This window comes from Panicum virgatum, chromosome 7N (genome assembly GCF_016808335.1).
Source record: "Panicum virgatum strain AP13 chromosome 7N, P.virgatum_v5, whole genome shotgun sequence".
Lineage (NCBI taxonomy): Eukaryota > Viridiplantae > Streptophyta > Magnoliopsida > Poales > Poaceae > Panicum > Panicum virgatum.
The window spans coordinates 822,578-893,202 of record NC_053151.1 but is presented as its reverse complement, the minus strand read 5'-3'; the positions used below and the strand labels follow the sequence as shown (position 1 = coordinate 893,202).

At 45.7% G+C, this 70,625-nt stretch overlaps 4 protein-coding genes, 2 non-coding genes and 2 pseudogenes across 8 annotated transcripts in view; 5 read left to right on the top strand and 3 right to left on the bottom strand.

Moving 5' to 3' along the window:
- LOC120681709 (double-stranded RNA-binding protein 4-like) overlaps positions 1-3,152 on the bottom strand; it is a 9,469-nt gene extending 6,317 nt beyond the window's left edge. The window contains exons 1-2 of one of the 2 annotated variants that reach the window (XM_039963332.1): positions 2,759-3,152; positions 650-912 (exon numbers count right to left, since the gene is read on the bottom strand). In XM_039963332.1, the coding sequence (XP_039819266.1) occupies positions 650-912; positions 2,759-2,837 (342 nt within the window). In that variant the 5' untranslated portion in view covers positions 2,838-3,152. The remainder of the gene's footprint in view (positions 1-649; positions 913-2,758) is intronic. The other variant, XM_039963331.1, reaches the window with a different exon arrangement.
- Positions 3,153-6,471: 3,319 nt separating this feature from the next.
- Positions 6,472-10,962, top strand: LOC120681703 (annotated as a pseudogene). Its single transcript, XR_005678010.1, has 7 exons — positions 6,472-6,682; positions 7,388-7,633; positions 8,429-8,514; positions 9,234-9,380; positions 9,806-9,929; positions 10,079-10,368; positions 10,525-10,962. The product of XR_005678010.1 is annotated as a probable E3 ubiquitin ligase SUD1 (transcript).
- A 43-nt stretch (positions 10,963-11,005) lies between these two features.
- On the bottom strand, positions 11,006-11,441 carry LOC120681726 (annotated as a pseudogene).
- Positions 11,442-12,099: 658 nt separating this feature from the next.
- LOC120682932 (two-component response regulator ORR12-like) lies at positions 12,100-13,201 on the top strand. The gene is made up of 5 exons (XM_039964943.1): positions 12,100-12,193; positions 12,552-12,598; positions 12,714-12,791; positions 12,943-13,013; positions 13,108-13,201. Exons 1-5 carry the CDS (start codon positions 12,100-12,102, stop codon positions 13,187-13,189), a joined length of 372 nt encoding a protein of 123 aa, XP_039820877.1. The 3' UTR covers positions 13,190-13,201.
- Positions 13,202-30,413: 17,212 nt separating this feature from the next.
- Positions 30,414-31,920, top strand: LOC120682931 (regulator of nonsense transcripts 1-like). The gene is made up of 3 exons (XM_039964942.1): positions 30,414-30,687; positions 30,773-31,025; positions 31,143-31,920. The coding sequence occupies exons 1-3, from the start codon at positions 30,465-30,467 to the stop codon at positions 31,918-31,920; spliced, it is 1,254 nt and encodes a 417-aa protein (XP_039820876.1). The 5' UTR covers positions 30,414-30,464.
- Positions 31,921-41,960: 10,040 nt separating this feature from the next.
- On the bottom strand, positions 41,961-52,984 carry LOC120682929. The gene is made up of 7 exons (XM_039964940.1): positions 52,654-52,984; positions 52,419-52,475; positions 43,359-43,413; positions 43,089-43,255; positions 42,786-42,984; positions 42,272-42,300; positions 41,961-42,185 (listed from the first exon to the last, which is right to left on the bottom strand). The coding sequence occupies exons 1-7, from the start codon at positions 52,978-52,980 to the stop codon at positions 41,961-41,963; spliced, it is 1,059 nt and encodes a 352-aa protein (XP_039820874.1). The 5' UTR covers positions 52,981-52,984.
- A 16,951-nt stretch (positions 52,985-69,935) lies between these two features.
- On the top strand, positions 69,936-70,091 carry LOC120684203. Its single transcript, XR_005679177.1, has one exon. It is a non-coding gene; the product is annotated as a 5.8S ribosomal RNA (ribosomal RNA).
- Positions 70,092-70,312: 221 nt separating this feature from the next.
- LOC120684221 overlaps positions 70,313-70,625 on the top strand; it is a 3,385-nt gene continuing 3,072 nt past the window's right edge. The window contains exon 1 of the ribosomal RNA XR_005679196.1: positions 70,313-70,625. This exon is cut by the window's right edge and continues 3,072 nt beyond it. This is a non-coding gene — a ribosomal RNA (28S ribosomal RNA).

Here is a 70,625-nt window from a genome sequence, read left to right as displayed (position 1 = left end):
GCCATCCACCAGCTTACAAGAAATTCTGTTCATGAGCATATTAATAAACAACAAAATAAAAAGGAGAGTTCCAAAATCAAACAGGAAAAAAGGAGTGCAGCAAGTTTAATTGAAAACCTCAGGTTACTATCTTACAATAATACAGTTCAGTATGGATAAGCAAATTCCTAGATTTTAGTGGGGCGGCGAATTTGGATACGCACAGCCACCGATGTGGGTAGTGCTGTGTGAGATAACCATTGGTGTTAAGCAGAGAAGTATGCACATAGGTGTTAAGCCATAAGGAAGCAATGAGGAAACTTGTCAACTGTTTCTTCGGATAAGTTAGGTAATAGGTATCCACATTTACATAGATAATCAAAAACTCCAGAGTCATCAATGTTGTCATTTCTGATGCCCACAAATCATAAAGCTATTACATCCATGAATAAAATGCAATGAAAGGAGGTAACAGAGCAGAATTGTAATTACCCAGGTGTATTTGTTGTTTTTAAGGCAGCTTCGTGTTTTATAATGTTTTATTTTTGAAGGCAAAATACTAGCTCAAGATTGTCTATAACACAATTCACATTACATACATAAACATCATTGTTCATGAGGTGAAAAGATGATAAACTATTACCACAGGGAGCAGCTTCAAAAGGTATACCTGATCAAGCAGCCCAAACACCTCTTTAATATCACCCTCTCCAATTGTTGCCAAGATCTCATAAGCCAGTCTTGCAGCATCTTGCTCTGCTTCCTTCTTCCGACTGAAAGTACCAGTTGATGAAAACTGCTTACCATCCACTTCCACTGTGCATTTGTACTTAGGTTGATGATACTCGCCCTCAAGCTCAACCTTGTAGATCGGCAGCTTCTTGTGTGTTTGCACACAAAACTCTTGCAAGCGGTTTTTATGCATATATTTCTCTGTGCAACACAAACCACCAATCCATAAAATAAAAGAACAGTTAGATAATTTCATTCTTCAGAACCAGTTCACCAACAGAAATTATACAGGCAGATTGAGATATTTAAGATCAATGTATATAAACTAAAAGCAAGATAATTCTTATAATTTATTTGATCAGCCATAGACAAGAACAGATTTATGCAAAATGATACTGGGTCAGTCAACCATACAAAAAACGCAAAAGCAATCATGTAAGTTAAGTAAATCTGTGTAAATTAGTAGTAGTTAAGTGTTTGATCCAAAACCTCTTTACATTTTTCACAACACTGCAGAGGAATCGAAATGTAAACTGTACAATGAAGGACAATGAAGCGTAACAGAACAGTTCTCAAGAAAATCATAAACCATGCATGCATCCATTCCACCTAGTCTTCTCTGCCATTTTTCGAATTCACAAACAAAAAAAGGATCACACTCTGGCACTGCATGTTGTAGGCTTGGGCCCTAGCCCTTTGCAGCAGTACAATGGAAGCAGTAGGTGCAGCAAGTGAGCTGGTAGGAGTAACAAAATGCTGCCAGATGTCTAACTGGTTATTAAGTGGGTGAGCCGCATCAACAGGCAGTCAGTGTTACCCAGACACCTGAGATCTAAGAAATTTTTGCTAACTTGGATTCTAAATGATATTTGCGAGCTGAATCAGATACCAGAGCCTGAGTCAGATTCTTACATAGTGCCTGGAATATAGGTAACAATGGTAGCCGATAAAGATGTCGGTGGGTTGGACAAGGACAGTAGCTTATGCAATAGTTTAAAAGTGTTCAGTCGGATTGAGATAGAGTTAGTGATCGTGTCCAGTAAAAATAAAATTGATAAATGATAAGTTTGAGAATTGAGATAAATTTAGGAAAGTGTAAGAGATGAAGAACATCTCATAGGAGGCTTGTTATACTCTAAAATTGGGCAGTGTATGCAAATTTTATTCAAAAGAAACATCTCTCACACTGTTTCTTTATGTCCCAGCCCCTTCAGTTCCCTCATCTCAACCAATGACCATCCACCTTCTAACACCTTAATCCCGTTCAGGACATGCTGTTTGACATGGCCCAACCATGCACACCAACTTCTAACAGCCTAAGAACATCAAATCTGATGCATGCCATCAGTAAAAACTATGGCACTGAAAATGTTAGAAGTATTTGAAAAATAACATATAGACATAAACTTAAGCGGAATTACACAAAGCAGGACTTCAACAAACTCAAGTTTGACTCCATAGGGGTTAAAAATACAATTGCAGTCGGGGTGGATACAGTTAAACAACGATGATGAGACAGTATCACATAATGAGGAGTGGCGCAGTGCATGTGAGTGAAGGGAAACAACCTTCTGCGCAACTACAGGGAACCCAGGCCAATGACCACTTGCCAGTCTTACCCCAAACCAGTCTAAGGACTAATACTTGATGAAGGACAAGTAGTGTTAAATTATGTCAGCACGCACGCTAACATACAATACAAACCTGCTGTTACAGAAACCAACATTCCATAAAAGATTCACAGTACTAAGAATTCAGAACATACACCTATTTACCAGTAAAACAAAAATAACTTGCTAATACCCAAAATGAACCAACTCTAACAAAACTTAAGAAAATCACACAACTCCATAAAACATTTATGACAACGATAGGTAACGGCAAAGAAACCAGCGCTGAATTCACTAGATGACTCACAGACCGTCACAAAACTAACAAAGGAAGAGAAACACGAGGAATCAAATCAGTACGTTTCAGCGGCAAAGAAACACCCTCTGCAATACATCTAAACCGGCACTTGATCCTAATCGTAACATGAGCTCCTCACCAAGCTCACATGATCCGTTGAATCCAGAGGTGTCACAAGACCAATCGACGTCGAGTACGCTGGCAAACATCCCAAGCATTCCTTCATAGCCCACAACACCTCTCGAGGGGAAGAACCGTGTGATTACTGAAGAAGCGACTTCTGGATTGCGGCCTCACGAATTTTGCCCTCCCCATTCCCCAACGCACCCTCGGCTCCACATCGCGTTCTCTTCCTTCCGCATACCCGCCACGCCTCGATCCAGTACCCCCAAGTTCCTCGCCCAGGCCCATAACCTCCTGCCTCGTGAGAGGTGGGATCTACGCTCAGGGGCGAGGACACCCCGGGGCAAGGTGCTCTCGACCAAACGCCTCCTACCTCGCGAGGCGAACACGCTTCCCCCCAAACCATCGCGAACGAAGAACGGGCAACGGGAGGGGGAGAGCGCTCACCAGGCGGGACGGCGGCGGCCTCGGTGGTGGTGCCGGTCGCGGTGACCTCCATCTCGGTGGCGGTCGCGGTCGCGGTCGCGGTCGCGGTAGCCGCCATCACAGTGGGTCGGTGGCGGTGGGGACGACGCGGGGATCGGGATTGGATTAGATCCTTGGATGAGTAGCTCTCCCAGACAGCAGTCACAGTCCACAGCACCAGGGATCCGCGGATTGGGAAGAAAAGCTTCTTCTGGCCTCGACTGTTATTTTCCTCCGGTAAATTCTTTTTTACCACGGCTCCTTTCCGCGGATGAAGAAAACCTTCTATAGTCGGGTAGGGAGGGAGCCGCGGCGGCCGTGGTTGAAAAAACCCAGAGGTAAGCAAAGGATCTACTAATACAATATTTTTCTGATATATGAAATCCTAAACTACCATTCTTTGGAAAAATTGTATCGTACCACTAAAAAATCTCAAAATTAGATATATACCATAATTATCTTACAGCCCGTTTGGATGTCGATATTCAAGCTCCAAATTTGGAATTGGCATTGAGTGACTCCAATATCTGTTGTTTGGTTGGCTAGGGAATTGGCATTGGAAACTAAGTTCAATACCAAGCGGTATTCAGCTTACCACCACCCTGCCTTCCGCGATTCCGAGCCATTCGGCTCCGTATTGGGCTGAATTGTCGCCCACCACCCCGACCGCCTCTCTCTCCCACAGCACCATCCTCCCCACCGATGCAGATGTGGAGTTCGCGGGCCGGCGGCAGCGTCGGCTCGTCCTCACGGTGCAGCGCCCCCTCCCCTCAATACATCGGCAGCCCTTCCTATTCTTCCTCGGCACCGGCGGCCCCTTCACTTCTTTCTCGCCGCCGGCCCCTTCCTCTTCTTCCACGGCACCGGCGGCCCCTACTCTTCTTCCTCGGCGCCGGCCCCTCACTCATCTTCCTCGGCACCGGCGGCCCCTTCACTTCTTCCTCGCCGCCGACCCCTTCCTCTTCTTCCTCGGCACCGGCGGCCCCTACTCTTCCTCGCCGCCGGCCCCTTCCTCTTCTTCCTTGGCACCGGCGGCCCCTACTCTTCTTCCTCGCCGCCGGCCCCTTCCTCTTCTTCCTCGGCACCGGCGGCCCCTACTCTTCTTCCTCGCCGCCGGCCCCTTCCTCTTCTTCCTCGGCACCGGCGGCCCCTACTCTTCTTCCTCGCCGCCGGCCCCTTCCTCTTTTTCCTCGGCACCGGCGGCCCCTACTCTTCTTCCTCGCCGCCGGCCCCTTCCTCTTCTTCCTCGGCACCGGCGGCCCCTACTCTTCTTCCTCGCCGCCGGCCCCTTCCTCTTCTTCCTCGGCACCGGCGGCCCCTACTCTTCTTCCTCGCCGCCGGCCCCTTCCTCTTCTTCCTCGGCACCAACGGCCCCTTCACTTCCTCGGCTGCCGGCCTCTTCCTCTTCTTTCTCGGCACCAACGCCGCTTCGTCGCGCCCCTCGGCCTCATGCCACCCCCTCCGCCACATCCTGCGCCGCGTGCTCGACCTCGCCCTGCCCCCGCTGTGGAAGTGCTTCCAGGCCCTCGCCTCAGGCAACGCGGCGCGGTGCTGCTAGTAGTGGAGTCCGGCGTGAGGGAGTAAATCTGCGGCGTGAGAAGGAGCAGTGGAGAGAAGGGCGAGTCCAGTTCAATTCCATCCAGCAATGTCATATACATCCAAACGGTTGCTTTCATATCCGAACCCATTTCAATACTTGGCCTGATTTGGTATTGGGCTCAATTCAATACCAAGCCTCCCAATATCAACATCCAAATGCAGCCTTATTGGTATGTGGAGCTCACATGAGTCAGTAACATATGGGCCACGATGGTATATATATCTAAGTTTAGGATCTTTTAATAATATATAGATCTCATTTTTCCTTCTTCTATACTTGATTGTTGCTTTTCAACATCACTATGTTTCATGGAAGTGGAGGTGTTGGGTTCTCTAATAAGTTTTGGTAGCACTCCAGCAAGCTACTTATAGATTAGGATCAGATGTAGAAGCGGATACAACATTGATCCATGGAGGCGGAGGATAGCCGGTAGGTGATAGTGCAGAGGATAAGAAAGATAAGAGCAAGATAGGACAAGAACTTGATACAATAGCTATGTGTGCTAACAAGCAAGCAAGTAGTGCTTTGTGAAGAATGGGAGGCGCTGCAAACACCGTTAGATAAAAATCAAAGGTCTAGAAAATTGAGTATTTCGCATGCAAAGTTTTTTTTATGCATATCCACGGGCGAAGCTATACAATGATTAGGGGTGCTAATGCACCCTAAAAATGGAAAAAATAGCACCCTTAAAAATGGAAAAACAGTGGGTATATTCAAATTTTTACCGTAATTCAACTCTATGCATCCACATGTCATGCGCCCCTTCCTCCAATTTGTTCTAGTTTCACCACTGAGCATATCTCATTTCATTTCACATGAAAACTATGCATACATTAGCTAATATGCAAACTTTAGCGCTACTAAACACAAATGAAATGAAATAGATAGTTTTAGTGTTTTAAGATAACGTCAACTTTAAACCGGATAGTAGTAGTAGTAGGAGTATTATTATTATTATTATTATCATTATCATACGTTGACTAATAATTAGTTTATATATTTATAATTGATTTGTATTCCATATAACCGTATGCCATAACAAAGATTCCCCATGCACAAATGGTTCTCCACTGGGTTGCTGGCTACAGCTTGGGCATTAGCTGATATTTAATTGAAGAAGAAGACTATGATTTCTACATTTCTTCCGTGTTGAAGATTTTGGCTCTTTTCGATTTCCTATCTCTCTCTCTCTCTCTCAGCGGAAAATCAATCCGATTTTGTTGAAATGTGCATGCTCCTTTGATTTACCACCTTCCTTTTTTCTCATTGTGTTTTCTTTCAGAGGCATAAATCTTATACCCGCCGCTTCGGTCTCCATCACCGATGCCCCTTCTCTTACACATACACATACCACAGAGTCTGGCTGAAAACTAGTGTTCAGAAGAGTCTGGCTGAAATCTGTTAATTTTTTTTGATGGGGAAATCTGTTAATTTTAGCACCAGAAGAAGCAAACATGTTCAGTGTTCAAACCAAACACGTCCAAAACTTCAAGACGCAAACGTCAAGCCCTCTAAATGGGCCCTGCAGATGCAGCCATCAGGGCCGAAGCATAGCCCATGGGCTTTGTTAGCGGAACAACGGTAGCACACAGTTTTTTTCCGTCGAGGGTTCTTCGCAGAAAATTCGACCGCTTTGCGCTTTCTCGGTCACCACCTCCACGTTTGGTATTATTCCTTCCGCCCGCCCGCTCGCTCCGGTCCCTCCCTTGGCCCTCGCTGCTGCCCACGAAAATCCTCGAATCCTCCGAGAGCCCCCAACCCCAAGGGCGGCAGAGGAGGCGTGAGGGGCTAGAGTCCCGTCCGTACGATCGCCGCCCGCCGCCGGTTCGCCACCCCGTTCGCTGGCTTCTCGCGTCCGGAGCGCGGTTCCTCCTGGTGAGTTTCGTGGTCGTTTCTGCGGGCTTCTCGTTTGGGGGTGGGGAGATCGGTGGCATTCTGGTGCGGGGGGCGCGTGGGCTTCTAGAGAATCGGTTCCTGTGGTGTGCGAGTGCTCTTGAGGCGGAATTTCCGGGTGGTTTTGCTGCGATGCGCGGATCCAGCTTTGCTTTCCTCACGGGCGAGTTGCTATTATCGTTTTTTTTCAGTGTTGTGTTCAACCCCATTTCCTCCGCTTTCGCGGCCTGGAATTCTCTCTTAGTTCATTCGGTTGTTCCCAATCACATAGCACTACTCTTCTGCGATCATAGCACTAGTTTTCAAGCGTTCAAGCATCACGTTTTGAGTGGTTAATTTCTAGATGGTATTACTTCACGCCCCGATTCAGGTGTGTGCGAATTTGGTGTAAACTAGAATCGTTTGCTTCCATTAAGTTTGGGTAGAACTCGACCGTTTCTCATGGGTAATTTTGATCTGCGAGTAGTCCGTCAGACCAAGTCTAATGCAACAAGTGCAATTCAATTTCCCTGTACCTAATTACTTAGTCAATGTTCAACTTGGTTGGACCTATGACTTCAGAGCCTTGGCCTTTAGCTCGAATTCTCTGGCTCCATATGGCAAATGCTTTGCTGTGCCCCCTGCTGAAACTGTAATTAATTCACAGTTCTGTTTCTTCATCCCCTGTGTTGGTTGAACTTGTTGCAGTGAGGGCTAGAGGAAGGGAAAAGAACAGCAATGGATACGAACCAGGAGCTGGAAGAGGTGGTCCCAAATGACTCAGACCCTCTTCTCGGAAGGGAGGGCAAGGAGGCGGAGTCATCATCAGTGGAGCTGTCTGCGCCACAACCAGCAACCGTGACCCCGCTGGAGATCGAAGATGAGGAGACCGATGGTTCTTCTGCTGCATGCTGCGGTGCTGCCGCATTTGCCTTGAGGCAGAGTCTGAGATAGGTGATGGTCGTGTATGCTGCCTCAGTTCAGTTTTCTTATGTCGGTTAAATTACTCGTTTCAATTTGGGAATGGTTTATCTGTTGCTAATTTCCTGCCCATTGGTAGCAATAAGAAAAAAAGAATTATGATCACACCTCTTGGGTTCTTGCTCACTTTGTATTGTAGTCCAAAAACAGTTTTATATACTGCATTTTCTTGTGTGTCTAGTTGAATACGCTATGATTTAGGATACACACTAGCAAATGGGATTTATGAATGATCTCTGACCTGAACCATTACCAGATAGCTCAAACGTCGAGTTAAGGTTGCAGCAGTACCTACGACAACATGCAAGATGCACAGCTGACTAGCTTACAAATCGTTATCGCTTTTCCTATGCTGCTGCTATACAAATTGAAATCTGGCTTGTTATGTTGTCAACATCTTACAAGGGTGCAACTAATTTAATGATTGTCCTGGAGAAGCTCAGCAATGCTGTTGTGATATCTGAGGACTAAAGCCAACTGTAAGTTCTAGTTCTGTCAGCCAAAGACAATGAACAAGTCCCTTTTTTATCATGATGGACAGCTGCCATTTTGTTTTTTTTTTGTTTTTTTTTGCCATTCTTGTATGAAGCAAACAAATTTGTTTTCATACGTCAGAACTTTCGCATCTGGGGGCTAAATATTGCTTTTATACAAGACTCATTGAATTATTAATTGAATGCTTCAGTTTTCCTTTTGCTACCCATCAACAACTAATTGAACTGATGTAATCTTCTGCACTCCTGTGCATGTTTCATTTTTTTGCTGCAGGTGATGAATTGATATCACCTTGCATGTGCAAAGGAACTCAGCAGTTTGTTCACCGTTCATGCCTTGATCACTGGCATTCTGTTAAGGTATGTTGAAATCTTCCTTATACTTTGCATACCAATTTGAACTCAAAACACATGATATATGTTTTTTGCTTCCCCTTTGTCTTGTCAATGCTGCATATCTTTAGGTTCGTATAGTTGCAACATGAAGACATCCACACTAAATAGAGGAAATGTATCACATAGGAAACGTGCAAAAATGCACATTACTGGTTGAAGTAATGATCATGCAGTTATTCTTAGTCAGGCCTGTTTTTTTTTAAAAAAAAAATCTTAGTCAGATCCTGTGTACTGTACAAGAGTAGGAAACAACAATGCGGCCTAGGTGTTTATGCTCCTCAAATGCACAAGAGCCCTGCCTTTTCCTTCATTAACAATTTTTTTTTAATTGGCAGATTCTGATATTGCAAAGATGCTATCAGAATAAAATTTTGACATGTAGCAGCAAATATGCTGCCAATTTTGAGCTGCATCTCTCCAGGCTATCATATTTCAGCTTGGTTCGGAGGGTACACTGTAAAACAAGTGTGTTGATTACAATCTGTTCCATTTTAAGTCTAGGTTGATTGTTTACTTTTAGGAGTATTTTTGCGGTTTTACCAACCTTTTGGTGATCATTGCTAGCTAGGTGCTGTAGAATATGGATGCAAGTCTTTTACTATTATCTCATTATGTTGTATCCTGTTCAGATATAATGGAAGGAAAAACAAAGTTATTTGCTTGTGTCTCGTTATGCTATGTAGGAAGGATTTGCATTTTCCCACTGCACAACGTGCAAAGCTCAATTTCATCTTAGGGTGGAGACTTGGGAGGACAACTCATGGCGTAAAATGAAGTTCCGGATATTTGTTGCAAGAGATGTGCTCCTTGTATTTCTTGCCGTACAGCTTGTAAGCACTAAATATCCATTTGCAAAATAAAGTTCATCATCTTCATCTCTAGAAATCTTTTCCTTGTAATTCTTCATCTGCAACTTATATAAAGTTACTACATTTGAAAGCAATTATGCCCCTTAGGCATCATCTGTTGAGTTTTTCAAGTTCTGTTAAACAATGAAAATACACCCAAACCTGCATTTTTTTTGCTGCATTATTCACATAGTTTTTACAGAAATTAGGGCATTTAGATGAAGAAAATTGTTTTGTTTCAGTGCTGTTTCACTCAATTCTTGGATACAAGTCTTATAGCTGATATGTAGCATGTAATAAAAAGAAACTTGTTCTTGAAAATACAATTCCAATGTTAGGTCAATTTGTTCTGATATCCAAGTTCAAGGAACAGAACCACTTATATGCATTGTTTTCCATTGTTGCAGACTATTGCTATTATTGGTGCAATTGCATACTTTCTAGACAGGGATGGAAGTTTCCGGAACAGTTTCAGTGATGGTTGGGATCGCTTCTTGTCAAAGCACCCAATACCATTCTACTATTGCATAGGTACACAAATCATCTGTTTTCCTTGTCCATAATCATGATGCCTCTGTATTTTTGATATTTGCATTTGAATTTTTAGTTCTTATACAGAAGAACTTATTATTCCTCGGTCAAAGTTTGAAGTCTGTTATGACTGAATGTTGGAACTGCAGGTGTTGTTGTTTTCTTTGTGCTGCTTGGATTCTTTGGGTTGATAGTGCACTGCTCATCCTTCAACGACCACCAGGATCCATGCCTAGCTGGGTGCCGGAACTGCTGCTATGGTTGGGGCATCCTTGACTGCCTGCCTGCTTCCTTGGAGGCTTGTTTTGCCCTGGTGTTGGTGTTCATTGTTGTGTTTGCTATCCTCGGCATCGCCTACGGCTTCCTGGCCGCCACCATGGCTGTCCAGAGGATCTGGCAGAGGCACTATCACATTCTGACAAAAAGGGTGCTAACGAAGGCAAGAAACTCGCTCCCAGATGTGTTCATATTGAATCAAGAAAATAAAACGTGCAATCCATTCAAATCCTAAGTATCCAAGTATCTTAGTCCTGTCAGTCTTTATAGTTGCGCAGCAAATTTCGGATCAGCTTAATCTTGTATTTCTAATATGCAGGAATACATGGTGGAAGACCTTCACGGCAACTACACGGCTCCAAAGCTTGATCCGGAACACGAGGAGCGGCTGAAGATGATCAAGCTCCTCTAGGGAGAGGTGCCTGCCTGAATTCTGAAGATGCTTCATGGCAACCTCATCAACATGACAACATGGCCCATCCTCTTTCGTTCCAGATCATAGAAGGAAAAAGGCACCTTGAGTTCTAGGCTACTGTACAGATGAAAATCCTGCTTCAACCTGTACCGAACACCATCAGCTGAAACAATCCAGAGATTCTGCTGGGCTTCACGTTTTACCCTCGGGCTAATTCCATCGACTACGTGTAGTGCCTGTAATGTTTGATGTGCATTGTTCCTGGATGTGAACGCCTGTCCGATTGAAGATTCTGTTGTCTGAATTGATCCCCTGTGATCTCTTTGCGTTTTGGCATCTGAATTAGATCTGCTCTCGATGCATCTGATGTTCAGCAACTGCGTGCTAATGTCAACTGCCTTTCATCTTATTATTCCCTCGATTGCTGTTACTATTACATGATCAAGTACACCATCACTGTTTTTACATGGCACATACTTTCACTGGCTCACACGGTAGTAAGTTAACAGAGCGCATCAACGGCTACCCCCCGTCGGTGCCGGTAACGCCGAGGTCGGGCATGCCATCCTCCTTGCCGGCGCCGAACACCGGCCCGCCCTTGCCTGCAGTGTCCTCGACCGTGTCCTCCAGCTTCCTGACGGGCAGCCCGCGCTCGTACTTGCCGGAACGGAGCTCCGTCCTCGGAGCCTACCGCTGCTCCTGGGCGCTGCCGCCGGTGGCAGGCGGCGCCGACGTGTAGGTGGTCGCCGTGAAGGCCCCCTTCGGCTGAGCTCCTTGCGCGCCGGACATGAGCACGACGCTCCTGCTCCTGTGCCGCTGTTCGCTCCAGGTGTGGCTGAAGCCTGAATGGTGTGGGGCACTGGTGCTGTAGGTGGGTGTGCAGTGAGCTGCTCTGCCTTTGCTTAAGAACGTTCCTGGGGATCATAAGACCATTACAACCCTTCAAATTCTAGGTCCAAGATTTACTTACCACGCCTACCTTAAGATGAAACAAATTACTATTGCTTAACATAGTAACAACAAATTACTTCTATGCGCTGGCAAAATATGGCTAGGGTCCATTCGAGATACATTATATATCTTAAGGATATGCTAACTTGTCGTGTAGCAAGATATGTATTGATCATTAAATTCTCACTACTATTTATGTCTTTTCTCTACTGTGAGGATATAAGTTTACCTGCAAATTGATTATATATCTTAATCATATCATCATCATAGCTACAAACTCATCTCTATCTTAAAAGATAGCACCAGTATAGCCTCAAGCTCGATTATATATCTTAAGGATATAGACGGTAAAGCTGCAAGTAACTATATCTATCTTAGAGATAGAGCTAGTACAGCCGCGAATGACTATATAAACAGCCCCATTCTCGGTTTGTTCCGTCAACAACATTGCAGTATAAACAGTCTTATATCAAAGGTTTGCAATCTCTTCGCCCAAAGGAAGAAAGCTGAAGTTGTGTAGAGAGTACCATGGCCACCGATGCCCCTCATGTTCTTGTAGTTGACGATACATTTCTTGATCGTCTTGTGGCATACCGGGTCCTTAAGGGTAGTAACATTCAAGGTGCAATATGACTATTATGAATCTTTCTACTCCATTCTACAATTAGTCTTTTAGTTATATTGCTTATCAGGTTTTATTGTTTATTTTTTTTCACAATTCTTGAAATTGGATAAAAGTAGTACATAGTAGGGATTTACGATTCTATACTAGCATTGATGTACTTCTGTAATGTTGTGGTTGATATTTTCTTACTGTAACATGATTTGGCTTTAAATATAGAATAAATAGGAAATTTTAAAATTTATAATAGGTATAATGTCAAGCTATTTCAGTGTCTCTAGTCTTCTTTATGTTCACAAAATAAGTGTTTCAATGTTCAATAATTCTTATTATCGCTACAAATATTATTATATTGCAGTGACTATTAAGGAGGGTCCAAAGCAAGCCTTGGAGTTTCTAAATATGGTATATCAATAGTTTTATATAGTTTTTGCGAATGATATTGACACAGATGCACTTACTTAATTAGTTTATTTGGTTATGAACTTTTTGACATGTTCTACATAATCATTCTATGTAGGAACATGATGTGAAGTTGATTCTGACTGATTATTGTATGCCTGATATGATTGGGTATGATCTTCTAATGGAGGTTAAGGTAGAGTTCTTTCATAAATTTTAAAAAAACTTTTTGTTTTCATTGTGCCACATATAGTTTCATTGACATATGTTATGTTGAATTTTGTACCTAACATCTCTAAATATTGGAAAACATTATTTATTAACAAAATTTGTTTAATTCACTCAAGGAATCACCTAAGCTGAAGCACATTCCTGTGGTGATCATGTCCTCTGACAACATCCCTGAAAGGATGAAAAAGTGAGTGAAGATTAGAACTATCGAGTCATTGCATCAGATAGACAATTATTACTATATGTATTCACTTTATATTGTGCACACCTTTTGTATGTAGGTGCTTGGATGCAGGGGCGAAGGAGTATATCATTAAGCCTCTCAGTGCTGTTGACGTGCCCCGTATTCTGAGTTACATTTGATGAGATGATGTGGGTAACAAATAAAGGACTACATGAACTCCTATGTAGGGTTCCATGTTTCTAGTTCTCTAGTTGTCGTTATTTACATTTCACCATGTGTAGTCATGTTTATGTTTTTCTGCTATCTAATTCAACCTCTATCAGACAGTGATGTGGTTTTTATTACATTCATATAATATCTAGTTTCGTGTAAACCTAAATTCGTGATGGAGACTTTGTATCAGAAACTAGTCAGACTTGGACATTGCCAGAGCAAACAAGGGAGGACAAGACAGATTGTGTTCTTCCTTTTGCCGCTAGGCCTTGCACAAATTTCCACGTCTATTGCTTTAATTCTTCTCCAAATTTGGTTCAGAAGCCTTCTAAAATGTATTCCATGACTTCTAGATGGCCCGTCTATAACACATCCATGAATTAACTTTGAGCTCAAATCAATACATTAGTAGCCTCCATGTTTCCTAAACTGACATTAATTCAATGAATCGCTGTGTGATATCTGTAAATCCTACTTTCTTGACCATGGGTAATACTTAAGTCATGATGGGCTCAAATAGACTTCAAACGGGGCAAGTCTAATCATACCAAAGCCATCTAGACCCTTGACCATGCCCCATTGCTCCACATGCATGGCTTGGAGTAGCCCTTCAAGTTGGCAAGCTGAAACTTGGCTTTTGGGTACCATTTTATGTTTTTTAATCAAAACACATGAAAATAACATAGTTATGCAAATTGTCATAAGTAGGCAAAAATAATCAACATTGATTACTACTGCATAAAGATAAAAGAAAAAAAAATCTCTATTTGTCACTAGGGAAGCTGAGGCTTCTTTATCTGATACTATTCAACACAGTTGAACTTTTATTCCTTATTTGACACTTTCGTGAACTTTTATTCCTTATTTGACACTTTCGTGGATTCTAATGGGTGAGCAACATAGCGTTTGGGGTGAGTAGGCTGCTATTTAGGAGATAGAGCATGTCTTTTGTAGGCCTTGTTTAAGGATTCAATTTTAATTCGTGCAAGGTGCATACAAAACATCTCAATAGTCATTCTCAGTTGAAATTGCCTATTTTCATCTTGTTATTTAAATTATTTCTAGCTAATTTTATACATATGTACAAGTTATTATAACTATTTTTTATCAATATGGTAAAAAACATGTAATCCGTGTAATATCATATACATGTCGTGTGCACAATTTACACTACACAGACCCACACCGACCGTTTAGCGTCTACTGTTTAGGTGAAAAATGATTATACATATGTGGGAAAACATATTAGATTCTTTTCAAGGCTATTTTTATATATGTCTGAAACATCTGACGAGATTCTAGACATGAAAATGCATGAAATTCAAAAGTTAGTCACTAAACATTTTTTAGAACTTTTTCAAGCATCATTATGACGGCATTTACCTGCATGAGGTTTAAACTTAAAAGGAAAAAGTCTTTAAACTTAAAAGGAAAAAGTCTAAGTTACTCTTCTAAACTATAGCGAAAGTTTGGATAACCCCATACACTATCGTTTGGTTAATTTTACACCTCAAACTATGCCCTTTGGTTCTAATACAATTTGTCTTTTTTATTTCTTCATGCATATGTGGAATTTTAAGTTGAACTTTTACAAGACGATAGTACACATCATAACACATTTTAGAAATACATCATAATTTTGTATCATTATTTTGGTAGGTTAGGGTATTTAATAATAAATTAACCATTGAAGAACAAAATTATATGAAAATAATACTGAAAAATTATAACAAAATTTTTTAATATGTATTGTGATGTCCACTATTGCTATGCAAAATTTGAAATTAAAATTCAACTTGTGTATGGAGAAACAAAAAAGATAAATTTTATATAGGGGTAAAATGGACTAAATTGCATAATTTAGGGAGTAAATTGAACCAAATGATAGTTTAGGGGGTCATTTAAACTTTGGCTATACTTGAAGGGAGTAAATTAATTTTTTTTCAACTTAAAAAACAGATGGGCGGTATGAAGCTATGAATGGACTGAATTTGGGCCCAACATCACGGGCTTGGAACCTAACCTGGCCCAATTGCGTGTGCTTCGATGAGCCCGGGCTAGGCAGATTCCCGGCCCATGGCAGCCCGTTCAACATCGCAAACAAGAGTCTTTGACATACATACCATTAAGAAAGTTCGGTGTGCCATACATTGTAACAGCCCACATTTTTAAGAGCATGGATTAACCCTAAGTGAATAGGGTTAAAAGAATAAAAAGGAGAAGAGATGAGAAACAAAGGAAAAGAATGAAGGAAAGTGAAACTTAATCAAATTTGGTCAAAATTCATTCATGTTTGAAAAGTTGGCAGGTCAAACTCTCTGAAGAGTGTCAAACAGCAGATTATGTCGACAAGAAGTCAAACTATAGGTTTGAAATTCAAATTCAAAGAAAAAGAGTGAGGATTGACTTAATTGCAGGAAATGACGAAAATGGCCAAGTAGCCATGTTTACTAGTCAATAACTTGACATTTGCTGACTAAGTCAACCTTGGCTTGGCATAGAAAAGATAGTGCAAAGTATCAACTTTGCAATGGTGCTAAGTTTGGGAAGTTTAAATGGTGTTTTGATCATGTTTGAAAGCTTCCAAGTTTGAAGGAAACAACAATTCAGCAAAAACAGAGATTCTGCCAAGTCTGAAAATAGTGGTGAGTGGCCATGTTTAGAGGTGAATAAAACGACATCGCATGCAATAATTTTGTGCGAAAAGTACCAAAGTGGAAACTTATATGTATATTATTCAAATTTATACTATTTGGATATATGGAAAATGGCAAGAAGCAATTTAAATTTGAATGCAAAAAGTGCTAAGTGGAATGTTTTTGCTGAAAATTCTGAAACTCGTTTAAACCAGCCATTTTCAGGGCTATTTTTGACTACCATAGAGGCAAAATTTGAGGAGATGACTGAAAGAAAAATGTAGCCTAATGTTAGGACTACAACTTTTGTTTTGGGATATTTCAATGTTAAGTGGGAAAATTTGGAAAAAAGTGCACTACAAGAATCAGGTTCAGCAAAGTTCAGGATGAATTTGATTTTACAGTGATGTTCAGGGCCGATTTTGAGTATGATTAAGGACGAATCAGGAGAAGTTCATATGGAGATAAATGTTGAGGAATGTACCCTATACAAGTTTTATATTGGGATATTTCGAAGTTTACTAATGGAATTAGGAGAAAAAGAGGCTCAAAATTCAGGGTTCATGCTGAAAGGAAGTTGTTTCAGATATATTCAGATTTTAGCAAATGGGAACAGCAATGTTCAGAGCGCTTTCTGAGCAAGTTAGAGCTCGAATCGAGGAAGGTGCACAACACGAAAATGATAGCTGGATAAGCCCTCTAAAACTTCTACTTTGGACTATTTCAAAGTTTCTTACCGAAATTTGGAGAATTAGGGACCTGAACATGGGGTTTTCATTTGGGTTCAGAAGAGCAAGGGAGGAGCAGAGACAGAACAGAGCTCGGGTTCACCCAGTTCAATGAATCTGGCAGCAAGAAATTGAACCGGCCACGCGTCGATTCGAGCTCGTGCCAGCAGCAATCAATCAAGCATGAGGTGGCACTCAAGGGAGGCGGTAAGAATTTGAATAAGACTGCATTAACAGTGTTTCATCGTCATCCACAGGCAGTTCAGCTCCCCTCACGCTCCCTCCCTGTTCTTGCCAAAATCCGTCGTCCTCGCTCGCTCCCAGTTCGATTCCTCGCATACGCAGTATCATCAGCTTCCCCTTGATCGATTCTGACAGTTCCTAGCCCTTGCCGTCGACCACCGCTGCCGGCCCGCCATCATCTTCCACGTTCTGGTCGCCATAGAGCAGAGGAGCTAGGTCGCCGGTGAGCCCTAAGTCCCCCGGGTTCTGAGTGGTGCTTGGTTTGTCTAGGAGGTGGTCTAAAGGTCGTAGATGGTGTATCAATCGTTTGTTGGCCGATTCCGGGCGTGTTCTCGCCGGAACGCGAGCTCGCCGCCGCGGCCATGGCGCGGCCGCCGGGGGCGCCGCGGGGCCCTGTTCTCCGGCGCCTCCAGGGCCTGTTTGTCAACGGGGAGAGCTTTAGGGTGTATAGGCGATGCTCCTTCTCCCCGGAATCTGGCCGGTGCAGGCCGGGTGTGGCCGGCCACCGCCGCCCGAGCTCTGGCTCGGTGCCGGCCATGGCGGCGCGGCTACAGGCTAGGAGAGAGAGAGAGAGAGAGGGGTTCTTGGGGGTCCATGGGCGCAGGGCATAGGAGTTTCTGGGGCGCGCGCCCGGACTGGCCTCCGGCCGCCGGCGAGGCCGCCGGGGCTGCCGCTCCCCCTGCCGTGCGCGCTTAGAAGCAGAGCAGAGGAGAGGAGCTAAGAGAGAAAGAAAAGAAAGAGTAAGGGGCTAAGTGAAAGAAAAGAAGAAGAGAGGGGCTTAGGTGGGAAGGAGAGAGAAGTCTAGGGGGTTTTGTGCAAATAAACCTAGTTTAGATTTTAATTATTTGTATTAACTTGTTTTATGCGCTATAAATTGTAGATAAATCCTAAATTAGTGAAACCGATTTTATTAGGTTTGTATATTTTTCTTTACGCATTAAAAATATAAAAGCCCTAGGTTAATATTATGGATTAATATTTATTTATTTTCCTTATTTATAAGGGATTTAAATAAATAATTAATTCCTTATTCCATGTAATAATAAAATATGGATAACACTTAACCCATGGTTAGAAAATAATAGGAATAATAATAAATAGGAAATTAGGATTTTCTTAGTATAGAATAATTCAAGTTAAAAATTTGTTTAGGCTTGATTAATTAGGATTAAATTGTGGTAAGAGTTTTTAAGTATGTGCTAGGTGTTGGATTACAACTTTATAAGGGTATAAAGTTGTAGTTCAATTCTTCCAAATGCCTTGCATTCATGCGCTAACACTGCATATCATCGCGATCAGAATTCGATCGAGGTCGTCCGAGTCGAGTTCGTCGAGCCGTTGCCTGAGGAGTTAATAAGAATAAAGCTCATACAAGAACTTCAAAGTTGAATCGTCAAGTCGTTGCCTGAGGAGTTAATAAGAATAAAGCTCATACAAGAACTTCAAAGTTGAACCTTCACCTTCCGAATCGGAGCAAGGCAAGCACCGGAGCATCTACGCCTACTAATTTCAATTAACTTATATTATTATTTATGTATTGCATTTAAATGCTTAAGTCTAGGAGATGCTTGAAACCCAATTGATGCATGTTCAACATCCTTGACTTAAGGACATCTTTGCCACCTTCCCAACTATTTTAGTTGAACCAAGTGTCTAAAAGAAACCTACACTAAAAGCAACTAAAGGGTTCAAATATTACACAAAGGTTCACTTGGTACAACAAGGCAGTGGTTAATGTCGGATATGGTGGTCGTTGAGTACAGAGCAAAAAAGGAGTTCTGACCCGGTACTCACTTCCAAATAAAGAATAAGGAACTATGGTATGTTTGACCGTAGAGAGAGTGGAACCTACCGGTCATATGCTGACATATGGAACCAGTAAGCCCGGTAGCTTGGTTGACCTAAATACTTGAATCCAGTTGTACCCCACTCGATGTGGAATTGGTGGCGGGGTCGTAGCCTGAAACCCGTGTTGAGATCAGGCCCGACGGGGGGTCCTTCATGGGGGTGCAAACCCGGGTGTTGGTATGCTTGGTTCAGGGTTTAGTATCTTCCTCATGAAAGGTTGCCACGTGCGGTTTATGAGAAACTTGTACGTGACGTGTGATCCGGTATCCCCTGCAGGTTGTAAAATCGATTCGAATCGCCGCAATTCTCGGACATGAATGCCGCTTGATCTCGCTTAAACATCGTAACTAATTACGATGCAACCAGTATAAAAGTTGTTTCTTGTGAACCTAGAGGTATCTTGGTGCCTGTATATTATAGTTATTATTGAACTAGTGTCTTTATGTAAGTCCTTAATTAGGTATGGTCACTGTTTGGGAGTCCAAATGTTTGAAAAATGAGCCAGTCCACCAAATACAACCTTGCATGCTCCTTGATTCTTTATATAGTTATACTGGTATAGTCGGGTTAGTCTTGCTGAGTACCTTTGTACTCAGTGTTTGTGCTTTAATTGTTTTAACAGTGCCGCCGGAAGAACCAAAGAGGAGGGAAGCACCAAGACCCGGAGTGTATGTTGAGTCCATATACCTCCAGATGTTTTATAAACTCTTGTGAGATTAGGCATGCATGTTATCCAACCCTACGACGGTAGAATCTACATTTTGAAACTCTGTAGAACTGGTTTGCATTAAGGGTTGTGCATATTGTAAAATAAATCTAATCTGATTTTCTAATATACCATTAACATCTGTGTGTAATATCTGATGCTCCAAAGCAAAATGATCCTGTACGTGTATCTGAGACATGGTTGTTGGTGGTTGAATCGGGTGAAACCCGACGGACTACCGGATTTGTTCCGTTTTAAGAGCGTTAGCTAGATTATCCTCGATAGGGTAATCAGGCGCTCTTAAACCGGGATAAATTGGGCAGTTCCGCCACATACATGCCACTAAAAAGTTGGATGGGTCATCTATGCCATCGCGCGAACTTATTTTGACATGTGTGCCATTCCATCCATATTCCGTTAGAACTTAATATAGTTAGAGGACTTACAGGTGGGACCCACCAATTCAAATGACCATTGTGCCCTTGGGTGTATAGTTCACATGAGTTTTTTTTTGGAAACAAGAGCTGAGGAGAGCCTCTCCTCAACAGAGGAGCAGAGGTGGCTCTCTCTCTCGCCTCTCGCTTGCGCGTGCGCCGCCATGGTCGTCACAGCCACGAGCCGCGCCGCTGCCGCCCAGACCACGCCGTGCCTCCCCTACTCGCGCGCGAATGCCGTCGCCGCACGCCTGCGCCCCCGGCCGCCTGCAAGCCACGTGCGCTGCGCCGCCGCACCTCCACGCCGAGCTCGCCACAGAGCACCTTTCCCCGACCCTCCTCCGCCCGAGCAAGCCACGCCACTAGCTTCGCCTCATCTCGGTGAAGCTCCCCGACCGCCCCGCCCTGCCAATTTCGCCGGAACAGAAGCCGTCGCCGGAGCCTGCATGGCCACTGCCCCTGCTCTGGTCGAGCCCCTTCCTCCGCCCCACCCCGAACCAAATCAACCCCGCAGCCGGCTTCACCTTGCCCCCAGGAAGCTCACCGACCCCTTCCCCACCGCTCATGACCGCCGGAGCGCTGCCGCCGCCGCTAGCCACCACCGCCGGCTGTCGGAGCTCGTGGAGCCACCGCCTCGGACCATCTCCCCTCGTACCAAGTATACCAATGGGTGCGCCTCGGCCTCCTCCGCCTTTCCCCCACCCTAGCCCACGCCACCGGCAAGCCCCCTCGCCGGAATCCGGCCGGCAAGCGCCGTCCTCTTCTGTTTCCTCTGTTTCCCCCTGCTCGCCGTGCCACTCTGCCCTCCGCGCCGCCACTCGCCGGCTCGCTTTCTCGCCGTGCCCGCCACGCCCCCCACGCCGACGGAGCAGGGGAGGGCTGTGCCGCGCTTCGCAGCCTGCGCCATGGCCCCGCGCGTGGCCGCCGCTGTGGAAGGCCATGCCCGCCGCCGTCCATGCCCAATGCGAACGCCATGCTTGCCATCGGGGAAGGCCGTGCCCGCCGCGACCGGCCGGCCCCACACACCGCCCCGCGCGAAGGAGGGAGGAAGACGCTGTGGGAGTAAAAAAAGAAGGGACACGGGGAGAGAGACACTAGGGGGGGGGGGGGGAGACATCGAATCCTCTCCAACCAGGAACCAGTAGGGCAAACCAGTCTTTCTCCCTCTCCGTTAGTGACTGTTAGACCTCTTCCTGTCCAAATTGGCATGTATATCACAAAAAATTCGCGCGATGGCATATATGACTCATCCAACTTTTTAGTGGCATGTATGGCACATCCAACATTTTTAGATTTTTTCAAGCATCATTATGACGGCATTTACCTGCATGAGGTTTAAACTTAAAAGGAAAAAGTCTAAGTTACTCTTCTGAACTATAGCGAAAGTTTGGATAACCCCGTAAACTATCGTTTGGTTAATTTTACACCTCAAACTATGTCCTTTGGTTCTAATACAATTTGTCTTTTTTATTTCTTCATGCATATGTGGAATTTTAAGTTGAAATTTTACAAGACGATAGTACACATCATAACACATTTTAGAAATACATCATAATTTTGTATCATTATTTTGGTAGGTTAGGGTATTTAATAATAAATTAACCATTGAAGTACAAAATTATATGAAAATTAATACTGAAAAAATTATAATAGAATTTTTTAATATGTATTGTGATGTCCACTATTGTTGTGCAAAATTTGAAATTAAAATTCAACTTTTGTATGGAGAAACAAAAAATATAAATTTTATATAGATATAAAATGGACTAAATTACATAATTTAGGGAGTAAATTGAACCAAATTATAGTTTAGGAGGTCATTTAGACTTTAGCTATACTTGAAGGGAGTAAATTAGATTTTTTTTTCCAACTTCAAAACAGATGGGCGGTATGAAGTTAAGTTATGAATGGACTGAATTCGGGACTAACATCACGGGCTTGGAACCCATCCCGGCCCAATTGCGTGCGCTTCGATGAGCCCGGGCTAGTCAGATTCCCGGCCCATGGCGGCCCATTCAACGCCGCAAACAAGCGGCTGCCTCGCCCAGGCGATTTTTTTGTTCCGACCGGCGACTCATCCATCTCCCGTGCTCCTCCTCCTCGCAGACGGCGACAGCGCTCGCTCCGCCTCCCTCTCGCCAGGGGCGGTGACGGCGGCTGCCTCTCCAAGCCCCTAGGTGCTGCTTTCTCCCCTTGCCATTCCCCTCCCCTCCTCGTCCTCCTAGGGCTTCGCGTCCGCACGGATCTACCATTTTCCTCGCGAACCCACCTCGTAGTAGATCTGCTCGGTGTCGTTGCGTTGAGCTAGATTTCGAGCTAGTCCGCGCATGCGCGCCGGCTGCCGCGGCTTGCGGCGCCAGATCTGGGACGCGGCTGGCTTGGGGAAGCAAGCGCAGCCCCCCTAGAACAGTTTAGAATTATGTCCGATTCGATTTTTTTTAGGGGTGCATCTCGCTGCGCAATTTCGATTTTTTCCCGTTGTTTAGTGGAGTTCCGGAAAGGGGAGTCGTGGCTGACTCCCGGTCCCTACCTCGAGCCAGATCTGGTAGGGCTGCTACCGTGGTTGACGGGTTGCTCGATTCTGATCGTTGTTTGTTTGTTTGTTTGTTAGTTAAGATAAGTCTGAAGGCCATGCGGCATGTGAACAGGGAATTGGCATCAGAATTGGAAATTCATTTATTTGCTTGCAGTTTTGGTGTACTATTTTTTCCCGATTCTTCTAATTTAACTTGTGCATCAGCAAATCTACCCTTGCGAGCCACTGTAAAGCAACTAAAGAACGCAAAATTGGCACTGTGAAACAGCTGATCGACATAAACTGCTGAACTAAAAGGGATGGAAGCCTTACATATAGTACTTTGAACTTTTTGATTCCTGATGGTTTGTTTACTATATTATTTATTATTAGGACCCTTATTATTATGCTCATTTATACTGCTTCTTTCAGGCTGACCACCATTTGTTGGTTCCCCCATTCTTCGCCCTGCACTCCGGTTCACAGTTTCATTTGTCAAGGTACTTAGTACTTACCACCTTATATCATGCTTACAAAACACTATGTTTATGATTTAGGCTTTGAAAGCTAGGTTCTTCTTGAATTTCAGAACATTTACTTTAGAGCACTTTTTTTGCTTAACTTTGTTAATCACTTAAGCTAGGGTGACTGAATTATGCTACTATGCTATCATGTATGTTCTGGCATCGTTGTCATCGTTCCTTGATTTTATTTTGCCTTTTCTAGAAAAATTAGTGAGTGCTTCAGCAAGGTGGTGAATGAATTAATTTTATTAAGATGTTAATAATGTTTTAATGTTCTGCAAGTAATTAGAATGGACTTAGATGAGATCTATATGATGCAGCCCCCTCCGCCCCAGACCGCGGCCTTGATTTTTTTCTGCCGCGAGTGCCTTCACTGCTTCACAACACTGGGCACGTTCCGCATCACCGTCATCTTCGTTTTGGCCCCCGCCAAACCGTCTCCTTGGGCTTCCACCACACCGAAGGGAGCTACCGCCACACCAAGAAGCTGATATCTAATATTTTAGAAGATTATTTTTCGCTTTTTCTATTTTTTTGGTCTCACTGCCTTCTTCTCCCACTGCGAAGATGGAGGCGGCTTGTGATAGTTGTGGAAATGTGTTATCCGATGTGATGAAAATTTATACTGATCACGCCGCAGCAAGGTTCTTAGTCCTCCAATATTTTTGTCATTCAGCACCTTTTTGTCTATTTTATTTTATCTTCTATTTTATCTTCTGCTACAACTTGAGAAAGAGTTGTGGCAAAATATCTCTGTCATTTAATTTGGGAGCAAAAATTATTTTAATTTTTGAATTGTGAATTTCAATTTTGATCTCAAACTTTAGAACCCAAGTATTTGTGCTGGTGAACTTTCCATATCCTAGAATTATGTACTATTGCCAATGCTTGATACTTGATTTAATAATCAATTTTAATTTTTCTTTAATCCATTTTTAATCTATTGTTTTGATAAGGGACATTGATTCAATAACAAGAGCTGCAGCGGGATGTTCATATTGTGAATCCAATCTGTTCAAGATATTAACGATATCATCTCAAAGTCAAACCAGTCAGCAGCCCTTAAGCACCACATCAGGAGGGACAGGGGCTCCGCTCAGCACCATGTCAGGAGGGTCAGGGGCTCCGCTCAACTCCACGGCAGATGATAAAAGAATGAAATGGTCATCAAGATGGGTGAATGTGGTTTTGGAAAGTCTCAGTAACTTTAGAGACACTACAAATAGGTTGCCACGTGCTGCAGACTATCAAGAGATCTTTGAATCATCGCTTCCTAAAGAATATCTTGAAGGCGATAGACTTAGGTCTAAAATAGGACAGTTGAAGAGAAAATGTGATAAACTACATAGGAGGAAGAAAAAGTTGCGCGGCGTTGAACTTGAGTTGTATAATTTGATGATCTCTGTCTGGCCACACTAATAAGTGAAGGCATGTTGAGTTGTAGTAACAGTAGGACTGTGTCGACATCATGAAATGAAAAACAGTAGAACTTGTGATGTTATTGCTGTGGTTTAGGGTAGAACTTGTGAAATGAAAAACGGTAGAACTTGTGATGTTATTGCTGTGGTTTAGGGTAGAACTTGTGATGTTATTGTTTGGGGTGCTCGTTGCCACCCCTTAAAACATGACTATATGCGCTTCAATGTAGGGTGCCGGATGTGGAGAGAATTTTCCCTTTTAAAATCTGCATTGTCTGGTGCTAAATCGAGGCAACAACTCTTTCGGAAATTAATATGGTTCCCCACAGTTGTAATAACAATGCATTTATGAATCTTTTAGGGAGTTGATACAAACGCGACAACTCCAACTCCAGCCGACGTGTCATGGAACAATAGTCCCACTTTGCAGCCTCCCTTTTCTTTCTTTTTCCAAAAATAAAGCGCCTTCTTTTTTTTCCCCTAGAGAGAGGACAGGTCACAGCTGAGCTGGGCGGCTCTCACTGGGGGGAGAAACATATTCTCCTTTCCTCGCCTGCAAAGAATTGCACAAATTTGCTGCATACACTGCTAAGTGGGCCCATGACCCACCTGTCAATACCACGAGTCTCTGGAGCAGAGGCTCCCCATCGAATCCAAGGTGAGATCGATATCTTCCCCTAGAAGAATCCAACTTGGGTCACCCTATCCATGGCAGGTTCCGCCGCTCTCCCGCACTCCGCCGACCTGGATCTGACGTGCTTCCCCTTGCCGCTCTCCGCCTCCTACCTCCTCGCGGCGGCCGGCTCCTCGGCGGTCGACGCCGGCGAGGTCCAGGTCCAGGACCAGGAGAAAGAGGGGCTCGTCGCGAGTGGTGACCTCGCCTCGTCTCGCTCTCTACCCACAGGCCGTGCTATTACAACTTTGGTCTGACTAATTATGTACCGAATTGTAACATGTGTCTGGTTGGCTAGTTGCCATGCTATTACAACTTTGCTAAAAATTCATTTAATCACTTTGTTCTTTAGCCTATCCTAGATCCCTCAGATCTCCTCACATGCAAATTGCCCCCAAAAGAAATTCCTATGCCCAAGTCAATTATTCATATAGTATTCAATAGTTGATGGTTAATTTATGATTTGCTCCAGCTTGAATGTCGCTCTATTGTAAGCAGCTGATGGGGGATGCAGTTGCTCCCTTCTGTTAGTCTCATCGAGTGAAAAATCTAAACTTCCAGCTACCATTTATACCATGTCAAAATATTTATTTATATGCAGTGTATGATTTGTAATGATATTTGTGTGTTTCCTTGAAAAGGAAAGGTGCATGTTTTCTGTGGTTTGAAGATAATTTTTAGCCTCACCATAACTTTTATTGAAAGTAGCTAAAATTTGCGCTGCCATAAATCACTAAAACTTTGTTTCAAACTTATGTACAAATTGAAGTTATTCATTCTCGCAATGCAGGACCAACGGTCGTAATTGAACCACTGATATCAATAACATATTTCATATACTTCCAATGTTTAGGCATGTATCTATATGCTGTTAGTCAAACTACATGGAAAAAAAGTTAGTATAAGTAATCGCAATTCTAAAATATAAGTAGCATAGCTTATGATCATAGGATGTTCGTGTCTTCAGGCCAAACTCACCGACTATAAAAGCTGCTTTTGACTGTGACAAGACCCTGATTCCATCGTCAGATTTGTTACATCTAACAACAATTCACGGGTCAAGAGCACTTGACGGAGCACTTGATCATAATTTAGCTAGGAAGGACCCGTAATTAGTAGGGCATTGTAATGTATTGTGAGATGTGATAGCCTGTAATCTGTAGAACCATGTCTTGTTCTTATGGAATATTCGTTGTTCTAGATTGCTCGCCTGGTGCTTTAATCGACAAGTTCAAAAACCATCTAGAGTGGTGCTTGAACGGACAAGTCGAAACACCGCCTCGATTGGTGCTTGAACGGACAATTTCAAACACCACCTAGCTTGGTGCTTGAACCCACAATTTCAATGACCAGATACATAGTGTTTACACCGGCTCAACAGAGTTATATGTTGCTATTATTATTATGGCATGCTAGTAGTGTTTACACCTCCCATCTCCCTGGCTCGAGCGTTCCGGCCCATCATCGGTTCACGGCGTGATACGGCCCGCTATCCACTTCGCTTGTCCGATCTCTTGTCCGATCCCTTGTCCGATCAGCGGCAGCGGCAGCGGCAGAGAGCTGGGCGCGGCGCGCGCTGGCTGCGCCGACAGGCGGGTCCCGCCGCGCAGAGAGAGGAGGGCGCTGGGCTGGGCCGAAAGCCTGGCCAGGCCGGCTGGGCCGCTACGGTGCAAAGAAGGAGAAAAAAGGCCAAAGAAATGAAATTTGGCCTATTATTTGCATATTAGTATATCATAACCAAGTAAATAAATAATCATGAAAATAAATTTTATTTTTTCTTATTTGTTTTTGAAAGCTATGTTGTTGGCGAAGGCAAATGGAAGGGATTTGGGTTTAGGGCGAGGTTATTCCTAACCAGAAAACAGAATATTTACATCCGGTTATGTTAATATTTCCGGAGGAGCTGTAAATATTCCTGACCATAGAACGGAATATTTACCGTTGGTTATGTAAATATTTCCTGATGAAGTGTTAAATATTCCTGCACATATAAACGAATATTTACATTTGCATACATGAATATTCCCGACGTTGCACAAGAAATTCAGACAGGCAACATCGTCCCTTTCGAACAGTTCCACACGAATATTAATTTGTAGTATGTGCCTGATTCCATGTTGTGCATTGTTATGTATGTTTGCTAGATTTAGCTAGAAAGGACCAGAAATGTATCGTGAGATGGGATGGGCATGCCTCCGATGGGTGGAATGGGTATGCCTCCAATGGGTCCTGGTCCGATGCCAGCATTTGGAATGCCACCAATGGGAAGCTACTAGATTGGTTTTGCAGAGCGCATAGATGATGGTTGGGATTTTTCCAGTGTAAGCTTAAAGCAATCACTCAACCACACGCAAAGCCATGCACTGCAACAAGTCAATAGCCGGATTTAGCGTTTAGGATCTAGGGTTTCCTAGGAATGGTCAGGCAGAGAATGGGCACTCACACCCTGGCGGGCGCCGGCCGGCCAGGCAGGAAGCGCAACCTTGTGGCCCTGGCGCTCGGAGAATTGGCATGCCCCGTCCGTAGGAATGGTCAGGCTCATATCCCGACCCCCACCGGTCGGGCAGCCAGGAATGAATCAGATCAACGGTGAGGCGCCCGATGTAACGGATCAAGTCGTCCGCTGGATCGGTGTGTGTACCCTAGGGTCCAAGCACCTCTTGGATCGGTGCCTGTACCCCGGGGAAACTGCGTCCCCATCAGGGGGAACACCCGAGGCAGCCCCCGACGCGCGACGCCATCATGCCCTCGGGGGTCGCTCGTGTATCCACCTTGCAACTGAAACGGGTGAGTTGGGAACGACAATGGCCCAGTTTAATTCTAAAATTTTTCTCAAAATTTTTCAAGATTCCCTGTCACATCGAATCTTTAGACGCTTGCATGGGACATTAAATATATATAGAAATAAAACTAATTACACAATTTAGACGAAATTCAAGAGACAAATCTTTTAAACCTAGTTAGACCATGATTGGACACTAATTGCCATGCAACAAATTGCAAAGTAAAAAATGTCAATTATTTTGAAACGGAGGGTAGTATATGCTCAACTAAATCACAATAATTTTTTTTTGAATAAGCGATTTGGGACTGAGGGAGATCAGACAAGAGATCAGACAAGAGTTCAGACAAGAAGTTTGGGATCGGACGAGTGGGGAACCAGCGACGCCGCGGCCGCCGGCGGCCTCTTCTTCTAGAGCGCGTTCAAATTCGACCGCCCAGCGCCGCCGCCCTAGCCGCCGGTTGAAGCTCCACGACGCCCTAGCCGCCGTTTCGCGGCCGCCGCCGGCCTCTTCTTCTAGGGCGCGTTCAAACTCGACCGCCCAGCGCCGCCGCCCTAGCCGCCGGTTGAAGCTCCACGACGCCCTAGCCGCCGTTTCGCGGCCGCCGTCCTTCGATTTCTCCCCTGTGAGCCTTCCTATTTTCTCCCCTTATCTGAGTCCCTTAGCACTGCTAAAAAAAATTCTCCCCTTTCTCCATTTATGTCAATACACACTCTGCCACCCTTTGTAGCTTCCATCATCCAATTAATCCATTTTTGTGAAAAACCATTCCTCTCCAAAACCTAGATGCCATATGTAGATCATTACCACCTTAAGCTCATGTAACACGTGATTCCTTTATTCCCTGATACCTTAAGCTCATGTAATCACTCTGGTTCTTGTAAATGATCTTGTAATGATCATCAGCCTTCCTGTTAGGACTTTAGTAATGATCTTGTAAATTTGGCCTAAATTGTTTAACCATAGATGCCCCTAACACCTTTGGCAGTAGAATTATCACTCCAAAATTTAGTCTCCACAGGTCTAACCTCTCCATATCAGCCTTCCTGTTAGGACTTTAGTAGTGATCTTGTAAATTTGGCCTAAATTGTTTAACCATATATGCCCCTTTCACCTTTGGCAGTAAAATTCAATTGAGAAACCATCAGGTATGTTGGTTTATAGGTCTCCTTGATTATAGGTGTTTTGGTTTATTAATTGACGGGATTCTAATTTATTTTGTGAACACCAGAATCATCGAAATGCTACCTGGCCAAACTTTGTTCGAAGAGGTGCTATCATGGTCAGTTCACGACATTTTGAAGCAGCAACGGGCCCCTTTTAAGGTATGAGCCTCTCCCAACAGGCAATATTCCTTATTTGGCACCTGAAACATCTCCATTTCATGGTTTCCATGTTACTACAGGTGGAGACGATTCCCAATGAATTTGAAAACCTTCTGGTCTATACAAAGGCATTTCGTTATCCAACAATAGAAGAGATTTGGAATCAAATCTGCTCTGGCATGGATACCATATCCATAGGCCTAAATGTTGGCCTAGATGTTGAGAAACTCAAGAACAGCAGCAGGCCAAATAAATACGAAGTCAAGCTCATTTTGGGAAAGGTAATGAAAAAGGATATGCCAAAAAGAGGAGATATCATGTTATTGTCAAAGAGGGGATTGAACTCAAGCGACCAAATTATCAAGGCTGGCTCCTTTTGCACTATCCTAGTGGTTACCTTGGTCAACGACCATGTAGAGGACTATCCAGCATCAATGCATGTCTGGCTGTCGCAGTCACCATATGGGGGCAGTCCAAATGACCAAACTTCCTACCAAGTTATGCACCTGACTAATCTGATCACTTTTGCACATAGTTGGGAAGTCATTACAGGAGGTTTCAAAGAAAATCCACATATAGTCGATGCCATGTTGGCTAGAAATGAGAATGTGGACAATATGCTGCAGGCTGATGGAAAATTCACAGATAAGGATTTTGGATTGAATAAATCACAGAGAGATGCAGTGGAAAGTTGCTTTTCAGCCTCTGAATGTTCAAAGCATTCTGTACGTCTAATTTGGGGGCCACCTGGCACAGGTAAAACTAAAACAGCTTCAGTGTTTCTGCTTATGATTCTAAAGTCTCTAAGGACACATAGAACTCTTGTATGTGCTCCAACCAACACAGCTCTCGTACAATTGGCTTCTCGTTTTGTTTGTCTACTTGAAGAGTCCACTGAAACCAGCTATTTACTTGCGGACGTCATTATGTTTGGGAGTAATAAGCATATGGACACTAATAATAACCTATCAAAAATTTTATTGGACCATCGAGCAAAGGAAAAACATGCTAGGAACAAACTCTTGGAAAATGCAAAATTTGTATTTTGCACTCCTTGTGGTTCATCTAGGCTCACAAAAAATCAGCAATACGACACCTTGGTTATTGATGAGGCAGCATACCTAAAAGAATGTGAGTCGCTGATCCCTCTCGCAATTCGTGGGATAAAACATGTGGTGCTTATTGGGGATGACAAGCAGCTACAACCAGTGGTTAAGAGCCCGGTATGTCTTCACTATAAAACCATTTGAATCTTTCCTTATGTTACCTGTTATTATTTCCTATTTTTTCTCCTTTCTGCTAATTTCCAAATTTCTAGATTGCTGAAGAGGCTAAGTATGGACGAAGCCTATTTGAGAGATTGAGTGAAATTGGCCACCACAAGCTGTTACTCGATGAGCAATATAGAATGCACCCTCACATCAGCAACTTTCCAAATAAAACATTTTATAGTGGAATGATTAAAGATCGCACTGAGGCTAGTGGAGTGCCCAACATTTTTATCGGTCATAATTTTGATCATTATTCATTCATTAATGTTAGAGAAGGTACAGAAAAACAAATTGGTATGAGTTTAGTAAATGAGGCTGAAGCTGTTGTTGCAGAGACGATCGTTGACAGACTTGCTAAAAGTACAGTCTCTTAACTTTTTGGAGGTTTATTAAATATGATTCGTTTATGGCTGATCCTTATATATTTGGTCCAACTCTACTGCAGCATGCACCTATAAGGAGGAGAAAATCAGTGTTGGTGTAGTATCTCTATATGCAGCCCAAGTGAATGATTTGGAAGAAAGACTTGATAGATTTAAGGAACATGAGTTTCTTTCTGTTAAAGTACAAACCGTTGATTCATGTCAAGGTGATGAGAAGGACATAATAATACTTTCAATGGTTCGATGCAATCATGGTGGGAACATAGGCTTTCTCGATTCTGATAGGAGAGCTAATGTGGCCTTGACAAGAGCAAGGTATGTTAGCTTTTGTTCCTTTTTTGTTGGCAAGAAATGCCTTTGAATCTTTGACAAATCAATATTCCACTACATTTTTATTCATTTTTTTATTTAAATGAATTATTTAACTCGCAGGAAACACCTTTGGATCCTTGGACATGAAACAACTCTCCTGAGAAGTAATTCAATATGGTCTAAGGTAGTCCAAGATGCAAAGGAACGCAATTTGCTCTTTCATGCTCACTTAGACATGCATCTTGCTGAAGCCATTAGTCATTTCAGAAAGTTTGCTATATATGCACAGAGCACAGGTGACATCCTGATAGAGGCCACAATCAATGAAGCAGACAGACGAGTAGATGCAACAATAGAGGAAGAAAACATTGGTTCCTTGCCTGGGGATATGCAAAGAAATTCAGATATGGGTCAGGACCAAGTTTCCAGTCTATCTCTACCACAATGCGACCAATTTGCAGTTAACAGCCCAGTAGGGACCGCAATAGATGAAGCCAACGTTGAATTCTCACCCAGTCATGTTCATTCAAGGAAGAGGCCCTGTCCTTTCTGTAAAGACCAACTTGCCGTACCAGAAGTTGCACAGGCAATAGAAGCACAGGCAATAGAAGCTACAGTAGAGGATAATGACGTGATTATAGAAGAGCTGACCCAACTAGCTGAGGGATCAAATGCAATGAAGGACAATAAAAGAGCAAAAAAGGCAAACCCCTACGAGCAGGCCAGATCTGCAAGAGATGGTCGTTTTTGGTCCACCGAGCAAGAGAAATTGTACAATAATGTTTATAAACAGAAGGATTTTGCGGACAACAGATGGATCGATTGGGAAAGCATGAAGCAGTCCAAAGAGATGCTTGATGTTGAGAAAAATGTAAGAACATTAATCTTCGTAAACTGATGGGTATAAGAAATGATTGGCATGAAGAAACAGTCAAACAGTTCTTCTCAACATTCTACATAAATCCAAGTAGGACCTCCCTGACATGGATGAGTGGCATAAATAAGAAGATTACTGTCACTAAGGGATTTTGTGAGAAATTACTACTTGGTGATCCCCAACACAGTAGTAAGATTGAGGATAAGTTAACTCACACACAAGAAGTCATGCTCAACAATTTTGAAAAGGATGGGCTTTTTAGTGCAGCAGATCGTCTGGTGAGAAAAACCATCTACCCTAGGGCTGGAAGTAGAGATAAGACTCACAAGGACATTAGGGTCATACTATATCATATTTTGACTGAGAAGCCTTTCGACGTTGTAGACATGATGTTCAGGGAGATGGAAAAAACTCTCACCGATCATAGAATTTTGATTCCATATGCCCCATACATCATGTTACTGATTGACCATGTAAAAATTGTACCTGAAACTAAAAAGAACCGAAGTCACCATGTGTACAATATTGAGCTTCAGAAACATGAAAAAAGAAATGGAACGGGAAAAAAGCATGGAAGAAGCAGAACAACAAAGAAGGCAGCGGAAAAAAACTAGAAGTGGAGCCGAGCAACCAATCTACCATGTTACTCGTTCGAACATTCATATCAGCTTGATCTGGCTCGTGTGAAGGAGGTCACAGGATGGGAGCGGGTGGGCCACGAGGTTGAGCTTCCTGCCTGGCCGGCCGGCGCCCGCCAGGGTGTGAGTGCCCATTCTCTGCCTGACCATTCCTAGGAAACCCTAGATCCTAAACGCTAAATCCGGCTATTGACTTGATCTCGATGGGGGTGTGGATGGGATGGCGAAGGTAAATAGAAGGGATTTGGGTTTAGGGCGAAGGTTCTTCCTGACCAGAAAACAGAATATTTACATTTGGGTATGTTAATATTTCTGGGGGAGCACCAAATATTCCTCGCTGTAGAATGGAATATTTACTGTTGGTTAAATGTTGAAAGTAATGATACTCTCAGTCGCAATGAACACTCGCTTAGCCCTCTATTGTGGGCTTCCCTTGTTTGTCTTGTGAACCCTCGTCTGCTTCCCCTGTTTGTCTTGTGAACCCTCGTCTGCGCGCTGCCCTCCCCCGCCCTTGCAGATTCCCTCGGCGGCATGGAACATAGCGCTGCGCTCCCGTCTTCCCTGCAGATTCCCGGCCTCCACGCAGATACTGTAGCAGCACCTCCCACTGAATCAGCCATCGGATCCCTCCTGGTTCTCACAGAAACCGGCGGATCCCTCGCTTGTGCGCCCCCTACGCTTCCGACTCCGCTGCCCGTCCGGGTCGCCGCCGCCGCCGCCGAGACCACCCCTCCGACTCCGCCGTCCATAAGGGGTATTTGTTGCAATACTAGGATTTGTCCGCATACGAATTTTCGAATTCTCTGTGTTTTATTTGGTGGTTCTGTTCATATTTCATATATCTCACAAAACCCACGGTTAGTGATGAAACCGATTAAGAAGCTAGCAAAATGGCTTTTAGGCTGCTTCAGCTGCCCAGGGTCATCATGTACGATCGACGTGGCATGTTGTGGTAGCAGCGTCGCCACAAAATGCGACGCGAAGGACGAGAAGGGGGCAAAACCTAGCATGCCTGATTTAATATCTTTGTAATATTAATTTGTAGTATGTGCCTGATTCCATGTATGGGTGCTGGATTTAGCTGTATCGTGAGATGTGTTTCTAAACCTGTAATAATTTAGCTAGGAAGGACCCGTAATTAGTAGGGCATTGTAATGTATTGTGAGATGTGATAACCCGTAATCTGTAGAACCATGTCTTGTTCTTATGGAATATTCGCTGTTCTAGATTGCTCGCCTGGTGCTTTAATCGACAAGTTCAAAATCCATCTAGAGTGGTGCTTGAACGGACAAGTTCAAACACCATCTAGCTTGGTGCTTGAACGGACGTCTTTCAACCTGGTAGCAAGAAACAGGATGCAAATCTGAAGATACCATCAGTACAACCTCCTGAATGTAACTCTGAATGTGATCAACTTTGAAAAATCTTATGCTGTTTCTCAATATGTTGCTTATTTATGGCGAGTTTAGATGAGAAAGATCTTGAATGGTATCCTCTCTTCTGCGCGGGACGCAGGTTATGATCTCATCCACCCTGAGGATCATCTCTGCCGCCTCTACCGCGGACAGAAGGATGGCCTGCTTCGCCTTGAACGACTCTTGAATCCCTAGCTTCTGCATGTCTCCGACACTGCCCATGATTTGTCTAGGACAGCATGCATAGGGTGTCATGCAAGGACCTCTCGGCCTTATCAAGCACATGCTCACTCGTTCCCCGCAGGACAATGGTGCAAGCCTGTCCCATCTCAACCCCAGTGAAATGAATTAGCCTGTCCTCCCCAATCATAATCTCTTCGATAACCTTGCAGTGCCCAAGCTTAACAGACTCCGGATTATCAGCTACCACCGGCACACCAGTACATCTTGATACGGGACGCTACACACCGGTACATCCCAATACGGGACGCTACACTGGTACATCCCGATGCGGGACGCTACTCCCCGGTACATGCTGATACAATAGCCTACGTGGGAAGCTCACCGTGTGAGTACACCAATCCAACTTGCCTAGCGAGTTATCACATCTTAGTCCATCTCCTTTCCCTTTCGACACTCTGGTGGTCGCCGTTGGTTCCAATGCCACGCTACGATATAGCCACGATATGAGAGAACGTACCTAAAGACTATAACTGCCAACGGCACATCAATACGTCTCGATATGGGAGGCTACACACCGGTACACCCCGATACGGTACGCTATGTGCGAAGCTCACCGTGTGAGTACAGCAATCCAACTTGCCCAGCGAGTCATCACATCTTAGTCCATCTCCTTTCCCTTTCGACACTCTGGTGGTCGCCATTGGCTCTAATGCCACGATACGTTAAAACGTACGTAATGCCTACAACTGCCACCAGCACACCGGTACATCTCGATACGGGACGCTACACTCCGTTACATCCCGATACGGGACGCTACACCCTGGTACATGCTGATACAATGGCCTACGTGGCAACCTCACCGTGTGAGTACAACAATCCAACTTGCCCTGCGAGTGATCAGATCTTAGTCCATCTCCTTTCCCTTTCGACACTCTGATGGTCGCAGTTGGCTCCAATGCCACGCTACGAGATAGCCAAGATACGAGAGAATGTACCTAAAGACTACAACTGCCAACGGCACATCGGTACGTCTCGATATGGGAGGCTACACACCGATACATGCCGATACGTTACGCTACATGGGAAGCTCACCGTGTGAGTATAGCAATCGAACTTGCCTAGTCAGTGATCAGATCTTAGTCCATCTCCTTTCCCTTTCGACACTCTGATGGCCGTCGTTGACACTCTGGTGGTCGTATCAAGCAGGGCACCGATGGGCCTGACCTGCAATCTAGTTCTTCACTTTCGAGTGGTTGCACATGAAGACTAGCATCGGGCCCACCGCTACCCTGTCTGAATTTCTCATGCAACGTCGTCCCTTTTTTAGCGGTCCACACCAAGACTAGAATGTCGTGCCCACCAATTCCCTGATGGACATTCTCATGCAACGTCATCCTTTTTCAAGGGTTCTGCAGGATCTTCAAATGAATTCGCTGAGGAATTGGTACCGTTGGGCTCGACATGCTAGTCTTCGTGTGGAACCATTCGAAAAGGATGATGTTGTAGGAGAAATTCAATCAGGGCACTGGTGGGCCCGACCTGCAATCAAGTTCCTCACTTTTGAGTGGTTGCACACAAAGACTAGCATGTCGAGCCCACCGCTACCCTGTCTGAATTTCTCGTGCAACGTCGTCCCTTTTTGTGGGGTCCACACTAAGACTAAAATGTCGGGCCCACAGGTGTCCTGCTTGAATTTCTCATGCAACGTCATCCCTTTTCAAAGGTTCTGTAGGATGTTCAAATTAATTTGATGAGGAATTCAAGCAGGGCACCAGTGGGCCCCACATGCTAGTGGATCTTCAAATGAATTCCCTGAGAAATTCAAGCAGGGCACCGGTGGGTTCAACATGCTAGTGTTGGTGTGGAACCATTAAAAAGGGACGACGTTGCATGAGGAAGTCAACCAGGGTATCGGTGGGCTCGACGTTTCATTTGAAGATCCCGCAGAACCCTTGAAAAATGATGACGTTGCATGAGAATGTCCATCAGGGCACCGGTGGGCACGACATTCTAGTCTTGGTGTGGACCGCTAAAAAAGAGACGACGTTGCATGAGAAATTCAGACAGGGTAGCGGTGGGCTCGACATGCTAGTCTTCGTGTGCAACCACTCAAAAGTGAGGAACTAGATTGCAGGTCGGGCCCACCAGTGCCCTGATTGAATTTCTCCTGCAACGTCATCCCTTTCAAATGGTTCCACACGAAGACTAGCATGTCGAGCCCAACGGTACCAATTCCTCAGCGAATTCATTTGAAGATCCTGCAGAACTCTTGAAAATGGATGACATTGCATGAGAATGTCCATCAGGGCACCGGTGGGCACGACATTCTAGTCTTGGTGTGGATCGCTAAAAAAGGGACGACGTTGCATGAGAAATTCAGACAGGGTAGCGGTGGGCCCGATGCTAGAGCTCCACACCTAAACTAGTATGTCGGGCCTACCGGTACCCTGGTTGATGCTATTCTTGGTGTGGATCCACTAGAAATGTACACGAAAACTTCCAGTGTTGGTGTGGAATTCAACCAGGGCACCGGTGGGCCCGACATGCTAGTTTTATGCAGAACCCTTGAAATGGGATGACATTGCATGAGAATGTCCATCAGAGCACCGGTGGGCCCCTTTTCAAGGGTTCTTCAGGATCTTCAAATGAATTCGCTGAGGAATTCAAGAAGTGCACCAGTGGGCCCAACATGTTAGTCTTAGTGTGGAACCCTTTAAAAGGGACGACGTTGCATGAGAAAATCAACCATGGTACCATTGGGCTCGACATGCTAGTCTTCATGTGGAACCATTCGAAAGGGACGACTTTGCAAGAGAAATTCAATCAGGGCACTGGTGGGCCCGACCTGCAATCTAGTTCTTCACTTCCGAGTGGTTGCACATGAAGACTAGCATGTCGGGCCCACCGCTACCCTGTCTGAATTTCTCATGCAACGTCGTCCCTTTTTAGCGGTCCACACTAAGAAATTCAGACAGGGTAGCGGTCGGCCCGATGCTAGTCTTCATGTGCAACAACTCGAAAGTGAAGAACTAGATTGCAGGTCGGGCCCACCAGTGCCCTGATTGAATTTCTCTTGCAACGTCTTCCCTTTCGAATGGTTCCACACGAAGACTAGCATGTCGAGCCCAATGGTACCATGGTTGATTTTCTCATGCAACGTCGTCCCTTTTAAAGGGTTCCACACTAAGACTAGCATGTTGGGCCCACTGGTGCACTGCTTAAATTCCTCAGCGAATTCATTTGAAGATCCTGAAGAACCCTTGAAAAGGGGCCCACCGGTGCTCTGATGGACATTCTCATGCAATGTCATCCCTTTTCAAGGGTTCTGCATAAAACTAGCATGTCGGGCCCACCGGTGCCCTGGTTGAATTCCACACCAACACTGGAAGTTTTCGTGTACATTTCTAGTGGATCCACACCAAGAATAGCATCAACCAGCGTACCGGTAGGCCCGACATACTAGTTTAGGTGTGGAGCTCTTAAAAAAGGACGACGTTACAAGAAAAATTAAGACTAGGAACCGGTGGACCCGACATACTACCCTCGGTGTGGAACCCTAAAAAAGGAACGACTAAGGTATATTAGGGACTTGGCCGGTCGGTTGCGGTCAAGTGGCTGCCTTGCAGCAGTGGGTGTTCGGGACGGTGGCAGGCCCCTGGGGCCGCACCTCCTGGACTCCGGCCACTGTGGGGCGGCCGGCTGCCGCCAGCGATCGCCGACCGGCAGCAGAATCAGGACGCTGCGATTTGTCGGAAAAACTCCGTTTTTCGTAGCGAATCGCGGCTGCTTGTCAGGGGCTCGGGACGGTAGTAGGCCCCTGTGGCCGTGCCTCCCCGACTTCGGCCACTGTCCGGCAGCCCGACCCGGTATGTGCCCGACCCGGGGTGTGACATGTCGGAACCATTATGCGTATGGCGTTCTTGTAGGCTCTTGTTGCTTGCCACTGGCTTCGCAAAACCCAAGGCCACACCGTCTACGCTCTTGGCCTCACGAGGGTTCGAGGAGGGTAACTGGCCCTAGCGGCCGAAAACTAGCCCTTACTTTCGACCACTGTCTGGAAGCTCGACAATCGCGGCTGCTTTGCAGTGGCAGGGGCTCGGGATAGTAGCAGGCCCCTGCGGCCATGCCTTCCTGACTTCGGCCACTGTACGGCAGCCTGACCCGGGATGTGACAAATTTTGAGGGAGAATTGCTGGTTTTCGAGGTGAAATCGCACTCTTTTGTGTGGTTTGGCCTGTCACGTGCTCTGTGGACCTTCGGTCGCCGTTCTCGTGGTAGACTCACCGTGCCAAAAGCGGAGGGATGCCTTGGATGGCTTGACCATAGCGGTTACGCTGGCGCATGAGTTGTGTTGGACCTGTGTCTGCCGGGAGGCCCCCTGCCGTCGTGCGGCCGAGTCCCGGCGCCTGTGTCCCATCAATCATGTGGGCATTCGCCCATACTGTTGACTAGTGCTTGCATGCTGCTACCCGGTTCAGGGGAAGTTGTCTGTCGCACAAGCTATCCTCGTCGCGTGCGCCCTCTGGGCGTGTGACGCGTCGGCTCAAAGACAACGTTTGGTGTCGTTGGCTCTTGTTGCTTGCCACTAAGGCTTCGCAAAACCAAAGGCCTCCTCACCTACGCTGTTGGTCCCGGATGCTGCTCACATTATAGGATCGTGGTCCTTCAGTGCCCCGTTCCTCACAAAGTCTCTCGAAAAATACGACAGCCGGGCCGGCCGTCGGCTCCGTTGACCCTCGTGGTCCGGTGTGTGTCGTGGCGGTTCCAGCTCGTCGAGGAGGACGTGCTACCTGGTTGATCCTGCCAGTAGTCATTGCTGTTCTCTCATGTCTCTGGTTAGTGCATACCGTAGTTGTCCGTGAGTCGGGTCACTTGTTCCTACCGGAATGAAAAGTTAACAGTTGTTTCGGAACGACCGGACGGTGTTCCAAACGTGTGAGTTAGGTTTACCTTGCAAGGTTGGAAACTCGATTCGAATCGTCCGTCTCTCGTGGATATTGAGACTGCTTGATCCCTTTGCCACACAAAGTAATAAGAGTAATGTTATTATGATCAATCTTGATGTTTGATTAAAGCTCTACCATGGTTGAGTAGAATTAGTTGCTTACATAGAATGGTTAATCAACTAGAATGTTGAAAGCTAAAAGATGAAATTAAGGACCTACTCTTTATTGCTTTTCAACAAAAGGAACACCAGAGCCTTACAAAATCCTGCATAGTCTAGCTAGGTGGACTAAGTATATCCGTTGACAGTTAAGTCTTACTGAGTATTAGTATACTCAGCCTTGCTGTTGAAACCTTTTTCAAGTATGAGTTTTGAGGACCAGATCGCTAGTCTGACTTGGCCCTGCTCTTTGCCTCCTGGCTGGTCAGTAGAATGAGATCCGTCTTCGGCCGGCAATGACCCCGATGAGTGATACCTTGCTTGGGCTAGCTCGGTATACTTTTGAGACGTGTCGTAGCTGTCGTGTTTTCTTTCTGCTACTTTATCTCTGAACTTAAAACTTATGTCTTGTATAATGTTTTTCTGAAGTTTGGACCTGTAATAATACTTTGAACGTGTTGTAATAACTGCTTTGCTTGTGTTGTAAAATTTGTGGTTGTAATATCTCTGGACTCGCCTTCGTGCGGGGTATGCTTGTTCGATCCGAGATCCGGTGGTTGTATCGGGACGCTACCCAGCAGACCAAGAATTGTTCCGTTTGAAGTGCGTTTGAGCCGGTATTGCCTTTATGGTGATGGTCAGCGCACTTGAGTCGGGATAATTCAGGTGGTTCTGCCACAATGCGCGCAAGGAAGTGAAGGACGCGTTGTTCCTCGGGGTGCAGCGCGTCTTCGCTGTCGCGCGCAGCCACTACGCCAACATTCCATGTTCGAGACAGGAATATTTGAAGTTTTAATATTCCAAGTTTCGATGAGGACACACTTTTGCGAGCTCTTGACCTATTGATGGCAAATTGGGAGTATAGAGTAGTTTTAGTTACATTTACTTTCATAAAGTGAACGGGGTTGGGTTTCTCTTTTAAAATTTATTATTCAAAAAGGTATTTGTTCTTTTTATTCCACGAGCTAGGATTACTTTCGGGTGCTGCAAAAATTACCCGATGCAGAAAATTTACTTAGGCATTCATGATAAATTTTTAGCCAAAAACAGTAAATATAGCAAGCATGGAAAAAGATTAAAACCTACTATGTTGCTATCAACCACAAATTATAGAGAATGATTCCGAAGGTTTATGTAGCTCAAATTTTTACACGGACTACTACAAAGTATACTCTTCTTACTATAATTTTTCCAGGATTTTACTTAGCGTATAACAGCAGTAACAAAATTAACAATATAGGCATATGCATAACTAAGTTAATTTCTACCGAGAGTTCCTTAGGGTTTTTGTGTACCAAAATTTTACCATGGCTCATTCTACACCAAAACATGTTCCAGTAAAAATACCAGCATTTATTTTCTTTTATAACCCCAGTATAGCATTTACTCATTTAATAACATGTATAATTATTCAAACTAGATTTTGTTAAGAACACATGCTCAAACTTTTTTTACAGCATCTTTGCCAACCTAGTATGATTTCCAGGGACAAAAATATATTATAGCTACTAGGAGAAAATACACAAACAAATTAATGTGATAGCAAGAGTAATTCATTTCTCATGTTCTATTCAAGATCTGGTTCCCAAACTTTTCAGGCATGATTATATACTCAAGAACAAACTTTGGTATAAATTTCATATTTTTCTAACTATTCTAACTATATTCCATGATTTATGGCTATTTAGCAAGGATTTAAACACATAAATAGCTAAACAGTTCTAGAAATACCCAAACTAGGGCATTGAAGTTCATTTACCAAATCTAACTCCTAGAAAAAGTTTCATGATCAGAAAGGTAGTAGAACTATCACAACAAAAATGTGAAGCTTCCTAGTAGATTTACAAAAGTGAAAGGTTTCATTCAGTTCCAAGGATGCATTGTTGTTCAAATTTTTACCAGGCAATAGATCTAGCAAGAGGAACATTTTGGTCAAAAATATTCAAAAACTCTAAGCCGGGTACTGACAATGGCCCCGGGCCCATCTTGGGAGAGGTACGAACCCGCAGGTGGGGCCACCACTGTGATGTGATTCTGTGCAACTTGGTTGCAACGGGCGCACAGTGGCGCGCGTAGCGGGAGTCTTGCCCCATGCTTCCCATCAATCAGTCACTGCTTCATCACGCCTCTACGGCTTAATGACCTGTGGCCCCCACGCGTAGTGCGCGTCACGCATCATACCTCTTTCCCTCTTCTCTGAAGCAGCACGTACTGCAACCCAGGCTGGCACGTCCCGTCTCTTCCAAGCAGCCCACAACAGGAATAGGGGTAAGTCCCGTCTCTTCCAAGCAGCCCACAACAGGAATAGGGGTAAGTTGCTGTAGCATGAACTTGTTTTAAATTTGATTTAAAATTTTTAAGGTGATAAAAATGGGCTCTCTTGTGATTGATAGCTTATAACCTACAAAGCAGGTTAGCAACGGACCAAATGTGAAGATCCCAAAATCTAGCCGTGGGGGTAAAACAGGCACCCCCTATGAACAATCATAAATCTTATGAGGCAGTTGTGCTTAGCTTGTACCATGAAAAAGCAACTATATCATGTTGTAAGCTTGCTTAACTTAAGAAATGTTCTTAGCATTGATTTAACTTGTGAGATGATCTTAATGCTGATTTATCATTCCAACTGTATCGTGATTTAGCACAATGCACATTCCAACGCAACAAAATACTGCATTCCTGTCCCATTGCACAGGCCGGACGCGCACGACAGGCAGCGAGCTACAGGTCCCTTGCCGTCTCCACTGCGACTCCCTCGTTGAGCCTCTTCATTGTCAGCTGCTTGTACACGGCGCCCAGCGCCATCACCACCGCCGTGTCCGAGGACCCGGCCAGCGGAGATGCCACACCCAACGCGTCACCCAACAGCTCCAACACAGCATCCACGACCATGCCGGCACTGGTGTTGCCCGCCTTCGCCTGCTGCACCAGACGCCCAGCCGCCTGCTGCACCAACTCCTCAACTATTGAAGCCCAGTCAGCACCTGCTACAACAGAGCCTGCGGTCCTCAGCCTCTTCGGGGTCGAGCCACCAGAGGGTCGGTCACTGCAGCACCGCTCTCTTCACCAGGGGAGGCAGAGTTAGGGTTTACAATTCCAGTAGAAAAAACATTCAGACTTCACCGATAAAGAAAAATTTAGAAATATCAAAAATATCATATCAAATTCAAACAAATTCAATTTAAAAAATGGCAGGATTTCCCTAAAATCCATCTCTAAGCCATCATACATGACAATTGCATATAACAATAAAGAAATAAGACTACATATCGCAACAATGTCATTTATTTTTGTTATTGCAGGTTGTAGAAGCCATTAACCATATTCAGTACCTATTAATATCAAAGGAAGAAAGCTGTCCTTTCCACTTAAGGACTAAAATTGCTACTTCCAAGTTGCATCAGAGGACCTATTGCCACTAAACCAATTCCAGAAAGGCTTACCTGTTTTATTAACCACCCATTTGCCAGCTCCACAACTAAAATTGCTACTTCCAAGTTGCATCAGAGGACCTATTGCCACTAAGCCAATTCTAGAAAGGCTTACCTGTTTTACTAACCACCCATTTGCCAGCTCCACTGGATGACTCACCAACAGCTACCTCTGTCCCCTTCCCTTTGCCCTTTGTTGCAGCCCCATTGGAGCACTTATCCTGGGTAGATTGCATCTCATCAGCACCAGTTATGGACTTTTTGATTCCCTGTTCAAGCACTCCACTCTCCAGGGAACAAACAGGCACAGCCGGCTGCAAGGAAGTTTCAGACAAATGCATTCAACTCAATGTTGATCACAGAGACTCTAGGCTCTAATAATTCTTGCGGCTACTGGGAGACCAGGCTGTGGATATACCTCACGCACACTTGTAGGAGTCCTGGGATCCTTGTCCACTGCCGCAGCTTCTTGGCCGCTCTGCATGGACACATTCTGCTGCAGCTCTGGAAGCTCCCAGGTACAAGTAAGATCAGACCCAACTGAGTGGAGGCAACCTGTCATGGAGCCATCTCTCATTTCATGGACTGAAAAGAGAAGTAGATAGACATTCACAGAAAAAAAATGAGAATTTAGATAGCATTATGTCACTGAAGTAGCATGCAGATTCATATTGCTGCCAACACTTACCTCTCAGAAGGTCTTTGCGCACAGATTCAGTATGCTCTGCATTGATTTTGATGGCCTGCATAGTTTAACAGTATTTTGAATTGATAATGACAACATGAGTAGTTGGGTGCTGCACCAAAAGAACAGATTATATCTCAAAAAAAAGGAACACGTTATATCTAAAAAAAACATTATGAATGAGTTGTGTCTTTCAACAAGAACATGCTTGTAGCATGGTGGGAAGTCCTCCAGTTGTGAGGCTACCAACCAGGGTTCAAACCCAGGTTCTCAAAAAAAAAAGGCCCCTCACTGTGTTCCCCAAAAGTATTTGACTCAACCTGTGGCAACGGTGTCCCTGTAGGGGCAAGAGACTGCTTCTGGGTGCCTTTTCTCAACTTTTCAAACAATGCCTTCTGGATGTCTCTCTCCTTGGGTTGAGATTTTTATTCTCCTTTTTAGTTCTCTTTCAACAGTGAAACACAGATTGAGCGACAAACAACAGAGTTATTCTTTCCATCCTGGTTGTAGGGGCAGGCAAGTTAGGGGATGTTATGGCTGTGGGGAGATGTGGAGAGGCGAAACAAGGAACCAGCCAAGAAATCAACAATATCAAGGAGAGGATTATAGAGATGATGATGGTGCAGACCCTTGAAGCGCAGATCTGATGACAAAGAGAATAGAGAAGATGAGCTGGGAGAACATGACCTTGAGCACCAAATCGAGAAGAGAGCAGGGGGTAAGAGAAAGAGGGGGTGAAAATGACTATTATGGACAGAAAGATAAGAGGAGAAAATCAAGCTGCTATAGAAGGATGGGTCCTGCAACTGCAGGCAGAGGCGGTGTGCTTCATTTGCAATGGTACTGGACATCAACATGGCCAATGCCCTAACCATCCCTTATGTTACAATTGCAAATGTAGTGGGCATAAAGCAATGTTTTGCCCTGCCAAGAAGGGATTGAGGAACTGTGGTTTTGGTATACCTGGAGCAGGTTTCTTTAGTATCCATATACCAATTGACAAAGGCAAGGGAAGGAAAAAAAGCGGGGCCATATTGCCTTTGGTCTAACAATCAGAGTTATTCTTTTTAAAACTGAAATGTACAACAACAACAACATAGCCTTTTGTCCCAAGCAAGTTGGGCTAGGCTAGAGATGAAATCTAAAAGAAACGAGAAACAAGAATAAGAGAAGCATAAAAAAGAAAAAAAAAGAAAAACACAAGACAGAAGGTAGCGATAGGGGTAAACAGAAAAACAAGCAAAAGTTATGGTTCCGGCATTAGTTAACTTTACACGTTCTTAAAAATAATTTAAAAGTGTACATTTCAGTTTACACGTTCTTAAAAATAATTTAAAAGTGTACATTTCAGTTTTGAACTGAAATGTACACTTTTAAATTATTTTTAAGAACGTGTAAAGTTAACTAATGCACTGATTGCTGTAATATAAATGGCGTTGGATGATTTGGATCATTATGCAACTGCAGCTAATAGCACCACACATCCAGAATGCTTCCAAAGTAAAATCCAGCAATATAAAGGAAAACATTCCAGGCAAAATGTAAGTGATGGCATATACAAAAAGTATAGGAGAACAAAAACAAGAGTAATCTAATTGGAAATAAACCACACAGTGTTTTCAAGTAAATAAGGCAGCAAAATTTTTATAACGTCAATGTCTAATTACCAAAAAATATACACCAGTGGCACTGTTATGGTCGGTCAAGTCTACGAACGCAGGAGGCGCGTCGCTAGTGGCTAGATGCAGCGTGCATGGCGCGCTGCGTTGTGGGCGTTTGTTGCTCGCGTTTGTTACTCGTTCCCTAGATTCTAGGAGTTGCTATGCCTCAAGTTTGTTAAGATATTTTGTATAAGAACCATTATCCAAGTAATGAGGAGATCAGCCAGAGATAGAGTTTATCTCTTTCTCCCTGGCGTCTTGCGCCTGCACACCACGTTCCAGCAGTCTCGCCGCCGGCCGCCAGGACGGCGTCGAGCGCTCGCTCCCGCCGCGCGCCTAAACCACGTCCACCTCCCAGCCATTCCTACTTCCTCCGTAACACCCACAACACTCTGGTATCAGGAATGTCGGACATCGTTCTTGGTGTCTCCACCGCACCGTCCCTGCCCATGTCCATCGCACCAACGACTTCCGCCGCGCCGACGACCTCCATCTCCACAGCGTCCGCTCCCCCGGCTACGGCCGCATAGTCGAGCGCCCTCGACACCCTGACGACGGCCATCTACGGGCTCCAGCGCCAGATGGGATCCTTCGCAACTCGTTTGTCATCCATGGAAGGTCGCGGGTCCCCATCTGCTGCGGGATCTTCGTTTGCACCCCAGCCTTTGCCGTTCGGAATGCCGGGATACGGCGCGCCGCCGCAGCCAGTACCTTCCACGGCGTCAACTATCGTGCATACCACCGCTGCCTCCCATCCAATACCCATCCACCAGATCAACTTTCCACACTCGCCCTCACCGATCCCGAACTTGAACGGGCCGCTGCACTCGCTTCCGTCGCCGACGCCGCCGTTTGAAGCCATGGAGACCGCCGATGATCTGGAGGTGCCGCGCTTCCACAAGCTCACGTTCCCGACGTTCGACGGCAAGACCGACCCCTTGGGGTGGTTGAACAAGTGCGAGCAATTCTTCTGCAGTCAGCACACCCGTGAGAACACTAAGGGTTGGCTCGCCTCATTCCATTTGACGGATGGCGCCCAGCAGTGGTACGACATGCTCGAGCGCGATGCGGGAGGTGTCCACAACATTCCGTGGCCGACCTTTCGCACTCTATGCCAGCAGCGCTTTGGGCCGGCCCTGGGAACGAACCACCTCTTCGACCTGGCGCGCCTCCTGTTTCCGGGCACCGTCGACGGCTTCATCGATGCGTTCCAGCAGCGCTTGGCTCACGCCGGGTCCCTCACCCAGGAACAAGTGCAGCTATTCTCCGGGGGCCTCCCCGACCACATCAGGGTCGACGAGGAGCTGCAGATGCCACAGGACCTCCAACGCGCCATGTGCCTAGCTCGCGCATATGAGCGTCGTGCCGCGGCCGCGGTCACCGCTTCGGCATCCCGGCCTCCGCGCGTTCCGGCCCGCCCTCACCATCCGGCCGCGGGCGCAAACCCGGCACCCCCTTCTGCTGCCACCGCGGCGCCGGCGCCCGTGCCGTCGCCCCCACCCCGGCCATTCCGTCGCCTCACGCCAATGGAGATGGCGGACCGTCGGCGTCAAGGCCTGTGCAATAACTGCGATGAGCAGTACGCGCACGGCCACAAGTGCCAGCGCCTCTTCTACCTCGAAGTCTCGGACTTCGTTGACGACGACGAGCCCCCGCAAGACGCCACCCCGACTACGCCAGAGGAGCCCCTAATTTCGTTGCACGCCATTGCCGGATCCGCACCGCGGACACGATGCGCGTGCGTGTCGGTGGGCAACTACGTGATGACGGTGCTCCTGGACACCGGCTCGACCCACAACTTCATCAGCCCCGCAGACGCCGCGCGGGCGGGTCTCTGCTTTGGCGACAGTGCGGGCATGACCGTGATCGTGGCCAATGGCGACCGAGTGCCGTGCGCCGGCCTCGCGCATGACGTCGACATCCGGATCATTGACGAGCACTTCTCCATCGACTGCTACACCATTCCGTTGGATTGCTACGACATGGTCCTTGGCGTTCGTTGGCTGCGAACTCTGGGACGCATCCTATGGGACTTTCACGACATGTGCTTGGCATTCTGGCGCCGCGGCCGTCGCATCCTCTGGCACGGACTGGGCTCGTCCTGGACGGCCCCAGCATCCGCCAGTCGCCTCCATGGCGTTCGCGCTACCGAGCCGGATCTCCTGGCGCTGCTACTCGACGACTACAACGACCTCTTCGCCGAGCCGACGGGTCTACCGCCGCCGCGACACTGTGATCACCGGATACATCTCGTTCCTGGTACTCCTCCGGTGTCCGTTCGGCCATATCGCTACCCGCAGCTCCAGAAGGATGAACTGGAGAAGCAATGCGCCACCATGCTCGCTCAAGGCATCATCCGACCGAGCGTGTCTCCATTCTCAGCTCCTGTTCTCCTGGTCAAGAAGCTGGATGGCTCGTGGCGCTTTTGCGTGGACTATCGCGCGCTCAATGACCGAACAGTCAAGGACAAATTTCCCATTCCGGTCGTGGAAGAACTCATTGATGAACTCCATGGCGCTCGCTTCTTCACGAAGCTGGATCTCCGCGCTGGTTACCATCAAGTGCGCGTGCACCCGGCCGACATCGAGAAGACGGCCTTTAGAACGCACTAAGGCCATTTTGAGTTTTTGGTCATGCCGTTCGGCTTGTCCAATGCCCCGGCGACGTTCCAGCGCCTCATGAAAACCGTGCTGCATCCGTTCCTCAGGAGGTGCGTTCTAGTCTTTTTTGACGACATTCTAATCTATAGCCATTCCTAGAGTGAACACCTGCAGCACCTGCGCGCCGTTTTCGACACGCTGCGGTCACACCACCTCAAGGTGAAGTGCTCCAAATGCGCCTTCGCAACTTCGCCAGTGGCCTATCTCGGCCACATGATCTCGGCTGACGGTGTGGCCATGGATGGCAACAAGGTGGCCGCGGTGACCGCCTGGCCGCAGCCGCGCTCCGTCCGCTCCCTGCGCGGCTTCCTGGGCTTGGCTGGCTACTACCGACGCTTCATCAAGGACTTCGGCAACCTGGCGGCGCCGCTGACGCAGCTCCTCAAGGACGCATTTCTGTGGACTGACGCAGCCGCGACCGCGTTCGATGCCCTCAAGTGCGCTCTGTCCGCGGCGCCGGTTCTGCACATGCCGGACTTTGCCCACTCGTTCATGGTCAACTGCGATGCTTCGGGCACGGGGTTCGGTGCAGTACTACATCAAGGCGCCGGTCCCCTGGCCTTCTACAGCAAGCCGTTCGCGCCGCGCCACCTCAAGATTGCGGCCTACGAGCGTGAACTTATCGGCCTGGTCCAGGCCGTCCGCCATTGGAGGCCCTACTTGTCGGGCAGGCCGTTTGTCGTCCGTACTGATCACTACGCCCTCAAGTTCATGCTAGATCAATGCCTGTCTACGGTCCCGCAGCACCAATGGATCAGCAAACTTTTCGGTTTCAACTTCTCCGTCGAGTACCGACCCGGGCGCATGAACACCGTCGCCGACGCCCTTTCCAGGATGGAGGTTGGCCAGCCCGAGCTCGCGGCGCTCTCGGGTCTGACGTTCAGCTTCTACAACGACCTTCGCGCCGAGCTGGAGAATGACGCTGACCTGCGCCGCCTCCGCGACACCATCACCGAGACCCGTGGCGCCCCATGGCGAGTCGACGAGGGCCTCATCCTCTGCGGCTAGCGCGTCTTCATCCCAGCGACGTCAACCGCGCTGGCCACTGTGCTCCAGATCGCCCACACCAACGCCCATGAGGGCATTCAGAAGACGCTGCACCGACTCCGTGCAGACTTCGTCGTCGACGGCGACCACCGGCTGGTCCGTGAGTATGTCCGGGCCTGCGCTATCTGCCAGCGCAACAAGACATATTCGTTACATCCTGCGGGCCTCCTACAACCACTCGACGTCCCAGCGCTGGTGTGGTCGGACATCTCCATGGACTTCGTGGAAGGCCTCCCCAAGGTACATGGCAAGAGCGTCATCCTCACCGTCGTGGATCGCCTGTCCAAGTATGCCCATTTCATCGCCCTCGGCCATCCTTACACGGCTGCTTCAGTGGCACGGGCTTTCTTCTCCGAGGTGGTGCGCCTCCATGGGTTTCCCTCCTCGATCGTCAGTGATCGTGATCCGGTGTTCACGGGTCATGTGTGGCGCGATCTGTTCAAGTGCGCCGGCGTCCAGCTGCGGATGAGCACAGCCTTCCACCTGCAGACCGATGGGCAGTCGGAGGCTGTCAACAAGACGATCGCCATGTATTTGCGCTGCATCACCGGCGACCGACCCCGTGCGTGGCTCGACTGGCTCCCATGGGCGGAGTTCTGCTACAACACCGCCTACCACTCCGCGCTGCGTACGACTCCGTTCCAGGTGGTCTACGGCCGTCCGCCTCTGGCGCTTCTTCAGTACACGGCGCACTCGGTGCAGACCTCGACGGTGGACATGCTCCTGCAGGACCGCGACGCCTTCATCACCGAGGTCTGGGAACGCCTACAGCAAGCACAGGAGTACGCCAAGCACCACTACAACGCCAACCACCGGGACCTGACTTTCGACGTCAGGGACTGGGTGTGGCTTCGGCTGCTCCATCGGCCGGCTCAGTCACTGGTTCCGGGACGCCGGAGCAAGCTTAGCCCGCGCTATGCCGGTCCGTACCAGGTACTGGAATGTGTGGGTGATGTGGCGTATCGTCTTCGACTGCCGGAGGGGACGCGCATACACGACGTGTTCCATGTCGGCGTTCTGAAGCCCTTCCATGGAACACCGCCTACATCGACTCCGGCTCTTCCTCCTCTGCAGCATGGTCGTCCTCTTCAGGCGCCGGAGAAGGTGCTGCGCTCCAAGCTTCGCCGTGGCGTGTGGTTCATCCTCGTTCAGTGGACAAGTCTGCCGTCGGCTGAGGCTACGTGGGAGCCATTGGCGGCCTTTCGTGAAGCGCATCCTACGTTCCAGCTCGAGGATGAGCTGTTTGTCGACGGTGGGAGAGATGTTATGGTCGGTCAAGTCTACGAACGCAGGAGGCGCGTCGCTAGTGGCTAGATGCAGCGTGCATGGCGCGCTGCGTTGTGGGCATTTGTTGCTCGCGTTTGTTACTTGTTCCCTAGATTCTAGGAGTTGCTATGCCTCAAGTTTGTTAAGATATTTTGTATAAGAACCATCATCCAAGTAATGAGGAGATCAGCCAGAGATAGAGTTTATCTCTCTCCCTGGCATCTTGCGCCTGCACACCACGTTCCAGCAGTCTCGCCGCCGGCCGCCAGGACGGCGTCGAGCGCTCGCTCCCGCCACGCGCCTAAACCACGTCCACCTCCCAGCCATTCCTACTTCCTCCGTAACACCCACAACAGACACATAAAAGAATTTGATATTACTATAGCACGGTAGCATAGGCTTAATAAGCTCATATGATTCCCACGACCACACCATACAATTTAAACTCTGTAGAATGGTACAAGGCAATAGCCAATTAGAAACTGTGGAAGAAGAGTTTATGATCCTGAAAACTAATGCAGAAATATGTACTGCTTGGTTGGAACCGAAAGTAGAAATTAAAATGTGTGCTTTTCGGTATTTAGGATCAATTCTACAAAAAGATGGCGACATTGATGAAGATGTTAGGCATAGAATTAAGCTTCGGGCATCCTCTGTGACAAGAAGGCACCACAAAAGCTAAAAGGTAAGTTCTATAGGACGGCGATTTGCCCGGCGATGTTATACGGCGCTGAATGTTGGCCTACAAAAAGGCAACATGTCCAGCAATTGAGTGTAGCAGAGATGCGTATGTTGCGCTGGTTTGTTGGGCACACAAGAAGAGATAGAGTTAGGAACGAAGATATTCGGGATAGAGTCAGGGTGGCACCAATTGAGGAGAAATTAATACAACATCGGTTGAGATGGTTTGGACATGTTCAACGGAGGCCTCCTGAGGCGCCGGTGCGTAGTGGGGTTCTAAAGCGGGTTGATAGCGTAAAGAGAGGTAGAGGTCGACCTAAACTGACTTGGAGCGAGGCGGTTAAGAGAGACCTCAAGGAGTGGAATATCTCCAAGGATTTAGCTACGGATAGGAGCGCTTGGAGACTATCAATCAATGTGCCGGAACCATGACTTTTGCTTGTTTTTCTTTTTATTTTTCTGTTTACCTATTCTCTACTTTCTGTCTTTTTTTATGCTTCGCTTATCCTTAGTTCTCGTTTCTTTTGGGTTTCGTCTCTAGCCTACCCCAACTTGCTTGGGACAAAAGGCTATGTTGTTGTTGTTGCTGCTGCTGCTGCTAGGAACATGGGCAGCTGGCACTGGTGCTGTCAAACTCAAATTCAAATAAAAGTGTCTGTTACCATTCAAGTTATATTCAGAAATAAATGTGCCTCTATTCCTCGTGCAAGCAGCGGTGAGAAGGGGAAAAGGTACTAATAAAAAAGTGCTCCTCAAACTCACAGAAATTAAGCATGATGGAAGGCTAAATTAATCAATAAACCTGATGGGTATTCATTGGATTGACAATTTTTAGAGGCTCCAGAGAAATGATTATCAGCCACCACAAGCACTAATTTCTCCTAAAAAAATTGAAACGACAAAAAAATCATGTATGCAAACCAATCTGTTACAGGAGAACATATACGCATTGCAGCCCGATGAAATCTAAATGCAAATGAACAGGTCCGTACTTCCTCCCAACCAACTCGGAGACGATTTACTGGCTCCAATGTTGAGAATCACCAAGATCAACCAGGCAAGTTGAAATCAACACCGCCATGTATCAGTCCAAGAGCTAGCAATGTTCAAAACTGCAGAAATCAGAGGACAAACAAGGAAAAGTTCTCTCCCTAGTTTTAGACTGAATCCAGCAGTAACCTGGTAGAGAACCCTCTCAGGTGCAATGCTTCCAAATCAGTTAAGGAATTTGAAAAAGGCAAGTAGCAGAAACCCTACCAAATCCATGTGTACTGTCCAAACAATCCATATGAACAGCCAAACATATCCATACATTAGAGGGTGTTTCGTGGAGAATTGGGGACCAAATGCAATTTGAGGAATCTAGAAACTACTCCACATGCTTTGAACTGAATGAGAACCATTGGAGGCAGAAACTATCAGAGACCAGAGGGACCCCAAAACCCCACTGCCCAAGCACCAAGTGCGCTAGAATCTGCACACTTAACTGGTGAAACTGAGACAAGATCCACCAACACCCCCGCAAATGCAGAACAACTCAACACGCAAGCATGGCGATGCTCAAATCGACCCCAATTTGAATGAGGAAGCCCACAGTGAAACCTTGAGGCCTTGTGCAAACACCAGTCAGAAACCTCTGTACAACATCTCAATCTAACAATGTTTCGATCAGTAGGGAGCCGCCCGAAACCAGTGGAATTGCACAGAATTGAAGTGGAGAAGGGCAAGGTGATAGGGAGAAGACTTACTTGAGGCAGCAAATTCTGTTCCGTGATCTCTGCCTCCTTTGTCTTCTGAGCCAGCACCTGCATTGGAGCCGCACAACCACATTAAGGGCACAAACATGCCTACAAGCAAAGGATGCAAAGCACCTGCAGACCATTTCACCAGGTCTGCATTGCACACGCAGCGGACGTGTGTGCATGGGAAGAGGGAGTGTGGCGGGAGGGTGGTAGTGGTGCGGGATTTGGGGGTACTTTGCACCTGTAATGTCGCTGTGCCCTGGGCAGCATCGCCTTGCCCATCATCTACAGTAAGTTCTTGCATAGTATTTGTGCTCTGGGCAGCATTGGCTTGTCCATCATATGCTCCAAGTTCTTGCATCTGTAATGTCCCTGTGCACTGGGCAGCTTCAGCTTGTCCATCATCTGCAACGAACTCCTGTTTAAGAAATGTTATGCCCTGAGCAGCATCACCTTGTCCATAAGCAAGATGCTCTCTTTCAAAATCGCCCTCGTCACTAGTCAAGTCAACATATTGTGCAACCACCTTATCATCATCACTGGACAGGTCAATAAAGTCCAGTATCATTGCTTAACCTGAAACAGCAAAAGGACGTGAGCAATGGAGCACAGCAGATTCTAAAGGACTCCCATGACATGATAGCCCCAGATACTAATAGTAAAAAAAGACCATTATATCTTGAAAATAAATAAATTCGACAAAAAGCAACACCAATTTTGCTGAAAACTGAAGAGTGCTTTTAATGAACAAACTAAACATGCCGAGTTGCAGCTATGCAGCAGAGAGCAACACGACGATCTGCTACTGCCGGACCTAACAGATCAGTTCATACGAGCCTAGCTGCAAATCACTGAGGTTATGTCTGTCGGTACCCTGCAACTGGGGTACCCACTCCTACTGTGCCAAGACTCGCGTAGTTATCCGTAACTACGCCCTAAGGAGCTGAGCAGCCGGACCCCTGGGGTCCGACTCCATCTCACCGGACCAACGGTCCCGGACCCGCTTCCCACTCGGGGACGGGTCCGGTGTCACCACGTGTCCCAGAGGTGGAAATACTCAGTACCTATGGCCGCGGACCCGGACCCCCGCAGATGGGTCCGGGACCTCCACGTGCCATCCGGACTCCCGCAGATGGGTCCGGGACCTCCACGTGCCTATCCGGGAGGGGTCTGGAGCCGCCACGTGTCACGCAGACGCGGGCGCAAGCCTTCCGCTAGAAGCTCCCTCACCCACCCGCATTAAGTGCGAGTGGTTGAGGCGTGCTCTACTGCCACTGGGCACGGGGCAGCTTTTGTCAGTCCACACTGTGGATCGCCAGTTACCGAGGCGGCTCGTCAGTTACCAAGGCAAGCATTAAAGACTCAGCGCCGCGAGCATGGACAACGAGTCATGATGACCAGCTACTGACTGGAGCAACAGTACACGCTGCTACAGTGGACTGAGTCAGTAGTTCGGTGCTTCATCATGACCTCGACGCGCGGCTGCAGAGGCTAGACTCTACTCTGATAGGATAGCTCAAGACCATCCCTGGTCAGAAGCTACGCACGGAAGCCGACGACAAGATCTCCGGATCTGAGGCATTGAAGGCCAAAGTGTAGTTTATAATACATCGCCGGGTCCACATGTCGGGGCCCCGCTCAGTGTACGTTCTCCCCTTGGACATATAAAAGGGAGAGCACGCCCTCCTTCTAGCAGAGAGATCTCTCGAACAAGCTCTCCGTACACACAAGCTCTCACAACTCTCTCACTCTCGTGGGAAGGCAATACAACACACAGTGGATGTAGGGTATTACGCTCCGGCGGCCCGAACCACTCTAATCCCGCTGTGTTCATCGTGTTCTTGAGCGAGATCGAACTAGGACTAGCTAACCCCCGAGTACACACCCTCTGGGCTAGGGCGGGTGCCTTCCGCCACCCGGCTGTGGTCTGCAGCGGGATTTCTAGGGTACCCACAGCCGGGTGGCGGAACGCACCCGCCTCTTCCCCGTGAGGGAGTTCTCGGGGGAGTACTAGGCAGTTGGGCTAATCTTGCATTGAGGCGAGTACACAAGAACACCCGATCTAGAGTGGTTCGGGCCGCCGGAGCGTAATACCCTACATCCACTGGGAGAAGTATTGTTCTTGGTTACGAATGAACCTATCCTCTGCCGGGTCTTGGCTTTCACCCCGCCTGAGGTTTTCTTCTAGTGGCGCCCCCCTTTTATAGACCAAGGGGGTGCGGATACATTGGACGTTGGGGCCCCGACAAGTGGGCCCAACGTGCTGTGCAGCATACTGCGCAGAGTACTCAAATGACTACAGTGGTTACGATATCATGACCTTGGGTGAGACCCCGTCTGAGTTGATGAAATATGCTAAGGTCGCGGTGTGTGGTAGCGGTGGTTAGGTGTTTGAAAGTACTAGCCACATGCCGTAAATATGGTACGCGGTAAGCCTAGTAGCTGATCGGACCGGTGAGTGGATATACCTTTCACTGTGTAAGCATCTAGGCCCTCAAGGTATGTTTTGGTGATTAATGACAACCATTATTGTGACTAATGAGTTTGTGCAGCTTAATGAATCATTATCGCTCATTTGGTCATATGTCAAAAGAGGCCCCTCAATTTCATTATTCAAAAAGGCGATCTCGGTATTCAACTCAAGATTATAACAAGACTAAGGATATTTCTAGTACTAAGTGTCACAAGGTTGAGAAGGACACTTAGATTAGTATAGGTTTTATAGTTTTTGTAGAGGTCGCACTATTAAGAGGGGTTAAGGCTAGGTAACTTGAGCATGGACATGATCTTTCAAAAATGGATGCACACTATGGTCACTCAGGTTCTTAGAAGTTCAAATAAGTGGTTTTCAACTCATATCTCAAGAATATTTGGATTTCATTCAAGACTCAAATCAGAAAAGGCAAAAATAGAAAAAGTTCAATACACCGGTTTAACCGACGCTGACCATTTTCTATACGTCGGTTAAACGCTGTGATCAGTGTCTGGATAGTATTAACACCGGATTAACCGATGATGTTCAAAATTAACATCGGTGCATTTGTCCAGAGAGTTGGTTTTTCCAGGGTATTTCAAGATTATACTCATCGGTTAAACCGACGATTTGATTTGAGTTAACGTCGGTGCAGTTGTCCAGTGAGATGGAATTTCAGTTGATCAGCAGGACAATCACACTCACCGGTTAAACCGATGAGTCGTCGGTCAATCAGGCCCTCACAGTAACGGCTAGTTTTTCAAATGGGCAAGTTACATTCACCGGTTGAACCGACGATGACTTTTGGAGGAACGTCGGATTAACCGGCGCTACAGACTTTTCTGGCAGCTTTTTCTCCAACGGCTCTATCCGTGTGAGCTGCCTATTTATACCCCTCCAATGGGTCATTTTGCAACTCTTGAGCCACCTTGAGCTTCATCTTCCATTAAAATGATCATTCAATCATTCAAGAAGCAAGGCTAAGGACTTGAGTAGAGAGAAGATTGTGTGCATCCGTTCTTGGTGACCGGTTCTTGCTCAAGTGAAGGCCCTAGCTTGTTACTCTTGGTGATTGGCATCACCTAGGCGATCTTGGTGATCGAGGTGTTTCTCGCGGAGCTTGCCAAGGATTGTGGGAGCCCGGAGAAGAAGATTATACGTGGCTTGATCTCCACCACACCGGGATGGTGAATGGAGACTCTTAGTGAGCGCCCACGTCTCGGTGACATGGGAGGTGACAAAACTCTTTATGAGTGTCACAACGTGGATTAGGGGTGTGTGCCAACACATCGATACCACGGGAAAAATCTGGTCGTCTCTTGTCCACTCTCTTCAAGCATTTTCTTTCATGTAATTTATTCATGTGCTTGACTTAGAGATTATAACTTAGCTCTACCTTGCTAGGCTTTACTTCTCGTTATATCTCTCATAGCTTGTGTAGGTAGCTTAGTTATCCGGTTGGTGAATTGGTGCCTTACTAGCATTGCATAGGTTAAGGTTGCTTTATTGTGTTTTAGAAATTGAAAAAGGCCCAATTCACCCCCCTCTTGGTCCATCGATCCTTTCAATTGGTATCAAAGCCTCGTTGCTCATTTGGATCATTAGGCTTCACCGCCTAGAGCTATGGCCAAGATGGGTGGTTCGGCTTCTCACTTCGAGGGCAAGAACTTTGCTTATTGGAAAGTTCGCATGGCCGCATACCTTGATGCGATTGCCCCCGAAGTGTGGTTGGCAACAAAGACCGGGTTCACCGGAACTCCCACATCAGAACAATTAAAATGGAATGCCAAGGCTAGAAATGTAATTTTCGAAGCCATTAGTGAGGAAGTCTTTGCTAGAGTTAATGGCATGGACTTAGCAAGTGATATTTGGAGGGAGCTCATTGAAATTCATGAAGGCTCCACTAAAGTTCGTGAGCAAAAATATCACTTGTTTAGAGCTAAGTATGATTCCTTTAAAATGCTAGCTCATGAAAATTGCAATGATATGTATTCTCGCTTGAATGTCATTGTCAAGGACATTAATGCACTTGAAATATCCAAAATTGACAGTGGCTCCATCAATCGCAAGATTCTCATGCTCCTCCCGAAGCCCAAGTACAACATCATCAATGCTATGCTTCAAAAGGAGAATCTTGACACAATGGAAGTGGGAGAACTTGTGGGCGAAATTCGCGCTCATGAAATGGGTATCCTTGGTATGTCCGAAGAGCCAACTTCAAGCAAATCAATTGCTCTAAAGACCAAGGCAAACAAATCCCGCAAGCCCAAGATGATCAAGCAAGAATCAAGCTCAAGCAATGAAGAAGATGATCATCATGAAAGCTCATCCGATGTTGAAGATGATGGAGAACTTGCTCTCATGATGAGAAAGTTCACACGCTTGAATGACAAGATCAATAAGAAGGGTTTTAACTTTGACTCTAAAAGAAGAATGTTCCGGCCAATGGATGTCAAGAACAAAATTTGCTACAATTGTGGAGAAAAAGGTCACATCCATCCAAATTGCCCCAAGCTGGACAAAAGAGACAAGGATAACAAGAGCAAGCATCGCCATGATACAAGCGATGATGAAGAAGAAGAAAGGAAGAACAAAAACAAGAAACTTGGGAAGAAAAAGAGCCATGACAAGAAGACCAAGCTCTTCTCAAAGAAAAAGGGCCGCACGCGCGCTACACTGATGTATTCAACGAGTATATAGCCTTGGCCAATAGGCCCGAGTAATCTTGGGAAATTTCATCGTGATGGGGATAGATCATTGCAATTGTTGGTCTTCAACGAGGAATGCCTAGTAAGCGCGAGTCATCAGCTCGCGTTGACTACGTCCCTGCCCTTTGTACACACCGCCCGTCGCTCCTACCGATTGAATGGTCCGGTGAAGTGTTCGGATCGCGGCGACGGAGGCGGTTCGCCGCCCCCGACGTCGCGAGAAGTCCATTGAACCTTATCATTTAGAGGAAGGAGAAGTCGTAACAAGGTTTCCGTAGGTGAACTTGCGGAAGGATCATTGTCGTGACCCTTAAACAAAACAGACCGTGAATGTGTCATCCATGTCTGAAAGCATCTAGGCCCCTAATTCGAGTTTTGGTAATTAATGACAACAGTTTGTGGATTAACGATTTCAGTTGAGATAATGAGTATAGGTTGATCCACGGATGAAAGAGATTTGATTGTGATCGTATGGAGTTTTGTAGATGATGAGCAAAGCTCGGGCTCAAGGCAAAGGTATAAAATAGGGCTTTTGTATTTTACCAGTCACAAAGCGTTTAGTGGATGAAACGTGACCGGATTTGTTGGATAGATAGCCGTACTATCAAGAGGGGTTGTGTACTCATGCTTGACGGGTCTTTAGTGCCATTTTGCTCAAAATATCTAGTTGCATGCATGAGGGCTAACGGCGTTTTGAAAAGATTTGAAAAAGACTAAGTTTGAGAGCTGACTGAGTAACGGCGGACAGTCCGCACCAGTGGGGCGGACAGTCCGCGCCCGTTCCAGAGAGCTTGCAGTGTCTCTGGTGGGCTCGCGGACGGTCCGGCCCAGGTGGGCGGACGGTCCGCCACTGTTTTTCAAATGTGTACCAGAAAGGGTGTCTGTCTGGTGTGAGCTTCAAAGATGAACGGCGGACAGTCCGTCCATGGGGCGCGGACGGTCCGCCGGCTAATCTCAGGTTTGTACCAGAGAGGATGTTTCTCTGGTTTGGGCTCAAAAGTTAAACTGCGGACGGTGCGCTGCTGAGGCGCGGACGGTCCGCAGGCTAATCTCAAAGTTGTTCCAGAGACGATGTTAGTCTCTGGTGGTGTGGAACTCTTAACTGCGGACGGTCCGCCACTAGGGCGCGGACGGTCCGCCAGGGCTTAACGGCTAGTTCTGACATGCATTTATTGCACTCTGACTCACTGGTTTATAACAGCGGACAGTCCGGTTTTTGAAACGCGGACGGTCCGCGACTTCGCAGAAAAGAGTGTAACGGCTAGTTTTTTGAGGGGTGTCTATATATACCCAATGCCCGGCCATTGGGTGACTCTCTTGGCCTTTTGGACAGCTTTCTTGACACATTAGAGCTAAGGCATCCCTCTCTCACACACACTTGCTTAGAGATTGCATTCTTGGGAGTGTGAGAGCTTCCTAGTGCATTGCATCAAGAGTTTGAGCTTTGTGGCATTAGGGAAACTTCAAGCAAGCGTCATCAACTTGTTACTCTTGGGAGTTGCCGCTCCCTAGACGGCTTGGAGAAGAGGATTTCGTGGAGCACCTCCAAGGAGATTGTTGAGGAGCCCCGATTTTGGTTGTGAGAGGTTTTGTGCTCACCTCACCGGAGTGGTGAAGAGCAACTCTAGTGGAATCGAGGTGTGGAGCGGTTTCTTGATTCAAGCCGGCTCAAGATCAAGAGGTTCTTGATAGAGGAGCGGTTGATTCTTGGAATCCACCTCAACGTGGATTAGGGGTGACCGGCAAGTCATCGACACCACGGGATAAACTCTTGTGTCAAGCTTGGTTACTTCTCTTGCTCACTTTAATTGTTGTTTTACTTTGAGCAATTTACTTTACTAGAGCTTGATTTGTATCTTGTCACCCTAGGTTGCAAACACATCTAGAGATAGTAGTAGCATAACATAGGGCTTTCCTTTGTTACTAATTAAATTTCTCTAGTGTTATTGGTTTTAGTTTTTAAACCGCCTATTCACCCCCCCTCTAGTCGGTGTTCTTGATCCTACAAGTGGTACCAGAGCTAAGTACTCCATTAATTGCGGATTTAACCATCTTGGAGTAGAACAATGACTAGTGATCATGGGATTCATGTTGGGAAGCCACCGTTCTTTGATGGGAACAATTATGATTATTGGAAGACTAGGATGTCGGCTCATCTCAAAGCCATGAGTAGAAAGCTATGGAGAGTAGTAAGTGATGGATATGTCATTTTGGACCCAAAGAGTTTGACACCCCTAGATGAGGAAAATGAGACACTAAATGATCAAGGGGTTAATGTGCTCTCTAGTGCTCTTAATGTGAATGAATTTAATAGAGTCAAGAGCCTCACAAATGCAAATGACATATGGAAGAAGCTCATGGAAATTCATGAGGGCACATCAACCGTGAAGGAGGCCAAGTTGTATTTGCTTAAAGGGAATTTTAGTGAATTCACCATGAAGAAGGATGAGAGTATAGCCGAGATGTTCAACCGGCTAAATGACATTGTGAATGACCTCAAGGGACTTGGATTTGAGGTACCGGATGGGGATTTCAACCACAAATTTCTTAGATGTCTTCCGGAAAGATATGACACAATTGTGACCTTACTTGTAAGGTCAAATGTGAAGACCGCAACTCCCACACAAATATTGGGAGAAATTCTCACCCATGACATGTTCAAGAAATCTCAAGATGAAGCTCATGGTGGAGAAATTGATGTGAAAAAGAAAAGTGTGGCATTCAAAACTCAAGATAGCAAAAATGAAGAAGAAAGTGGGTGCCAAGAAGAAGAATCGGATGAGGAGATGGCTCTCTTTGTCAAGAGATTCAATAGAATGATGAGCAAGAAGAACTTTGGCAAGAGAGGTCAATCATCAAGAAAAAATCCTTTTGTGGACAAGACTTGCTTCAATTGTGGTGAAGTAGGTCATATCATTGTCAATTGTCCAAACAAGAAAAAGGACAAGAAAAATGATGAAAAGAAGAAGAAGAAGTTCATCAAGAAGAAGAAGAATGGCCAAGCTTATTTTGTTGAATGGGATTCCGATGCAAGCTCCGATGATGATGATGACAAGCCATCCAAGGGAGTTGCCGGGATCGCCATCAAGGAGGCTCCATCACTCTTCTCTACACCACATTGTCTTATGGCAAAGGGTGGTGCAAAGGTACAACAAGATGGTGAACTTGATGAACTTTCATATGATGATCTTGTTGAAATGCTTAATGATGCCGATGAATTCATGACAAAAGAAAAAGCTAAGTTGAAGGACTTGAAGTTGAAGTTTACTTCTCTTCAAGATTCCTGTGAGGAGCTAAAGACTTCTCATGAGAATCTCAAAGAAACTCATGAGAAGCTTGAGGAAGCTCACAATACCTTGCTTAGTCATGAAAGAAAAACAACTTTGAGCATTGGTGTTAGTTGTGATTTAATTGATGATAAATCTTGTGGCTCTAGCTCTACTAGTTCTCTTTGCACCAAAATTGATAACCCTTCTTGCAATGAATCTCTCATTATGGAAAATGATTTGTTAAAGAAAGAGGTTACTTGCTTGACTAATGATTTGAGAAAATGCTATGATAGTAGAGCAAAGTTTAATCATTGTTGGGCAAGCCAAAAGTTCACCTTGAACAAGCAAGGGTTTGGATATATTCCTAAGAAAGGGAGGAAGGCTTTTGTGCAAACCAAAACTACTTTTGTGAAGAGTAGTGGCAAGCCATATTGTGAAAAATGCAAGAAGGTTGGTCATGTTGAGAAGAATTGCAACAACAAGAAAGTCATATCCTTTGATTCAAGTTACATGCTTATGAAAAATTCAAATGGCAATATTAGTGCAAAATTTGTTGGGATACCTATAAATGGTGCTAAAAAGAATGCCATTTGGGTGCCAAAAGTCTTGGTCACTAATGTGGTCACTAACGTTCCAGGACCCAAGAAAGTTTGGGTACCTAAAAGAGTTGCTTCCTCTTTGTAGGTGAATTACAAGTCCGGAGGAAGACATTGGGTGCTTGATAGTGGATGCACTCAACACATGACCGGAGATCAAATGATGTTTTCCTCTCTAGATGAGAATGTGGGTGGATATAGTGACATCATCTTTGGTGACAATAGCCGGGGCAAAGTCAAAGGAGTTGATACAATTCCTATCTCAAGCAATCATTCTCTTTCAAATGTATTGTTGGATGATTCTCTCAAGTTTAATCTCTTAGCGGTCACTCAACTTTGTGATTTTGGATATAAGTGTAGTTTCACTAAAGATGATGTTGTAGTGACTAGCTTGGATGGAAAAGATCACATCTTTACGGGATTTAGACATGAGGATGTATATCTTGTGGATTTTGCTACTAAAGAGGCAAACTTGTCCACTTGCTTATTCACTCAATCATCTTTGGGTTGGTTATGGCATAGAAGCCTTGGTCATGTTGGCATGAAGCAACTTAACCGACTTTTGAAGCATGATTTAGTAGTTGGCTTGAAGAATGTGAAGTTTGATAAAGATAAGCTTTGTAGTGCATGTCAAGCCGGAAAGCAAGTTGCAAATACTCATTCCACTAAGAGTGTCATGTCAACCGAGAGACCTTTGGAATTATTGCATATGGATTTATTTGGTCCTACAACATATAGAAGTATTGGTGGAAATTGCTATTGTCTTGTGGTTGTGGATGATTACTCAAGATATACATGGGTTTTCTTTATTCATGACAAGGCCGATACATATGACACATTCAAGAAATTCTTTACAAGGGCCGAAAATGCATTTGAGCTCAAGGTGAAGAAAGTGAGGAGTGACAATGGAAGTGAGTTTAGAAACACAAGAGTTGAGGAATGGTGTGATGAGAAAGGAATCAAGCATGAATTCTCAACCAAGTACACTCCGGAACAAAATGGTCTTGTTGAGAGGAAAAATAGAACCTTGATTGATATGGCAAGATCAATGCTCTCCGAGTATAATGTTTCGGATAGCTTTTGGGCCGAAGCAATCACCACGGCTTGTCATGCCTCTAATAGATTGTATTGCCATAGATTTCATAACAAGACCCCACATGAGTTGCTCATTGGAAGGAAGCCAAATATATCATATTTTAGAGTGTTTGGTTGCAAATGCTATATTCTCAAGAAGGGAACTCGGTTATCAAAGTTTCAAAGAAAATGTGATGAGGGTTTTCTTCTTGGATATTCATCTAATAGCAAGGCTTATCGGGTCTACAACAAAACTCATGGCATTGTTGAAGAAGCATATGATGTTGAGTTTGATGAAACAAATGGTTCTCATAATGAACAAGAAAATCTTGATGATGTGAGAAGTGATGGCTTGAGAAATGCAATGAAAAATATGTCAATTGGTGATGTTAGACCAAGAGAAGAAGATGAAGATGAAGATGGTCCTTCTATCACTATTAGAGTTAATCCTTCAACTTCTATCTCAAATGATCAAGCACAACAAATTGTACAAGATTCAAGTAATGATGATTCTCAAGTACAAGATCAAGTTGGTTCATCTAGTGCACCTCCTTCATCAACTCAAGAACCTATTGTTCCTCAAAGAATTCATCATGTTCTTGCAAAGGATCATCCGGTGGATCAAATCATGGGTGATATTAGTAAAGGTGTCCAAACTCGATCTCGCATTGCTTCATTTTGTAAACATTATTCTTTTGTATCTTTTCTTGAACCTAACCGTGTAGATGAAGCATTGAGAGATCCGGATTGGGTGAATGCTATGCATGAAGAATTAAATAATTTCACCCAGAATCAAGTTTGGGATTTAGTTGAGAGGCCCAAGAATTATAATGTTATCGGCACTAAATGGGTCTTTAGAAACAAGCAAAATAAAGATGGAATGGTTGTGAGAAATAAGGCAAGATTTTTAGCTCAAGGCTTCACTCAAGTCGAAGGTTTGGATTTCGGTGAAACTTTTGCTCCCGTTGCTAGATTAGAAGCTATTAGAATTTTATTAGCTTATGCTTGCTCTCACAACATAAAACTTTTTCAAATGGATGTGAAAAGTGCTTTCTTGAATGGCAAGATTAGTGAACTTGTTTTTGTTGAGCAACCTCCCGGTTTTGAAGATCCCAAGAAGCCAAATCATGTATACAAGCTCTCTAAAGCTCTTTATGGTCTTAAGCAAGCTCCACGAGCTTGGTATGAAAGATTGAGGGACTTTTTAATCTCTAAGGGCTTCAAAATTGGTAAGGTTGACACTACTTTGTTCACTAAAGATATTGGTAAAGATTTATTTGTTTGTCAAATTTATGTTGATGATATTATCTTTGGTTCAACTAACCCAAGTTTTTGTGAGGAATTTGGTGAAATGATGTCTAGGGAATTTGAAATGTCCATGATTGGTGAATTGAGTTTCTTTCTTGGACTTCAAATCAAGCAACTCAAGGAAGGCACCTTTGTGTGTCAATCAAAATATGTGAAGGATATCTTGAAGAAATTTGGTATGGAAGATGCAAAACCAATCAAGACTCCTATGGCCACCAATGGGCATCTCGACCTAGATGAGGGAGGTAACCCGGTTGACCAAAAGCTTTACCGTTCTATGATTGGTAGTTTGCTTTATTTGACCGCATCTAGGCCCGACATCATGTTTAGCGTTTGCATGTGTGCACGATTTCAAGCCGCACCTAGAGAATGTCATTTGACCGCCGTCAAAAGGATCTTGAGATACTTGAAATATTCTCCTAATATTGGTTTGTGGTATCCCAAGGGTGCTCATTTTGATTTTGTTGGATTCTCGGATTCGGATTATGCGGGGTGCAAGGTTGATAGGAAAAGCACCTCCGGTGGTTGTCAATTTCTTGGAAGATCTCTTGTATCATGGTCATCAAAGAAGCAAAATTCCGTGGCTCTTTCAACCGCCGAAGCGGAATATATCTCGGCCGGAAGTTGTTGTGCACAATTATTATGGATGAAGCAAACTCTTCTTGACTATGGTGTGAAATTTGATGAAATTCTCTTGTTGTGTGATAATGAAAGTGCCGTGAAGATTGCCTCTAATCCGGTTCAACATTCAAGAACCAAGCATATTGATATCCGCCATCATTTTCTTAGAGATCATGTGAACTAGGGTGATATCAAGATTGATGGTATTGGCACGGATGATCAATTAGCCGATATATTTACCAAGCCTTTGGATGAATCTCGGTTTTGCAAATTGAGAAATGAGTTAAATATCATTGACTTCTCAAATGTGGCTTGAAAACTAGCACATGTGGCATATGGTTCTTTCATGCACTAGTTGTTTCATTTTTCTGAATTTTTGAGGTATTTTTGAGCCATTTATGAGTTTTCATGATTCTACTTGATTTATTTTTGAATTCTTGTTGAAACTTGCTCATATGAGTCTTTTGAAGGTTTTCATGCAATATTTGAGATTTTTGGATTTTTATATGAGCAATGATCCCAAATTGAGGTTGGAATTGAGAAAGTTGGCACAATTCTGGACAGTCTGAAATTTGGTACTGCGGACAGACCGCGGGTAAGGGGCGAACAGTCTGCCGTTCATTAGACTAGTCCACCAGAGGCTCTGCAGAGAAGTTCTCAACCTCAGAAATACATTGCGGACAGTCCGCCAAAGCACCGCGGACAGTCCGCCTATGCTGGGCAAATTTTACCAGAGGCAGTTTCAGTCAGTTGGCAGTGTACAAAATTCAAAGGCGGACGGTCCGCCAGGATATCGCGGACAGTCCGCGACTGGACAAAAAGGTAGGGTCGGCCAGACTTTACTTATATTGGATGTCCCTCTCACTCCCCTCCACCAAACCGCACACAAACATCCAAAAGCTCTCTCTCTTTCTCTCTCAAGCACGTGGGGGAGACCACAAGGTCAAGGCTTTTTGGAGTGGTTCCCGGACGGTCCGAGCACATCCCCGGACTCTTCTCAAGTTTGTGCATCATGTCCTCTCGGTATTTCGATGAATCCCTAACTCTTGTTCTTGGTTTTCTTTATTGGAAAGAGTTAGGGTTAGATGCTCCGATCTATTTTTGGACCATGGACACTTGAAAATACTTGGGGGATCTTATTCCTAGTGATGAGGAGATGCTTTAGTTATAATTTGGTTGGTGGATTTGAATCAAAACTCAAAATATGGGTGAATCAAAGATGAGGGCGATTTTGTGTTCCTGCGCAGAACAGATGGGTCGCGGACAGTCCGCCTGCTGGACGCGGACGGTCCGCCGTGGTAGTTCATGAACCGCGGACAGTCCGCGTTCAGAAGAGCAGACGGTCCGCCAGTATCAGATTTTTAAGAAATGCTGAATTGAGTTATATCTTTATGGATTGATCCTATTGCTTTAGTAATTGTTCTTATGGTTAAATCTTGAACTCAGGCCACCTCGGAAGATCATCAAGGCCACATCTTCTAAAATCAAGAAGGCAATGACTTCTAAAAGGCAAAGAGACAGTGATGACTCGGATGATGTGGACTATGCTCCAAATGTCAGTGAGATGGCTGCTGCATCTTCAGTGGGAGATGTTGGTGATGAGTCTTCAGAGGAAGATACTGAGGGGGTTGACAATGATATTACAGATTTGATGGGGCTGGATCTACCTAGTCGACAGTGGACTGCAGAAAGTTATGCAAATGCAAGAGCAGTGGATCAGTTCAGCTTGCCTCGTGACACCAACATTCTCTTCTTCAAAACCGAGGTACAAAAAGATGTTTACTTTGGTCATCTAATTAAGAAAAATGTATTCAAACATCAGACCATTGACCTAGGCTATATGAGACAACATCAAGTCATGTCTGATCTAGTGGATAGATTTCAGCAAATGGGGTTAGCTAATTTTCTGCAGCATAGGTGTGATTGGAATGAAACTGTGATACGCCAGTTCTATGCCACTCTAGAGATCAACATGGTTGAGGAAACTTTTAGGTGGACAACTGGGAAAAGAACCTATGGTGCTACATTTGCACAGTTTGCTGAGGCCAATGAATTAGATTATAATTTCATCACTAGTGAGCAAAGTATGAATATTGTGTTAGAAAACCCTCTAGATGAGAATGACTATCCCATGTTCTATGAGCCTGCACATCTTGGAATTGCTAGAACTTTTGGGGGCACTCAGGGTCTGAGGCATCATCCTGCAGTGATCAATAAGATTGCTAGAGTCACATTCATGCCTAAGAGTGGCAACAAGGACAAGATTAGAGGACACTATTGGAATGTGATATCTCATGTCATGAATGGAAATAGGATAAATGTCATTGCTCTCATCATGGATCAGCTTGCAGATTTGAGGCTTAACATGGAGATGAACTTGTATTTTGCTCCATACATTATGTCCATCACCAAGGTTAAGACTAGCTTCAGAGGGTTATGTGAAAGCAATCACACTCCTTTCAGGCCATTTAAGAATGACAATGCTTTTCTTTTGAGGCCTCTGACTCATTTCCCTGGAGATGATATGGATGCTGATGCACAGGGGAATGATGATGATAGTGATGATGATGCTCACATGGGAGCAGCTGCAGCTCAGCATGCCATGCCACCACCGCACCCTCCAGCACAGCAGCAGTGGGCTCCTCCAGCTGGCTATTTTGACCCATACTTTGCATCCATGCAGGAGAGCATGTCCTCTCAGATTGCGGGGTTGGCTAATCAGATGCAGAATCAGATGAACCTCAACTTTCAGAACATGCAGCAGCAGATGCTTCAGCCCATGATGGCTCAGATGCAGGGGTTTCAGGAGAGTTTACACTCAGATATAGCAGCACTTGACTCACGTTTTGAGGATTTGCCCTCTTCTGAGCAGTTTGAGCAACTTGAGCAGAGGTAGGAGCAGCTAGAGCAGAGATTTGATTCTTTCAGCACAGCCTTCACAGGGTTCTCAGACCACTTCTACTCGGTATTTCCGGCTCCAGTGCCGCCTCCAGAGTTCTACCCGCACCAGCCGTTCTACCCACCGCCACCTCCTCCACCGCCGATGGATTGACTTTCTTGGCAATTGATGCCAAAGGGGGAGAAGGTGCTTTGGAGTGCTTGGATCTAGGGGAGCTCATGGATTTCTCATGGAGATCATTCGCTTTTGGCTTCCGCTTGCCACTCATGATCATTTGTATTGCTTTACATATTTATGTTTGATCGGTTTGAGACTTGTGTTTGGATTTGAACATTTGGTTTGTAATGTGTGATGAACTATGTTAGTTTGTGCTACTCTTATCTATTTATGTTCATCTTGTGGTTATGAGGTTGTGCTAACCATGCTAAAATTCATATCATATATATCTTGTATCTTGTATGCCTCGATTTCCACTTGTAGGGAAAACTCCGTCAAAAGTTTCAAATATATATATGTGTACTTGGTATTCATGCAAATGTATATGCACATATCAAGGGGGAGTTCTCTCTACTAATCGAACTTGGTGAATTTATTCACACCCTATTCTGAAATTTTCATGAAAATGAGTAAGTTCTTCCGAAGTTCAATTCCAAGTCCACCTTATGCCTAGTGTATAAAGTTGACTTGAAAACTTTTATCACTCCAAAATTAAGTGTTGTCATCAATTACCAAAAAGGGGGAGATTGAAAGCATCTAGGCCCCTAATTCGAGTTTTGGTAATTAATGACAACAGTTTGTGGATTAATGATTTCAGTTGAGATAATGAGTATAGGTTGATCCACGGATGAAAGAGATTTGATTGTGAACGTATGGAGTTTTGGAGATGATGAGCAAAGCTCGGGCTCAAGGCAAAGGTATAAAATAGGGCTTTTGTATTTTACCGGTCACAAGACGTTTAGTGGATGAAACGTGACCGGATTTGTTGGATAGATAGTCGTACTATCAAGAGGGGTTGTGTACTCATGCTTGACGGGTCTTTAGTGCCATTTTGCTCAAAATATCTAGTTGCATGCATGAAGGCTAACGGCGTTTTGAAAAGATTTGAAAAAGACTAAGTTTGAGAGCTGACTGAGTAACGGCGGACAGTCTGCACCAGTGGGGCGAACAGTCCGCGCCCGTTCCAGAGAGCTTGCAGTGTCTCTGGTGGGCTCGCGGACGGTCCGGCCCAGGTGGGCGGACGGTCCGCCACTGTTTTTCAAATGTGTACCAGAAAGGGTGTCTGTCTGGTGTGAGCTTCAAAGATGAACGGCGGACAGTCCGCCCATGGGGCGCGGACGGTCCGCCGGCTAATCTCAGGTTTGTACCAGAGAGGATGTTTCTCTGGTTTGGGCTCAAAAGTTAAACTGCGGACGGTGCGCTGCTGAGGCGCGGACGGTCCGCAGGCTAATCTCAAAGTTGTTCCAGAGACGATGTTAGTCTCTGGTGGTGTGGAACTCTTAACTGCGGACGGTCCGCCACTAGGGCGCGGACGGTCCGCCAGGGCTTAACGGCTAGTTCTGACATGCATTTATTGCACTCTGACTCACTGGTTTATAACAGCGGACAGTCCGGTTTTTGAAACGCGGACGGTCCGCGACTTCGCAGAAAAGAGTGTAACGGCTAGTTTTTTGAGGGGTGTCTATATATACCCAATGCCCGGCCATTGGGTGACTCTCTTGGCCTTTTGGACAGCTTTCTTGACACATTAGAGCTAAGGCATCCCTCTTACACACACACTTGCTTAGAGATTGCATTCTTGAGAGTGTGAGAGCTTCCTAGTGCATTGCATCAAGAGTTTGAGCTTTGTGGCATTAGGGAAACTTCAAGCAAGCATCATCAACTTGTTACTCTTGGGAGTTGCCGCTCCCTAGACGGCTTGGAGAAGAGGATTTCGTGGAGCACCTCCAAGGAGATTGTTGAGGAGCCCCGATTTCGGTTGTGAGAGGTTTTGTGCTCACCTCACCGGAGTGGTGAAGAGCAACTCTAGTGGAATCGAGGTGTGGAGTGGTTTCTTGATTCAAGCCGGCTCAAGATCAAGAGGTTCTTGATAGAGGAGCGGTTGATTCTTGGAATCCACCTCAACGTGGATTAGGGGTGACCGGCAAGTCATCGGCACCACGGGATAAACTCTTGTGTCAAGCTTGGTTACTTCTCTTGCTCACTTTAATTGTTGTTTTACTTTGAGCAATTTACTTTACTAGAGCTTGATTTGTATCTTGTCACCCTAGGTTGCAAACCCATCTAGAGATAGTAGTAGCATAACATAGGGCTTTCCTTTGTTACTAATTAAATTTCTCTACTGTTATTGGTTTTAGTTTTTAAACCGCCTATTCACCCCCCCTCTAGTCGGTGTTCTTGATCCTACAATGTCGTCGGGCCACGGTCTGGCCAAGGCTCCTCACCTTCTCTACGTTGGTGAAGGGCCGCCAAAGAACCCATGGCGCCGAAGGCGTCAAGGAACACTGATATTGCCTTGCTCGGGTCACGTTCGGCCTGCCGGTCATGCCCCGTGCAATGTTGCTATCTTAACCAACATGACTCTCGGCAACGGATATCTCGGCTCTCGCATCGATGAAGAACGTAGCAAAATGCGATACCTGGTGTGAATTGCAGAATCCCGCGAACCATCAAGTTTTTGAACGCAAGCTGCGCCCGAGGCCTTCTGGTTGAGGGCATGTCTGCCTGGGCGTCACGCCAAAAGACACTCCCAACCCATCATTAGGCACGGACGTGGTGTTTGGCTCCCCATGCCTTGTGGTACGGTGGGCTGAAGTTGGGGCTGCCGACGTATCGTGTCGAGCACCTGCATGTGGTGGGCGATATAAGTTGTTCTCGGTGCAGTGTCTCGGCACGCAGCCAGCTTCTTGGCCTAGAGGACCCATTTAAGACCGTAGCGCCTAAGTGCTCAGACCGCGACCCCAGGTCAGACGGGATCACCCGCTGAGTTTAAGCATATAAATAAGCAGAGGAGAAGAAACTTACAAGGATTCCCCTAGTAACAGCGAGCGAACTGGGAGCATCCCAGCTTGAGAATCAGGTAGCCTCACTACCCGAATTGTAGTCTGGAGAGGCGTCCTCAGAGACGGACCGGGCCCAAGTTCCCTGGAAAGGGACGCCTGGGAGGGTGAGAGCCCCGTCCGGCCCGGACCCTATCTCACCACGAGGCGCCGTCAACGAGTCGGGTTGTTTGGGAATGCAGCCCAAATCGGGTGGTAAACTGCGTCCA

Bases quoted from the DNA above. Each gene is read 5' to 3' on its own strand.
- LOC120682932 (XM_039964943.1), top strand. From the start codon at position 12,100: ATGGCCACCGATGCCCCTCATGTTCTTGTAGTTGACGATACATTTCTT. The intron at 12,792-12,942 runs GTAGAGTTCTTT...AATTCACTCAAG, and splicing joins ATCTTCTAATGGAGGTTAAG to GAATCACCTAAGCTGAAGCA. The intron at 13,014-13,107 runs GTGAGTGAAGAT...TTTTGTATGTAG, and splicing joins ATCCCTGAAAGGATGAAAAA to GTGCTTGGATGCAGGGGCGA.
- LOC120682929 (XM_039964940.1), bottom strand. From the start codon at position 52,980: ATGATACTGGACTTTATTGACCTGTCCAGTGATGATGATAAGGTGGTT. The intron at 43,414-52,418 runs GTAAGTCTTCTC...TAAACTATGCAG, and splicing joins AACAGAATTTGCTGCCTCAA to GCCATCAAAATCAATGCAGA. The intron at 42,301-42,785 runs GTAAGCCTTTCT...CCCCTGGTGAAG, and splicing joins ATGGGTGGTTAGTAAAACAG to AGAGCGGTGCTGCAGTGACC.
- LOC120682931 (XM_039964942.1), top strand. From the start codon at position 30,465: ATGCACCCTCACATCAGCAACTTTCCAAATAAAACATTTTATAGTGGA. The intron at 30,688-30,772 runs GTACAGTCTCTT...ACTCTACTGCAG, and splicing joins CGTTGACAGACTTGCTAAAA to CATGCACCTATAAGGAGGAG. The intron at 31,026-31,142 runs GTATGTTAGCTT...TTTAACTCGCAG, and splicing joins GTGGCCTTGACAAGAGCAAG to GAAACACCTTTGGATCCTTG.